We start from the raw sequence: 72,089 nt of genomic DNA on the forward strand, positions 1-72,089 counted from the left end.
CTAATGAAATATAACTGCTGGCATGCCTTCTTCATGATTGCATCAATATATTGGGTCCAGGTTAGGTGCTCTGTAGTGTTGATGCCTGGGAATATAAAGCTTCTCACCCTTTCCACTGAAGACATCATCGACGAGGACTGGTATGTGTTCTCTTGACTTCCCCTTCCTGAAAGTCCGCAAACAATTCTTTGGTCTTACTGATGTCGAGTGCAAGGCTGTTATCACTGATGACTTTTTTACACGAATTCTGCCAAATCCCTTTTGTACTTCTTCAATGTTCTTACAAAAGCCCTACCTTCCCCACCCAATTCTGTCATTCACCTTCACACTAGGAAGAATTTACAGTAGCGAGTTAATGTACTGAGCTTCACATCTTTGCAATCTGGGAGGAGTCATGGGGTGGGGAGCAACTTGCAAATTCCGCATACACAGTGCCAAAGGCCAGTTAGAACCTGGGACCCTTGGGCAGTGTCTCTATTGCCTGTATTAATGTGGAAGAATTATGTTTTAAAGTTTCTCTTCTCTAGACTAGCTAACTTAGCACATACTATCACCTAACCCTCATAATGATCTTTGATTTCTCTAACTTAGGCAAATGCCCATGTCTCACTTTAATTGTTCTGCCATTACTGATCATGGATATGGAGATCAATTCCACAGAGTAATTCCTTCCATAAACACTCTCCTTTTGTCCATATGTTTCCAATGATCTCTTGAGAGGCTTGTGGTGTCCCTTGTATAAACATCATCATCATTATGTGCCATGTCGTATGACTTGGTGATCATAGTATTTCCATGACCATGATTATTCTTGGCAATTTTTTCTATAGAAATGGTTTACCATTGCCTTCTGAGTAGTGTCTTTACAAGACAGGTGACCCCAGACATTATCAATATTCTTCAGAGAATGTCTGCCTGGCATAACCGGGACTTGTGATATGCGCCAGCTGCTCATATGGCCATCCACCACCAGCTCCCATGGCCTCATGTAATCCTGATCTGCAGGGCTAAGCAGGTGCTACACCTTGTCCAAGGGTGACCTGCAGGCTAGTGGAGGAAAGGAGCACCTCATATCTCCTTTGGTAGAGATCTATCTCCACCCCACCACAAGCCAAAATTTGTTCAACATATCTCCTCTAGGGATTTTTTATTCCAGGTAGTGGTATATAATGATGTCCAATACATGAGGGGTTAAAGATTAAGGAAGATGTGTGGGGAAAGTTTTTTTTTGCAACAGGATGGTAGATCCTGGGACTGGGCTGCTAGGGGAAGTGGATATGATAGTTGTGCTTGGGAAGCTGTTAGATACATACGTGAATATACCCATTGAGTCTGCTCACTGCTGATTCATTATCCCTCTCAACCCCATTCTCCTGCCTTCTCCCAGTAAACTTTGATGCCCTCATTAATCAAGAACTGCTTTAAATATACCCAAATGATGTGGCCGCCCCAGCTGTCTGTGGCAATGAATTTCACAGATTCACCACCGTCTGGCTAAAAATATTCCTCCTCATCTCTGTCCTAAAGGGACATCCTTCTGTTCTGAAGTTGCACCTTCTGGTCCTAGAATCTCTCACTATAGGAAACACCCTCTCAACATACTCAGAGTACAGAGCAGCGGATCCCAAGCTTTTTCATATTATGGACCAAAACCACTAAGCAAGGAGTCAGTAGACCTCAGGTTAGGAACCCCTTGTATAGAGGGATGCAGATCACGTGCAGGCAGAAGCAACTTTGGTTAGGTCAACTTTGTGTCTGGTATTGTCATTGTGGGCAGAAAGACCTGTTACTGTTCTGTACAGCTCCATGCTCTATGCTTGCAAAGTACAGCCAGATAGTGATTTCCAGAATTTTTTTTTCATTAATTAGAGGTACAGAATGTCCTTTCTGAGATAAAGGGCTGAAAACTGCTCACAATCCTTCAAGTGCAGTCTGACCAATGTCTTGTAAAACCTCAGCATTACATCCTTGCTTTTATATGCTTGTCCTTCCAAAACGAATGCTAACATAATGAATAACAAATATTACAGGCCATATTTACGAAGTGCTGTATCATTGTACAGCATGGAAAGAGGCCAATCGGCCCACTATGTCCACGCTACTCATGGACACCCATCCATTTTAATCCCGTTCTCCAGCACTTGACCCATAGAATTCCATGTCCAGGCGGTTCAAGAGTTTATTTACAGTGATTGGGGTCTGGGTTGCATTGCTCGGCAGGCTGGATGAAAGGGGCTCAACTGAAACTTATTGATCAAGAGATAGAAAGTGAGAATATGCTGAATAACTCCTCCTTGGCTGGTTAGACCATACTTAGACTTCTGTGATCATTTCTGGTCACCTCTCTATAGGAAGGATGTGGAAGCTTTGGAGAAGGTGCAGAAGAGATTTACAAGGATTCTACCTGGATGAAAGAGCATGTCTTATGAGGATAGGTTGAGTGAGGTAGGGCACTTCTCTTTGGAGTGAAGGAAGATGGGAGGCGATTTAATGGAGGTGTACAAGATGATAAGAGGCTTAGATCAAGTGGACAGCCAGAGACTTTTTCCCAAGATGGAAATAGCTAATATAAGGGGACATAACTCTGAGCTGATGGGAGAAAAGTATAGTGGAGATTTCAGACCTAAGGTCTTTACACAGAGAGTCGTAGGTGCGAGGGCTGTGCTGCCAGGGGTGGTGATGAAGGCAGATACATTAAGATATATTTGAGAGACTCTTAGATAGGCATGTGGATGATAGAAAAAATAGAAGGTTGTGTAGGAAGGAAGAGTCTGATTGAATGAAGTAGGTTCAAAGTTCAAAGTACATTTATTATCAAAAAATATATATGCTATATACAATCTTGAGATTCATCTCCTTACAGACAGCCACAAAACAACAAATCCAGCAGAACCCATTAAAAAAGACCATCAAGCACCCAATGTGCCACTGGTGTTCAGCTTGAATCTCCGCCACGTTAAGATCACCTACCAACCCGGCAAATCAGCCCCATGGGGCCTTATGGGTTTGCGGAGGGGCTGTGTTCCAATCTACGAACACGAGAGTGGTCACTAGCACTCAGAATCTTGCTGGCAGCCTTCCCTTTAAAAAGCCACCTGCCTGGTGTTTTCACAGCCGAGGAGTTAGCATGTCACCCGCCGATTCATAGATAATAGACCACTACAGCACAGTATAGTCCCTTCAACGCACGATGGTGTGGACCTACTCCAAGGTTAATCCAGTGCTTCTCTCCCACACAGCTCTCTATTTTTCTTTCATCAATGTGCCTATCTAGCAGTCTCTTAAATATCCCTAATGTGTCATGGTGAGCGCTGGCATCTGCTGATCCAAGTGCAGAGGAATGACAGTCTACCCTGTAGAGATAGAAACAAGAGTTTATACATAGGAGCTCCAACAGAACTTTGCTGACTTGACTGAGTGACACCACGAGACAAATCATTCTCATAGTAAGTGCTAATCCGGAGTACGCTTTAAAGAACCACTGTATGTGGAAACCTGTGCCAGTCATAATAAACTTAACAAGGTTAAACAGAAAGCACAGGGGCTTGATGACTCTAGATAAGACAATAATTAATAAACACATGTGCTCCAGAGTCCTCGGAGCCTAACTCTCTACAGCTCACTACACAAGTCCACGGGGCTCGTGACTGTATCTCCCTCCCTAAATCTGGCACCCATTGGCCCAGGGAGACCTGAGGAACTTGAGACAGTGCAGGTGACAGGGTGACAGATGCTCTCAGGACAGGGCTGGTAAACTCGGGAACATTGAATATCATGAGAAACCAAGTGGACCCTGTCGACCTAGTGAACTTGGAAAAAGACTTGAATGTAGACTGGAGAAGCTCGGAACGTGCACCTGGAATGCAGAGTCAGGACATGAATTGAGTATAGAAGGCACCCTCGCCTCCAGCTGACCATTGTCCAGCCACTACAGAACCTCTGCTGAGTCCATTGATTGTGGGGTCCTTCTGACACAGTGTGCACTGGCACCAACTGAACCCAGGTCTGAGCAATCACAGACTCCCATACAAAGATGGTAACAAGAGTTTCTACATAGTAATTCCAACAGAATATTGGTGGATCACCACAAGACAAGTCATTCTTGACAATAAGTACTCCTGTTTGAGTACTGTTGGGGGGAGGACAGCCTACCTGGTGGAAGCGACAGTGGCTGTGCCTCTGGCACAGAGTCTGGCCCTGTGGCTCAGAAGGGCAGGGAAAGGAAGAGGAAGGCAGTAGTGATAGTGGACTCTATAGTTAGGGGGTCAGACAGGCGGTTCTGTGGACGCAGGAAAGAAACTCGGATGGTAGTTTGCCTCCCGGGTGCCAAGGTCCAGGATGTTTCAGATCACGTCCAAGATATCCTGCAGTGGGAGGGAGAACAGCCAGAGGTCGTGGTACATATTGCTACCAATAACATAGGTAGGAAAAGGGAAGAGGTCCTGAAAAAAGAGTACAGGGAGTTAGGAAGGAAGTTGAGAAGCAGGACTGCAGATTACTCAGGATTACTACCTGTGCCATGCGACAGTGATAATAGGAATAGAATGAGGTGGAGGATAAATGCGTGGCTGGGGGATTGGAGCAGGGCCAGGGATTCAGATTTCTGGATCTTTGGGACCTCTTTTGGGGCAGTTGTGACCTGTACAAAAAGATTGGGGTTGCACTTGAATCCCAGGGAGACCAATATCTTGGTGGGGAGGTTTGCTAAGGCTACTGGGGAGAGTTTGAACTAGAATTGTTGGGGAGTGGGAACCGAACTGAAGAGACTGGGGAAGAGGAGGTTGGCTCACAAATAGAGAAAGCTTGTAGACCGTGCGAGAGGGAGGATAGGCAGGTGATAGAGAAGGGACACGCTCAGACCGAAGGTTTGAGATGCGTTTATTTTAATACAAGGAGTGTTGTGAACAAAGCAGATGAGCTTAGAGCGAGGATCAGAACTTGGAGGTATGATGTGGTAGCCATTACAGAGACTTGGATGGCTTGGGGACAGGAATGGTTATTTCAAGTGCTGGGTGTTAGATGTTTCAGAAAGGACAGGGAGGGAGGCAAAAGAGATAGGGGCGTGGCACTATTGATCAGAGAAAGTGTCATGGCTGCAGAAAAGGTGGACGCTATGGAGGGATTGTCTACGGAATCTCTGTGGGTGGAGGTTAGGGACAGGAAGGGGTCAATAACTTTACTGGGTGTTTTTTATAGGCCGCCCAATAGTAACAGGGATATTGAGGAGCAGATAGGGAAACAAATCCTGGAAAGGTGTAAAAATAACAGAGTTGTCATGATGGGAGATTTTAATTTCCCAAATATCGATTGGCATCTCCGTAGAGCAAGGGGTTTAGATGGGGTGGAGTTTGTTAGGTGTGTTCAGGAAGGTTTCTTGACACAGTATGTAGATAAGCCTACAAGAGGTGAGGCTGTACTTGATTTGGTATTGGGAAATTAACCTGGTCAGGTGTCAGATCTCCCAGTGGGAGACCATTTTGGAGATAGTGATCATAATTCTATCTCCTTTACCATAGCATTGGAGAGAGATAGGAACAGACAAGTTAGAAAAGTGTTTAATTGGAGTGAGGGGAATTATGAGGCTATCAGGCAGGAAATTGGAAGTTTAAATTGGAAACAGATGTTCTCAGGGAAAAGTACAGAAGAAATGTGGCAAATGTTCAGGGGATATTTGTGTGGAGTTCTGCATAGGTATGTTCCAATGAGACAGGGAAGTTATGGAAGGGTACAGGAACCGTGGTGTACAAAGGCTAGAATAAATCTAGTCAAGAAGAAAAGAAAAGCTTACAAAAGGTTCAGAGATCTATGTAATGTTAGAGATCTAAAAGATTATAAGGCTATTAGGAAGGAGCTTAAGAAGGAAATTAGGAGAGCCAGCAGGGGCCATGAGAAGGCCATGGTGGGCAGGATTAAGGAAAACCCCAAGGCATTCTACAAGTACGTGAAGAGCAAGAGGATATGACGTGAAGGTATAGGACCTATCAAGTGTGACAGTGGGAAAGTATGTATGGAACCAGAGGAAATAGCAGAGGTACTTAATGAAAACTTTACTTCAGTATTCACTATGGGAAAGGATCTTGGTGAATGCAGTGATGACTCACAGAAGATTGAAAAGCTTGAGCATGTAGATATTCAGAAAGAGGATGTGCTGGAGCTTTTGGAAAGCATCAAGTTGCATAAGTCGCCGGGACCAGATGAGATGTACCCCAGGCTATTGTGGGAGGCGAGGGAGGAGATTGCTGAGTCTCTGGCGATGATATTTGCATCATCAATGGGGCAGGAGAGGTTCCAGAGGATTGGAGATTGTGGATGTTGTTCCTTTATTCAAGAAAGGGAGTAGAGATAGCCCAGGAAATTATAGACCAGTGAGTCTTAACTCAGTGGTTGGTAAGTTGATAGAGAAGATCCTGACAGGTTGGACTTATGAACATTTGGAAAGGTATAATATGATTAGGAATAGTCAGCATGGCTTTGTCAAGGGCAAGTCATGCCTTATGAGTCTGATTGAATTTTTTGAGGATGTGACTAAACACATCGATGAAGGAAGAGCAGTAGATGTTATGTATAGGGATTTCAGCAAGGCATTTGATAAGGTACCCCATGCAAGGCTTATTAAGAAAGTAAGGAGGCATGGGATCCAAGGGGTCATTGCTTTGTGGATCCAGAACTGGTTTGCCCACAGAAGGCAAAGAGTGGTTGTCGATGGGTCATATTCTGCATGGAGATCAATCACCAGTGGAGTGCCTCAGGGATATGTTCTGCGACCCCTACTCTTCGTGACTTTTATAAATGACCTGGATGAGGAAGTCAAGGGATGAGTTATTAAGTTTGCTGATGACACAAAGGTTGGAGGTGTTGTGGATAGTGTGGAGGGCTGTCAGAGGTTACAGAGGGACATTAATAGGATGCAAAACTGGACTGAGAAGTGGCAGATGGAGTTCAACCCAGATCATTGTAAGGTGGTTCATTTTGGTAGTTCAAGTATGATGGCAGAATATAGTATTAATTGTAAGACTCTTGGCAGTGTGGAGGATCAGAGGGATCTTAGGGTCTGAGTCCATAGGACGCTGAAAGCAGCTGTGCAGGTTGACTCTATGGTTAAGAAGGCATACGGTGTATTGGCCTTCATCAATCATGGAATTGAATTTAGGAGCCGAGAGGTTATGTTGCAGCTATATAGAACCCTGGTCAGACCCCACTTGGAGTACTGTGCTGAGTTCTGGTTGCCTCACTGCAGGAAGGATGTGGAAGCCATAGAAAGGGTGCAGAGGAGATTTACAAGGATATTGCCTGGATTGGGTAGCATGCCTTATGAGAATAGGTTGAGTGAACTCGGTCTTTTCTCCTTGGAGCGACAGAGGATGAGAGATGACCTGATGGAGGTGTATAAGATGATGAGAGGCATTCATCGTGTGGATAGTCAGAGGCTTTTTCCCAGGGCTGAAATGGTTGCCACAAGAGGACACAGGTTTAAGGTGCTGGGGAGTAGGTACAGAGGAGGTGACAGGGGTATGTTTTTACTCAGAGAGTGGTGAGTGAGTGGAATGGGCTGCCAGCAACGGTGGTGGAGGCGGATACAATAGGGTCTTTTAAGACTCTTTTGGCTAGGTACATGGAGCTTTGAAAAATAGAGGGCTATAGGTAAGCCGAGTAATTTCTAAGGTAGGAACATGTTCGACACAACTTAGTGGGCCGAAGGGCCTGTATATTGCTGTAGGTTTTCTATGTTTCTATGCTTCTCAGAACAAGGACCCCGTGATACACGCTAATTGAGAGTCCACTTTAAGTAATCACCATACTTGGAATCCCGTGCCAGTCAAAATATACTTGTCAAGATTAAAAAGAAAGCTCAAGGGCTTAATGATTTTAGGTAAGATAACAATTAACAAATACAGATGCTTGAGAAACCTCAAAGCCCAACTCTCTATGGCTCGCAGCACAAGCCTGGAAGGTTCATGACCAGCTATGTTAGGTAATGTTAGGGAGTGAGCCTTACACAACAACTTTGGTATTGATATTGGTTAATTATCGTCACATATTACCGAGGTACAATGAAAAACTTGTCTTGTATATTGTTTATACAGATCAAATCACTGCACAGTGCACTAAGGTAGAACAATATAAAACAATAGCAAAATGCAGGATAAAATTAAAAGCTACAAAGAAAGTGCAGTGCAGGTAAACATTAAAATGCAAGATCATAACGAACACGACACACAAGATACTCGGCAGGTCAGGCAACATCTATGAAAGAGAACAGACAGTTGATGTTTCGGGCCAAGGCCCTTCATTGGCACTGCCCTCCTTCCTGAAGTCAATGGCCAGCACCTTTGTCGTGTTGAAAATGAAACTGCTTTCTCGCTGGTATTAAAACTATTTTCTTGCTGGTATTGAAACTACTTTCTTGTCATGTTTGTTTCCCTGACATCATGTTGTCATGACACCATGAATGATTCCGTGACATCATGTTGTCATGACACCATGAATGATTCCGTAAAAATGTTATTACATGATTAAAAAAACAATGAGATACTAAGCAAAAAGGAATAGAGAGCCGTGTTAACAGTGTGTGAGTGTTGCATAAGTCTTACACAACAACATTAGCCCATTGGGTTGGAATTCCTTTCAACATGTTGTTTCTATATCATTCTAGGCAGAATATAAAGTATTGCCACTGCAGCATCCCGGTGTAGTGCTCTGAATGCCAAACAGAAATAGAAGCCCACTTCTCTGTGACCAGAATAATTTGGACGGCTTTGTTACATTGGCACTATCTAACAGACCTTTGCTTACGCTGCCATAATTAAAGCATCAAGAACATAAAACAGGGACGTCCATCAGAAACTTTCTACATGGACTGATAAGCAAACCCTTTTACTTCAGCGCTCCACCTCCCTCGTTGTTTCCATGCCTGCCATGAGGATTGTTCAAGCTAAAATGAGCCCAAAAGATCCTTTACTTTCATGGCCAACTCTAGAGGGGGAGAGAGGGAATGGGGGAGGGGAGGGATGGTAAGAAGACAAAAGCAGCTGCTGTAAAACCACACTGATCAGCTGAAAGGAATGGGCATGACAGCATTAAGCAGAGAGGAACAGGGTTATCAGGCGTCAAAACTGTGAATGTCTGACAGACAACCCCCACTGAACACACTCCCGGTATGCTGAAAATACATATGGTAGAGTATCCACTTTCATGTAAAAAGTATCAGGGTATTTATATGTTAACTTTCACCTCCTTTTCAATTTGTCCCAAAGTGCATTGCAACAAAACACTGTCCTTCCAAAGTGTAGTTATCATTGTAATGTTGGGAAACATAGCCGTTATATTGTGCAACACACACAAAATGCTGGAGGAAACCAGCAGATCAAGCAGCGTCTATGGAAATGAATAAACGGCTGGCGTTTTGGGCCTTCATCAGGACTGGAAAGGAAGGAGGGAGATGCCAGAATGAAAAGGTGGAGGCAGGTGAAGGAGGATAGTTCGAAGGTGATAGGTGAAGCCAGGGGTGTGGGAAAGGTGAATGGCTGGAGAGGAAGGAATCTGATAGGAGTGGAGAGTGGACCATAGGAGAAAGGAAAGGAGGAGGGGAGTCAGGGGGAAGTGATGGGAAGGTGAAAAGAAGCAAGAGACTAGAGTGAGGAATAGAAGAAAAGGGGAGGGGAGGGATTTTTTTAGTGGATGGAGAATCGATATTCATGCCATCTCATTGGAAGCTAGACTCACACCACGCTGGAGGAACTCAGCAGGTCGGGCAGCGTCCGTGGAAAAGATCAGTCGACGTTTTGGACCGGAACCCTTCGTCAGGACCCCAGCATCTGCAGATTATTTTGTGTTCTCATTGGAAGCTATCCAGATGGAATATAAGGTGTTGCTCCTCCACCCTGAGGGTGGCTTAATGATGGAACAAGAGGAGGCCATGGATTGACATGTTGGAATGGGAATGGGAACTCATTATAAGACCATAAGTACTTAGAGCAGAATTAGGCCATTTGGCCCATCGAGTCTGGTCCGCCATTCAATCATGGCTGATCCTTTTTTTCCCCTCCTCATCCTCATTCCCCGGCCTTCTCCCCTTAGCCTTTGATTCCATGTCCAATCAAGAACCTATCAAGCTCTGCCTAAATACACCCAATGACCTGGCTTCCACAGCTGCTTGTGGTAATAAATTCCACAAATTTCCACACCTATGTTTCAAATGGACGACCCTCAATCCTAAGGCTGTGCCCTCTTGTCCTAGACTCCCCCACCATGGGAAACATGCTTTTCACATCTACTCTGTCCAGGCCTTTCAATATTCGGAAGATTTCGATGAAATCCCCCTCATCCTTCTATATTCCAGAGCCATCAAACGTTCCTCGTACGATAACCCTTTCATTCCCGGAATTATTCTTGTGAACCACCTCTGGACCCTGACCAATATCAGCTCATCTTTTCTCAGATAAGGAGCTCAAAACTGTCACAATGCTCAAGGTGAGGCCTCATCTGTGTCTTATAAAGCCTTAGCATCACTTCCCTGCTCTTTTCAAGACCTCTTGAAATGAATGTTAACATTGCATTTACCTTCCTCACAGCTGACTCAACCTGCAAGTTAATTTTTAGGGTCTTCTGCAAAGGTCATCCAAGCCCTATTTGCCTCTCAGTTTTTGGATTCTCTCCCCATTTAGAAAATAGTCCACAAATTTATTTCTATTACTAAAGTGCATGACCATGTATTTCCAACATTGTATTTTATTTGCCACCTTCTTGCTCATTCTCCTAATCTGTTTAAATCCTTCTGCAGCCTAACTGTTTCTTCAACAGTACCTGCCCTCCATAAATCTTTGTATCATCTGAAAACTTGGCAACAAAGCCATCTATTCCATTATCTAAATCATTGATGTACACCATAAAAAGAAGCGGTCTCAACACCAAACACTGCGGAACACCAATAGTCACTGGCAGCCAACCAGATAAGAATCCTCTTATTCCCATTCGCTGCCTCCTACCAACCAGCCAATGTTAGTAACTTCCCTGTAATACCATGGGCTCTTAACTTGGTAAGCAGCCTCATGTATTACACATTGTCAAAGGCCTTCTGAAGTCTAAATATACAACATCCACTGCATCTACCTTATCGATTCTACTTGTAATCTCTTCAAAGAATTCCAACAGGTTCATCAGGCAAGATTTTCCCTTAAGAAAACCATGCTGACTTTGTCTTATCTTGCCCTGTGTCACCAAGTACTCCATAACCTCATCCTTAACAATTGACTCTAACATCTTTTCAACCACTGTGGTCAGGCTAACTGGTCTATAATTTCCTTTCTGCTGCCTTCCTCCTTTCTTAAAGAGTGTGGTGACATTTGCAATTTTCCAGTCCTCTGGCACCATGCCAGAGTTCAAAGATTTTTGAAAGATCATTGCTAATGCTTCCACAATCTCCAATGCTACCTCTTTTAGAACCCTAGGGTGCAGTTCATCTGGTCTGGGTGCCTTATGTACCCTAATGTCTTTCAGCTTGTTGAGCACCTTCGTCCTTGTAATAGTTACTGCACTCACTTCTCTTCCTTCACACACTACAACATCAGACACACTGCTAGAGTCTTCCACAGTGAAGACTGATGCAAAGTACTCATTTAGTTCATCTGCCATCTCCTTGTTCCACCCACAGCTCCAGTCTGCTAATTAAATTTGCCGATGATACTACATTGATTGGCCTTATCTAAAACAATAACGAGGTGGCCTACAGGGAAGAAGTCATCTCTCTGACACAGTGGTGTCAGGAAAACAACCTCTTCCTCAATATTGGAAAACCAAAGGAGCTGGTTGGTGATAACACGGGGAATGGAGATGGGCTAACCCCTGTTGACATCAATGGATTTGGGGTTGAGAGGGTAAACAGCTTCAAGTTCCTCGGCATCCACATCACTGAGGACTTCACGTTGTCTGTGCATACCAGCTGTGTGGTGAGAAAAGCACAACAGCGCCTCTTACACCTCAGACGGTTGAGGAAGTTTGGTATGAGTCCCCTTATTCTAAGAACTTTCTACAGGGGCACAATTGAGAGCATCCTGACTGGCTGCATCACTGCCTGGTATGGGAACTGTACCTCCCTTAATCACAGGACTCTGTAGAGAGTGGTTCGGACAGCCCAGTGCATCTGTAGTTGTGAAATTCCCATGATTCAGGATATTTACAAGGACAGGTGTGTAAAAAGGGCCCGTAGGATCACTGGGGACCCAAGTGACCCCAACCACAATCTATTCTAGGTGCTACCATCAGGGAAGTAGTACCGCAGCATAAAAGCCAGGACAAACGAGCTCCAGGGCAGCTTCTTCCACCAGGCCATCAGACAGATGAACTCATACTGATTTGAGTGTACTCTATATTACATTGACTGTTCTATTTACTGTAAGTTATTATAAATTACTATGATTGCACATGGCACATTTAGATGGAGACGTAACATAGAGATTTTTGCTCATATATGCGAAGGATGTAAGAAATAAAGTCAATTCAATTCAATTATTTCTCCGGCCTTAGTTTCCAGCAATCCTATATCCACTCTCTTCTCTCTTTTATTTTTGACATACTTGAAAAAGCTTTTTCTATCCACTTGGATATTGTTTACTAGCTTGCTTTCATATTTCATCTTTTCCCATCTAATAATTATTTTAGTTGCTCTCTGTAGGTTTTTAAAAGCTTCCCAAACTTCTATCTTCTTGCTAATTTTTGCTTTGTTGTATGCTGTCTTTTTTTGTTTTTACATTAACTTTGACTTCCCTTGTCAGCCACAGTTGTACTATTTTGTCATTTGAGTATTTCTTTGTTCCCCCTGCTGATTGGACTACTACTACTACTACTACGTCAACTCAGGCCTAGGGGGCCGGCGTCGGGCACGGTGACGGACTCTCCACTTCTCCCTCTCCCTCATCAGTGTGTTCAGTTCATCTACATTAGCCGCGTCGCTGTGTTCTAGGAGCATGTTGACCATAGTCTTGGGAGGGCACCCAGGGTTCATCCTCCCGTGCTTGGGCTCCCATATGATGACTAGGCTGCCAGGTAGATCAGGGTGGTGTAGACAGTGCCCCGCTAGTTGCAGTCTTCTCACCTCCAGAATAATGTCCAAATACCCGTGAAGCTCTCCTTTTAAACAAACGAGAAACCTCGTTGCTGTGCTCTGCTCCTCCAGCTGACTGGGCCTCCGGAATGTTGTGTTCATGTTCTGTTTTGTTTTGTTTATCAAGCTCCCGTAAACATCAATATGGTAAAGTGAAGATCCAGGCCTACTCGGGGATGCAAACACATAACTGTGCTCCGGTAACATTACTAAATTCAGACATTTCTTGTGGAAAAAGATCCCTGTCTCCATGTAATCTCCCTGCAGTAATTGGACACTTTCATCTCTGAAGACTGCCAGCTTCACTGCGGGAGGCTACTTAAGAGAGTTGCTTTGGAAACTGACAATTGCTTCTATTGATACTTTTGTTACGATGCTCGATTAAGCAATGTAACATCCATTGATAGTTCAAACCCACTGAAACAGCGACTGAGTATGCGATATCCTAACTTAGTACCATTAATTGTAACTGGGCAGAGGAAAGCAATAAATAAATGACATGTTTGTTAATCATGTCTCATCAACGTCATTCATTACAAAATTGTGAAGGTATAGTTACCAAACTGAGAAATGTTCTGTCTTAAAGACTAGATTTTAGGATATCTTGAAAAATATGACCCTTTCTTAACCAGGAGCAGCTCATAGGTTCTTTCTATTACCGTAGCTCCAGACACAGTTGTAGCAGCTAGCACAACGCTTTACATCACCCATGATGGGGTCCAATTCCCCCCTCTGTCTGTGAGGAATTTCCTGTGTCTATGTTGGCTTCTCTCCACGTGCTTCAGTTTCCTTCTGCATTCCAAAGAAGTATGGGTTGGGGTTATCTCTGCACCACAAGATAAGGTTCTGCCGTGGGACTTGAAACAATATCTCTCTGATCTAAAAACGCAAACTCAAGGAAATCTGCAGATGCTGGAAATTCAAGCAACACACATCAAAGTTGCTGGTGAACGCAGCAAGCCAGGCAGCATCTCTAGGAAGAGGTACAGTCGACGTTTCGGGCCGAGACCCTTTGTCAGGACTAACTGAAAGAAGAGCTAGTAAGAGATTTGAAAGTGGGAGGGGGAGGGGGAGATCCAAAATGATAGGAGAAGACAGGAGGGGGAGGGATGGAGCCAAGAGCTGGACAGGTGATTGGCAAAAGGGATATGAGAGAATCATGGGACAGGAGGCCTAGGGAGAAAGAAAAGGGTGGGGGGAACCCAGAGGATGGGCAAGGGGTATAGTGAGAGGGACAGAGGGAGAAAAAGGAGAGAGAGAAAAAGAATGTGTGTATATAAATAAATAACAGATGGGGTACGATGGGGAGGTGGGGCATTAGCAGAAGTTTGAGAAGTCAATGTCCATGCCGTCAGGTTGGAGGCTACCCAGATGGTTTTGTTCCTCCACCTGGAGTGTGGCTTCATCTTTACAGTAGAGGAGGCCGTGGATAGGTATATCAGAATGGGAATGGGACGTGGAACTAAAATGTGTGGCCACTGGGAGATCTAGAATGGTATAGAGTGTATGAGGTAACACACACGAAATATTGGAGAAACTCAGCAGGGCAGGCAGCTTCTAGAGAGAAGAATAAATAGTTGATGTTTCGCTTCATTAGGACTGGAAGGTGGGGTGGTTAGAGAAGCCAGAATAAGAAGGTGGAGGGAAGTGGAAGGAGTACAATCCAGGAGGTGATAGGTGACATCAGGTGAGTGGGAAGGTGGGTGGGTAGAGGAAGTGAGAAACCGGGAGGTGATATGTGGAAAAGGCAAAGAGCTGAAGAAGAAGAAGGAATCTGATTGGAGAGGAATCTGATGGGAGAAAGGAAAGGAGGAGGGAAACCACAAGGAGGTAATAGGCAGATGCGAACAAGAGAAGGGGTAAGAGGAGATCCAGAATGGGGAATAGCAAAAATTGAGAAGGGGGATTGGAGAGAAATTACTGTAAATTAAAGAAACTAATGTTCAAGCTATCAGGTTGGAGGCTACCAAGACAGAATATGAGGTGTTGCTTCTCTAACCTGAAGTGGCCTTATTGTGGCAGTAGAGAAGGACATATATGATATGATTATGAAGACATGTAGTCCTCTTTTATTGTCATTTAGTTATGCATGCATTAAGAAATGATACATTATTTCCTCCGGTGTGATATCACAAAATACAGGACAAACCAAGACTGAAAAAACCAACAAAACCACATAATTATAACATATAGTTACAAACAGTGTAACAATACCACAACTTGATGAAGAACTCCATGAGCACAGTAAAGTTCAAAGTTTCTCAAATGTCCCACATCTCACGCAGACGGGAGAAGGAAGAAAAACTCTCCCTGCCATGCCGACCACAATCCGACTCTGAGTCATCCGAAAACTTCGAGCTCTGATCAGCCCTCCGACACCGAGTACTGAGCGCCATCTCTGTCCAAACGATTCGACCTCCTTCTTGGTCGCCAAAAGCAGGCAAGGATGGGGATTTTGAGGCCTACCCTCTGAAAGATTCCAGACCACGTAGTAACGACAGCAGTGAAACGGGCGTTTCAGAAATTTCTCCAGATGTTCCTCTGTGCTTTCACATCCATTTTCCATCAATGGGTTGACATGTTGGAATGGGCATGTGAAACATGGGTGGCCACCTGGAAAGCCTGCCTCTTGTAGTGGACGGAGCAAAGGTGCCCCGACCTACATCGGTTTCTCTGATGTAGAGGAGGTCACATTGCAGCACCGGATACAGTAGACAACCCTGACAGACACACAGGTGAAATGCCACTTCAACTGGAAGGATATCTTGGGACCCTGAATGGTGGTGAGGGAAGAGGTGTAGGGGGAAGGTATAGAACCTCTCATGCTCACAGGGGTAAGTGCCAGCAGGGAGATCAGTGGGAAACATATGCAGTGTATGTTACTCAAGTTTTCCAGCATTTGCAGAATCTCTTGTGTGCATGGATTCCGTGTAAACAAAAGCTTTTTGTTGTGTCTCGATACATGTGACAATTTCAATTTACAGTATTTGGTTAATCTAATTGCCGTGGTAACAGAGTGGTTATCATGCTGCTATTACAGATCGGGGCATCGGAGTTCAGAGTTCAAATCTGACGTCATCTGTAAGGGGTTTGTACATTTCTCCCTGTAGGTTTCCTCCCACATTCTAAAGAAGTATTAGTTTATGGACGAATTGGTCATTGTAAATTGTCCTGTGATTAGGCTAGGGTTAAACAGATGGGTCGCCGGATGGCGCGTCTTGCTGGGGCGGAAGGGTCTGTTCCACGTAGAATTATAGAACACTACATCACAGAAACAGGCCACTCAGTCCATCTAGTCCATGTGGAACTATTAATCTCCCGAGTCCCATTGGCCTGCACCTGGAACATCGCCCCGCATAACCCTCACGTCCATGTATCTATCGAAATTCCTCTTAAATGTTTAAATCAAACCCGCATCCACCACCTCAGCTGGCATCTTGTTCCACACTCTAATCATCCTCTGAGCGAAGAAGATCCCCCTCATGGTCCACCTAAACATTTCACCTTTCACCCTTAACCCATGACCTCTAGTCTTAGATTCACCCAACCTCAGTGGAAAAAGCCTGTTTGCATTTATCCTGTCTGCACCCCTCATAATTTCGTATCCCAGGATAATTAAATAAGTAACCAACAAACCTTTTAGGATATGGGAGCATCAAGCAGAAATCCACATAGCGTCAGCACGAACGTGTAAATTCTGTGCAGACTCCACCGGAGATCAGGATCGAATCCAGGTCACTTGACTCATAGAAATACTGCACCACCTCCATGCCTTGGAATAGTCAGAGCTCCCTGAGCAGTTGAGGATATCCTGAGTTTAAAAAGAGCCGGATATAAATAACTACATTAATTTCTTGTCATCACACAGGGACAGGAAAAGGAATGGAGGAAGTGACTGTGCAAGTTTCTAAAGGCAACAGTAGATGTACAAGCAGGGCACAGGAATTCATTCCCTAAGGAACACAAGTTCTAAGTTGGAAAGGGATTATTTAAATTCCATTGAATTTTTTTGCAGTGGAATTTGCTATGTCACCAAAGACTGGCAAATCTCTACAGATGTACCATGGAGAACATTGCGGCTGGCTACTTCACCATCTGGTATGGAGGCACCACTGCACAGGTTGGAAAAAAGCTGCAGACTTAGCCAGCTTCATCATGGGCACTAGCCTCACCAACGTCAAACATATCTTCGATTGGCGACACCTCAAGAAGGTGGCATCCATTTTTAAAGACTCCACCATCCAAGACATGCCTTCTTCTCATCACTACTATCAGGGAGGAGATACAGGGTAAAACCTCTGATGTCCTGACTAAACAAGAATGACGGTCTTCACAGCTGTCTGTGGTAATGAATTCCACAGATCCACTACCCTCTCGCTGAAGAAATTCCTTCCCATTTCTATTCTAAAAGAATGTCCTTCTATACTGAGGCTGTGTCCTCTGGCCATAGAATGTCCCATCGTAGGAAATATCCCGTCCACACCCACTCAATCACGGCCTTTCAACTTTCGATAGATTTCAATTAGCTCGCCCCTCGTTCTTCCAAATTCCAGTGAACAGAGGCCACAAGCCATCAAATGCTCTTCATATGACAAGCCGTTCCGTTCTGGAATAACTTTTGTGAACCTCCTTTGAACCCTTACCAGTGCCAGCACATCCTTTCAAAGATAAGGGGACCAAAACTGCTCGTAATATTCCAAGTGAGACCTCAACAGTGCTTTATGAAGTCTCAACATTACATCCTATATTCTAATTTTATATTCTAATCTTCTTCATAATGGCACTTACGTGCTGGATCAAGGAGAGATTCTCCAAAGTGATGTCACTGAGGACTTTAAAATTATTGACACTCTCCATCTCTGATTCTCTGATGAGGACTGCCTCATAAACCTCTGATTTTCTCCTCCTGAAGTCAGTAATCAGATTCTTAGTCTTGCTGACATTGAGTAAGAGATTGTTGTTCAGGCCCCACTCAGCCAAAGCAGTGTCACAACAATGACCTTGCACTCAACCCCAGCAAGGCTAAGGAAATGATTGCGAACTTTTGGAAGGGGAAGTTAAAGGAACATACATCAGTACATATTGAGGGATCAGCAGTGGAAAGAGTAAGCTGTTCCAAGTTCCTGGTGCCAGCATCTCTGAGGAACTATCCTGGGCCCAACATCGAGATGCAAATACAAAGAAGGCAGAGGCTATATTTCATTAGGAGCTTGAGGAGACTTGGTATGTCACCAAAGACGTTCAAATTTCTACAGATGTACAGAGGAGAGTATTCTAGTTAGTTTCATCACTGTCTTGCATGGGAAGGAGTACTGCACAGGATTGGAAATAGCTGCAGAAATTCATCCCACTCCATCTTGGGCACTAGCATCCAGGACATCTTTAAAAGGCAATGCCTTAAAAACGTGGTATCTAACATAAGAATCCTTTCATCGTTAACATCAGGGAGGAGCTATAGCAGTCGGAAAACACATAATCAGTGTTTCAGGAACAGCTTTTGCTCCTCCACCGTCAGATTTCCGAACGGAACTGGATCCTTGACTTCCTCATCAGGAGACCACAGTCCATGCGGATCAGAAATAACATCTCCTCCTCGCTGACAATCATCATTGGCGCACCTTAGGGATTTGTGCTTAGCTCACTGTTTTACTCACTCTACACCCATGACTGTTTGGGTAGGCACAGCACAAACTCCATCTATAACTGGCAGAATTTCAGATGGTGACAAGTTGGTGTACAGGAGTGAGACAGATCAGCTAGTTCAATGTTTAAAATAAATTATTATTATTATTTATCATCATTTATTATCTGTAACCACACACTAACCTAACATTCATTTCTTGTCCTTATTCACAGTAAATACAGGAAACACTATAAAATCAATGAAAGCACACCCAACAAACAACCAATGTGCAAAAGACAACAAACTGCGAATAAATAAATAAATAAATAAATAAATAAATAAATAAATAAATAAATAAATAGATAGATAGATAGATAGATAGATAGATAAATAAATAAATAAATAAATAAATAAGAAGAGGAATAAATAAATAAGTAATAAATACTGAGAACATGAGATGAAAAGTCCCTGAAAGTTGGTTCATAGGTTGTGGAGTAGGTTAGTGATGGGACGAGTAAAGTTGGTTCTCGGGTTCACGAGACTGATAGTTGAGGGGTAATAGCTGTTTCTCAACCTGGTGGCATGGATCCTAAGGCTCCTGTACTGTACCTTCTTCCTGATGGCAGCAGTGAGAAGAGAGCATGGCCTGGATGGTGGTTCCTTGATGACAGATCTCCTGCGATACCAATTCATGTAGATGTGCTCAATGGTCGGGATGGCTTTACCCGTGATGGACCACTACTAGTCCACTACTGGACCACTAATAGTACACTACTATTTGTAGGATTTTCTGTTCGAGGGCATTGGTGTTTCTATACCAGGCTGTGATGCAACTAGTCAATTTACTCTCCATAACACATCTATAGAACTTTGTCAAAGATTCAGACAACAGGCTGAATCTTTGAAAACTTCCAAGAAAGCAGAGGCGCTGCTGTGCTTTCTTCAAAATGGCACTTATGTGCTGGAGCCAGGACAGATCCTCTGAAGTGATATCACTGAAGAGTTTAAAGTTGCCACCTCTGATCCCCAATGTGGTCTGGCTGATAGACCTCTAGGTTCCTCCTCCTGAAGTCCATTATCAGCTTCTTGGTCTGGCTGACATTGAGTAATAAGTTGGTATTGTGGTACCACTCAGCTAGAGTGGTGTTGCAAGAATGACCTTGCACTCAACTAAGGAAATGATTGTGGACTTCAGAAAGGGGAAGTGGCAGGAACATGCACCAGAAAATATTGAGGGATCAGCAGTAGAAAGGGTAAGCATTTTCAAGTTCCTGGGTGCCAACAGCTCTAAAGGTTCATCCTGGGCCCAACATATTGACCCAGAGACAAAGAAGGCATAATACCGGCTATATTTCATTAGGACTTTAAGGACACTTGGTATGTCATCAAATATTCTATCAAATTTCTGTAGATGTACCACGCAGAGCATTCTAACTGGTTTCATCACCGTCTTGTACCGCACAGGATCGGAAAGAGCAGTAGAAATTCATCCCACTCCCGTATCCAGGACACCTTCAAAAGACAAAGGCATTCATCATTAAGGATCTTCTCATTGCTACCATTAAGGAGGAGGTACAAGAGCCTGAAGATGCATAATCAACATTTCAGAGATAGCTTCTTGTCTTTGCCATCAGATTTCTGAATGGACAATGAGTCCATGTACGCTATCTCACTATTTATTTTTGCTCTCTTTTTGGACTACTTATTTAATTTAATTATACATATGTATTTTATTCTTGTTGTAATTTATAGCTCTTTTCAATCATGTATTATACGGTACTGTTGCCTCAAAACAACAAATTTCACAACATATTACAATGGAGTAAAGGGAATTACAGAGACATGAGAGAGAAACTGGTCATAGTTGATTGGAAAGGAATACTAGCAGGGATGATGGCAGAACAACAATGGCTGGAGATTCTGGGGGCAATTCAAAATGTGCAGGTAGATATAGTACATCCCATTTATGAAGAAGCATTCTTAAGGGAAAATGAGGCAACAGTGACTGACAAGAGACATCAAAGACAGCATTAAAAGATTTCAAATCTCTTTCATCCAATGCCCACATTGCTGGCATTTGAAGATGAAGCTGAGGCCTGAACTCTAAATCTCCTTCATCGCATCCCCGAATCACTGGCCTTCGAGCATGGAGTAGAGATCTGAACTCCACATCTCCTTCGCCCCATGCTCACATCACTGGTCTTTGAGCATGGAACAGAGGCCTGGACTCCACGTCTCCTTCATCCCATGCCCACATCACTGGCCTTCAAGTGCAGAGGGGGATACCTGGACTTGGGCGGGGGGGCCTGATTTACAAGGAGAGCTTGTGTAGACTAGGACTTCATTGCCTGGAATGTAGGAGATTGAAAGCTGACCCGACAGAGCCATCTAAGAGGAACAGACATCTTCTTCCAAGGAGGGGCACTAATCACAAGAGGTTGTAAGCTTGAGATCAGAGGTAAAGGAGTTAAAAATGGCATCGGGGCAGGTTCACGCAAAGGTTGGTGTGAATTTGGAATGTGCTCCCAAAAATAGTGGTTGAGGTGGGTACATAAGCAGCATTTAAAAGCCATCTAGATAAGTACATTGTTAGGAGTGGTGAAGAGGGCAGTGGATCAAATGCAGACAGAAGGGACCATCTCACTGGGCAACACAGTTGGCATGAATGAGTTTGGCTGTAGAGCCTACTTACATGCTGTAAGTATTATGACTCTTTGAATCAATAATGAATAGCATTATGGACAAGTCAGTACACGTAACCTATAATAAACCAAAGCAATAAATGGCACTTTGAGATGTTAGTCTGGACACAATTAATTATCCTGATCAAAATGTCTACATCTCTGATTTAAAGCAATGAGCATCAATTTGTGTGTAATAACACTGTCTGAGTTTACAAATATCTTTACCCTTCATAACTCTTTTAAGAATGTGTGTTTAGTCAGCTTGGCTCACTGCTCATTATATGTTAAGACCATAAGACATAGGAGCAGAATTAGACCATCGAGTCTTCTCCACCATTCCATCATAGCTGATGTATTCTTCTTCTCAACTCTATTCTCCTCATAACCTTTGAAGCATTTACTAATCAAAAACCTATCAATTTCATCTTTAAATATACCCAAAGCCTTGGCTCCACTGCTTGTCTGAGAATATCATATTTCATGAAAAGTCTTTTCTCTCTCCCAGCTCTTTTTGAAGACAAGTCATCCTACAGTAAATATTTTTGGTCTTTTACTTGATTTATTTTTCTAATTCGAAATAAACTCACAAGTTGTATAACCTTATTTGGTGAGAGCTTTGGTCTGCCTTGTCTTGAAAATACACCTGATTAATACCAAGTTCATATGTTAAAAGTCTTCCATAAAATTCCGTTCTGCAACCTTCTGGCACAGGGCTCATTAGTTTAGTTTAAAGGTCTAAACAACTTACTGGAGGTTTACAGGAGCGAGTTCACCATCAGTGGCACAAGGCGGAGATGGATTACAATCAGCCGTGCTTGAGCTCAAATGGGCAAGGCATGCAATTTTAAAACATTGGTATAGAGTCCCAGAGTTATAGTCAACAGAAACAGGCCCATCAGACCAACTGGTGGGTCACTTCACTCACCCCAAAACTGAACTGACCCTATAACCTATGGACTCCACAATTCATGTCCTCAATATTATTTATTTATTACTTATTTATCTATTATTATTATTTTATTTTTCTTTTTGCTTTTGCAAAATTTGCTATCTTTTGCATATCGGTTGCTTATCTGTCTTTGCTTGTGTGCAGTTTTTCATTGATTCTGTTCTGTTTTTTGTACCTCCTGTGAATGACCTCAAGGAAATGATTCTCGGGGCTGTATATGGTGACATATACATACATTGACAATAAATTTACTTTGAACTTTTTGGTCCACGCCAACCAAAATGCACATCTAAGTCCCATTTGCCCGTGTTCCACAGACTCCTCAGTTAATGTTACAGGTCCATAGCATAAAAAAGATTGAGAAGCCCTGCTCTAAACCCCTCTTATCAAAGTACCTGTCCAAATGTCTTTTAAATGTTTTGTTTTACTTTCCCCAATCACTTTTTCCTGCAGCTTGTTCCATATACCCACTATTCTCTGCCTGAAGAAGTTCTTCCCAGGTCTGCACTGAATATTGAGAGGTCTAGATAGAGTGGACGTGAAGAGGATATTTGCTCTAGTGGAAGAGTCATATAGAATAGAAAGAGCCCTTCGGACAGTACAGAAATCAGAGGGCACAGCCTCAGAATAGAAGGGCATCGCTTTTGAACAGAGATGAGGAGGAATTTCTTTCACCAGAGGGTGGTGAATCTGTGAAATTCATTGCCACAGAGACTGGAGAAGATAAGTCACAAGATATAAAGCAGAGGTTGATAGGTTCTTGATTAATAAGAGTGTCAAAGGTTACAGGGAGAAGGCAGGAGGAGAAGGAAAAGCAATCAGCCTTGATCAAATGGTGGAGCCGACTCAATGGACCAAATGGCCTAATTCTGTTTCTATGTCTTATGGAGTCATTAAAACCTTTCCCCTCTCAACTTACATCTAAGCCTTCTGGTATTTGCTTCTCTTTCACTGGGAAAAAGACTGTGCATTCACCTATTAACACTTAGTGGCCATTTTATTAGGTCCAGGAGCTACCAAAATATTCAAAGTTCTATGTTCAGAATAAAATCTATTATCAGAGTCCATGCATATCACCACATACAAACCTACGATGATTTATCTGGAGGCAAATTTAGCAAATCTGTCGAACAGTAACTATAAACAGGATCTGTAAATTGTAAACATCAGAAGCTTAATAAAGAAGCCACTGACTATATTTGTGTATGCTTGTAGTGAAGCCAATTCGCTTCAAGGTTTGATGTGTTATTTGTTAAGAGATGCTCTTCTGAACACAATTGATGCAGTGCATGATTATTTGATTTACTGTCGTCCGTCAGTCAGCTTGAAACAGTCTGGCCGTTCTCCTCTGACTGCTTCCATTAACAAGTCATTTTCACCCACAGAACTGCCAATCACTGGATTTTTTTTTTGTTTTCCGCACCATACTCTGTAAACTCCGGAGACTGCTCTGACTGAAAATCCCAGGAGATCAGCAGTTTCTGAGATACTCAAACCACCATCTCACACCAACAATGATTCCACAAAGTCACTTAGATCACATTTCCTCCCCATTCTGCTGTTTGGTATGAACAACAAATGAACCTCTTGACCATGTCTGCGTGCTTTTGTGCATCGACTTGCTGCAAGATGATTGGCTGATTAGATATTTGCATTAATGAGCAGGTGTGCAGGTGTACCTAATGAAGAGGCCTCTGAGCATAGGATTGGTATAGAAGCCTGGCACACATATGTTGGACTGAAGATCCAGCTTCAGTACTGCATTCCTCTTTGAGTCAATGACTATAATCTACAGTTATACAAAGACCAGCCACATGTTCTATGTTCTATGTTCACATTCAAGGCTCTACCTGTTATAACACGGGCAACAGCAGACAATAGCTCTCGAGAATCAATTGAGCCTATACTCTCAGACACCCATAGTTGCCTCACACTCAAAATGGACAAGGAGAATCCCACAGGGACGGTTTGGTAATGATGGTTTGTCACTTTCCTTCTCACCAAGTTCCTCAGCCCAATATATAAATAGCACAAACTCTGATGAAGAGGTTGAGGCACATTGGAACCATCTCTGTTCGGAGGCAAGGGAACATTGATATAATAAAAGTTCAGAGTTCAAAGCAGACTCATTATCAAAGTACATATATATGTAACCATATGCAACCCTAATATTAATTTTTTTGTGGGCATACTCAATAAATACAATAGCCATAATAGAATCAACAAGAGGCTGCAACCAACAGAAATGACAACAACCAATGTGTTGAAAGACTGCCCTTAGTTCATTGAAATTGTTCAGTGATGAGGCAAGTGAAGTTATTCCCTCACAGCATGGCCCTGGTGCTTGACAATGGATGCTGCTTTCCTGCAACAGTGCTCCATGTAAATGAGCTCACTGGTGGGGTACCACACATAAAAATTGCTGGTGAATGCAGCAGGCCAGGCAGCACCTATATCTATAGATGCTCTATCAATGGTGGGGTAGGGCTTTACCCACGATGGACTGGGTTTATCCACTTCTTTTTGCAGGATTTTCCATTCGAAGACATTGGTGTTTCCATACCAGAATGGGATGCAACCAATCAACATTCTCTCCACTGGTCATCTTTAAATGTTGGTCAAAGTTTCAAATGGCATGTCTAATTTTCGTGAATTTTGAAGGAAGTAGAGGTGCTGCCATGCTTTCATTTAAGTGCTAGACCCAGGACAGATTCTCTGAAACGGTAACACCGAGGAGTTTAAAGAGGCTGACCCTCTCCACTTCTGGTCCCCCGATGAGGACTAGTTCATTGTTTCCTCCTACTAAAGTCAATAATCAGCTCTTTGGTCTTGATGATATCGAGTGGGAGATTATTGTTGTGGCACCACTCAGCCAGATGTTCAATGCTGATTCATCACCGCCTTTGATTTGGCCTGCAACGGTGTGGTGTTAGCAAACTTAAATATGGCATTGGCACTGTCCTTAGACACAAACATAAATATAAAGCAAGCAGAACACAACATTATGGCACGCCTGTACTGATGGAGATTGGGGAGGAGATGTTGTTGCAATCCTAATTGATTGGGGTCTGCAAGTGAGGAAATCGAGGATCCAATTGCGCGAGGAAGTACTGAGGCCAAGGTCTTGAAACTTTATTGATTAGTTTTGTGGGGATGATAGTATTGAATACTGAGCTGCAGTCAATGAAAGCTCTCCTGATTTATACTTCATCATTGTCCAGACGTTCCAGGGTTGAGTGAAGAGCCAATGAAAAGGCATCTGCTGTTGACCTGTCCTGATGGGAGGCAAACTGGAGCAGATCCAAATCACTTCTCTGGCAGGAATTGATATGCTTCATCACCAACCTCTCAAAGCACTTCATCACAGTGGATGAAAGTTTAATTTTGTTCTTCTTGGGCACCAATATAACCAAAGCCTGCTTGAACCATGTGGCAGGAATAGGAATATAGAACAGAGGAATGAGTGATTGAGGAACTGGTACAGGCAGCAGGTGTCAGATTTATGGATTATTGGGATCCCTTTTGGGGAAGGTATGACCTGTACAAAAAAGGACAGGTGGCATCTGAACCCAAAGGGGACCAATATTCATGTGGGCAGGCTTACGAGGGCTGTTGTGGAGGGTTTAAAAGACTTTGTCGGTGGGAATGGGAAACAGAGTGATAGGGCTGAGGATGAGGCAGCTGGTAAACAAGTTAATGCAGTGTGTAGTGAGATTGTGAGGAAGGACAGGCAGATGATAGGGTGAAATTGCAGTCAATGGATGAGTTGAAGTGTAACATGGGGACAAAATTAAAAATGGTGATGAACATAGAACTGAAGGTATTATATTTGAATGTACACAATATACAGAATAAGGTAGATGGTCTTGTAGTGCAGTTAGAGATTGGCAGGTATGACATTGTGGGCAACTCTGTGTCCTGACTGAAGGAAGAGCACGCTCTGGAGCTTAACATCCGAGGATACACATTGTATTGAAAGGGAAGGCAGGGAGGCAGAAGGCCCGAGTGGCTTCACCGGTAAAAAATGAAATCAAATCCTTAGAAAGAGGTATCACAGGATCGAAAGATGCAGAATCCTTGTGGGTAGAGTTAACAAAATGCAAAGATAAAAAGACCCTGATGGGAGTTATATATAGGCCCCAGAACAGTAGCCATAAGGTAGGTACAGGTTACAATGGGAAAAAGAAAAGGCATATAATAAGCACATTGTTATGATAGTCATGGGGGATTTCCATATGCAGGTTTATTGGGAAAATCAGATTGGTGCTGGATCCCAAAAGAGGAAATTTGTAGAATACCTACAAGATAGCTTTTTAGAGCAGCTTGTGGTTAAGCACACTAGGAAAAAGCCATTTCTGGATTGGGTGTTGTGTAGTGAATTAGATTCGATTAGGGAGCTTAAGGGAAAGGAACCCTCTGGAAGCAGTGATTACATATGGTACAATTCATCTTGCAGTTTGAGAGGAAGAAGATAAAGTTAGATGTATCAATATTACAGTGGAATAAAAGGAAATACAGAGGTATGAGAGTAGAGCTGGCCAAAGTTGATTGGAAAAAGATTGGCTGGAGTTTCTGGCAGTAATTCAGAAGGCACAGTATAGATATATCCCAAAGACGAAGAAATATTCTGAAGGCAACCGTCACTGACAAGGGAAGTCAGAGACAACGTAAAAGCAAAAAAGATAATGCAGCAAAAATTATTAGGAGGTTGGAGTTTGGGAAGCTTTTAATAATCAACAGAAAGTAACTAAAAACATAAGGAGAGAAAAGATGAAAATGAAGGTAAGCTAGCTAATAAAATTAAAAAGGATATCAAAAGTTTTTTCAGATATATAAAGAGTAAAAGAGAGGCGAGAATGGATATTGGAAATGATGTTAGTGAGGAGAGTAGTAGGGGACAAAGAAATGGCAGATGAACTTCATAAGCATTTTGCATCAGTCCTCGCTGTGAAAGAAACTAGTAGTATGCCAGAGCAGCAAGAGTGCTGGGGGCAGAAGTTGCTATTACTAAGGAGAATGTTCTTGGGAAGCTGCATGGACTGTAGTGGATAAGTCACCTAGACCAGATGGATTACACCCTAGGGATCTGAAAGAGGTAGCTGAAGAGATGGCGGGGGCATTTGTAATAATCTTTCAAGAATCACTGGATTCTGGAATGGTTCAGAGGACTGGACCAAACCTTACTGCACTCTTTAGGATGGAAGGTGTTGAACAAGGGAAATTACAGGCTAGTTACCCTGAATTCAGTTATCAGGAAGATATTGGAGTCCATATTAAGAATGAGGTTTCAGGATACTTGAAGGTGCATGATAAAGAAAGCCAACGTCAACATTGCTTCCTTAAGGGGATGTCTTGCCTGACCAATCTGTTAGAATTCTTTGAGCAAATACTGTAACTGGCAGGATAGACAAAGAAGAGTCAGTGGATGTTGTTTGCTTTGATTTTCAGAAGACCTTTGACAAGGTGCCGCACATGATGCTGTTTAACAAGATAAGAGTGTATGGTATTACAGGAAAGATACTCGCATGGATATAAAATTGGCTGACTAGCAGGAGGCAACGAGTGGAAATAAAGGGGGCTTATTTTTGTTTGGTTGCTGGTGACTAGTGGTGATCCACTGGGGAACCACTTCTTTACACATAATATGTTAATGATTTGGATGATAGAATTGACGGCTTTGTGACCAAGTTTGCAGATGATACAAAGATAGGTGAGGGGGCAGGTATTTTTGGGGAAACAGAAGTCTTCAGAATGGCTTGGTCAGGTTGCTAGAATGGACAAAGAAGTGGCAGATGGAATATAGTGTGGGGAACCACATGGTAATGCACTTTGATAGAAAGAATAAAGGCGTAGGTTATTTTCTAAATGGGAAGAATAGATGTGTTGGCATTGGAGAGAATCCAGAGGAGGTTTATGAGAATGATCCTGAGAATGGAAGGGTAAATGTATGAGGAGTGTTTGATGGCTCTGGGCCTGTGCTCGCTGGAGTTTAGAAGAATGAGGGAGGAATCTCATTGAAAGGACCAGACAGAGTGGATGTGCAGAGGACATTTCCTATAATGTGTGAGTCTATGACCAGAAGGCACAGCCTCAGAATAGAGGGATGTTCTTTAGAACAGAGATGAAAAGGAATTTCTGGTGTCAGACAGTGGTGAATCTGTGGAATTCATTGCCACAGGTGGCTGGGGAGGCCAAGTTATTGAGTATATTTAAAGTGGAGATTGATAGGTTCTTGGTTAGTTAGGGTGTCAAAGGTTTCGAACAGACGGCAGGAGAATGGGGTTGAGCTATGGTGGAAATGGCAGAGCAGACTCAATGGGCTAAGTGGCCTAATTCTACTCCTATATCTTCTTGTCTTATGATACCTCAGACTGCTGAAGCGTGAGGTTAAAGATGCTGATGAACACTCAAACCAGTTGATCAACACAAGTCTTTAGTACTCGGCCAGGTATCCCAGCTGGGCCAATCGCTTTCTGTGTGCTCACCCTCCTGGAGGATGCTCTCACCCCAGCCTCAGAGATCGAAACCAAAGGGTCGTCGGGGGCTGTCAGTACAGCTCAGGAGTGTGCCCTTCATCCCACAATATCTGCGCTGGACGCGATGCCGAATAAACTAAGTCCTTCTGCCTGAACATAATCCATCTTCCTCCATTCCCTGCACATCCATGCACCTCTCTAATAGCTTCTAAGTCTCATATCAGATTCCACCACCAGTCCTGGCAGCTCGGTCCTCTCACCTGAAATGCATGTCACATTAACGCAGATATCTTAATGGGCAAAATGGTATTGATTTATTTACATTGTCACATGTACCAGGATACAAACAAAAGCTCGCCTTGTATATTGTTTATACAGATTAAATCATTAGAACTGCAGTAAGTAAAACAATAACCATGCAGAATAAAGTGTAAAGTTACCGAAAGAGTTCAGAGCAGGTCATGAGTTCATCTTATAGTACAAGAGGTGCATTCAGCAGTCTGATCACAGTGGGATTGAAAATGTCCTTTCAGCCTGGTACTTTTAGGCTTTTGTACCTTCTACCCGATTAGGGGAGGAGGGAAGAGAAGAGGGACTGTCTGGGACTGAGGGTGGGGGTGTTGATTATGCTGACTGCTTTACTGAGGCAGTGTGAACTACGCACAGAGTACGCCTCCATAGAGGGGAGGCTAGTTCCTGTGATGTGCTGAGCTGTGTCCACAACTCTTTGTGGCTTCTTGTGCCATATCAAGCAGATATGCATCCAACAGAATGCTTTCTATAGAGTATCGATAAAAACTGGCGAGAACCGTCGTGGGCGTGCTGAATTTATTTGGGTTCCTGAGAAGAGGTTTCTTGGCAGTGGCATCACTGTGGTTACCCTTACATAACAACACACACACAAAGTGCTAGAGGAACTCAGCAGCTCAGGCAGCATCCATGGAAGTGAATAAGCAGTCGACGTTTAGGAGATGCCAAGTTGCCTGAATAAAAAGGTGTGGAGAGGGGAGGGAGGATAGCTGGAAGGAGATAGGTGAAGTCTGGTGTGTGGGGAAGAAGGAATCTGATAGGAGAGAAGAGAGGGACATAGGAGAAAGGGAAGGAGGATGGTTCTTACCAGAAGGAGGAATCAATATTCATGCCATCAGATTGGAGACTACCCAGACTCAGACTGCTCCTCCACCCTGAGAGTGGCCTTACCTTGGCACAAGAGGAGTTCATAGACTAACATGTCGGAATGGGAATGGGAATCGAAATGAAAATATTTGGCCATCGGGAAGTTCTGCTTTTGGTGGATGGAGCAGTGGTGCTCAATGAAGCAGTTCCCCATTAACAATACATCTCACCAACAGAAAGGAGGCCGCATCAGGAGCACCGGACACAATAGACCATCCCAGGAGGTTCGCAGGTGAAGTGCTCCCTCATCCAAAAGGACTATTTGGGGCTGTGAATGGAGGTGAAGGGGGAGCTGATTGGGCAGGGGTAAGCACTTAGGCTGCCTGCAGGTTTAGGTGCCGGGAGGGAGATTAGTGGGAAGGGATAAATGGAAAAGGGAATCGCGGAGGGAGCGATCCCTGCAGAAAGCAGAGTGGGGGGGGGGGAGAGGTAAAGATAGAATTAGTGGTATGTCCCCTTTGTAGATGGTGGAAGTTGCAGAAGATGATATGTTGGATGCGGAGGCTTATAGTAAGGACTAGAGGAATTCCGTCACTGTTAGGGTGTCAGGGAGATGGGGTGAGTGCAGATGCTTAGGAAATGGGGGAGATGCGGGTGAGGGCAGCATTAATAGCAGAAGGAGGAAAACTCTGTTCTTTGAAGAAGGGGAACATCTCTGATCTCTTGCAAAGGAAAGTAGTGTCCTAGGAACAGATGCGGCAGAAGCAAAGGACTGAGAAAAGGGAATAGCATTTTTACCGGAAATAGGGTGGGAAGAGCTATAGTCAATGGAAGCAACTGACCAGAAAACCTGCTGAAAGATTAAAATGCAAGCAAGCTCAAATGTGAGGTTTATACAGCGAGAAACTTAAAACCATTTCTAAATTTGGTAAGGCTAACTTTAAAATTTAGTCGAACGGAACCAGGCAAATATAGGGTGGAAGTACAGACCAACTGTGGGAAGAATTGAAAATATCTCAGCTTAACAGGGCCAGCAGGCAAACCAAGTAATTTGCTCATAGGTTGCAGAGAAGATGGAAGATAACGCAGGGCTAAAGAACATAGATTAAGTCAGTTGGAAGATTGATGAACATAAGAAAACGGATGCAGAAGCAAAGCCTACAAGTGCTGGAAATTTATTTATTTATTCCTTTTCAGGGATCTGTACGCTGCTGGCAAAGCCAAGACATGTTGCCCAATGCTAACTGCCCTTGGTAATGTAATAGTGAGCTGCCATCTTAAGCCACTGCTGTTCATTTGGTGCAGGGACTCCCACAGTACTGTTGGAAACAAGTTCCAGGTCTTATATCCAGTGGCAATGAAGAAGCATAATATATTCCCAGTCAGATGCAAATCGAGGTTGGCCTTCCTTGCTAGACGGACTGATTTTAGGTGCGGTGGGGGGGGGGGTTATGTTGCAACTCTACAGAGAAATGGTGAGGCTGCACCCGCAGTACTGTATACAGTTCAGATTAAAAGTTCAAACTACATTTATATTATCGAATATATTATATTATATTATGCACTATACAAACCTTGAGTTTTGTCTTCTAAGAGGCAGCCACGAAACAAAGAAATCGTAAAGAACACATAAAAAAAGACTGTCAAAATGTGCAGAAGAAAAACCAAATCACGCAGACAATAAACGCGAGCAAACAGCGCTCTGAACTGAAGTCCACAGTAAGTTCGTCCCCAGACCTCAGTTCAGCGCAGAGCCGAGTCAATGCAATGGAGCAGCGAGCCGAACCAGCCCATCCCTCGCCTCGGGCCCCTGATGCCCTGAATCTAGATCACCCCAGTTATTGTCCAAACTGGGCTCAATCACTTCGATAAGCTCTGGCATTGATTCAACCTGGACTTGACCTTTCTGTTTTAGCCTGGCATTTAAATCTTTGTCCAAACATCCGCTTCTCCTTACTTGGGGGAAAGACATACTGACTTTGGAGCTAGTGCAGAGAAGGTTCACTGGGAGGAGATTCCACAGATGAAGGCTTTAGTGTAAGAGGAGAGACTGGGAGGCCTGGGTCTAAACTCACTGGAATTCAGAATAATGAGAAGGGATCATTTAGAAGCATATAATGGAGATATATAAGATGCAGGCAGGAAAGTTGTTCCAATGATAAGTGGAGCCAAAATGAAGGAACATAGTATAATGCCAAAGCCTGGATGAACTAAAGCCTCAACTCCTCACTCTATCAATAGCCCACCCACACAATGGCTACTCCGCTTAAACCTGAATTCTTTTTATTGGATTTTACCAAGTGCCTAATTACAGTAAGTGCAATCCACTATCTGCTTGGGAATTGTGTCATGAAAAATGTGCCAACTGCTCCCTTTTGCTTCTTTTAATCTCCTTTTCTCTCTCTACGCAATCCAGCATTTCCTCAGGAACTGTGGTGTGTAAAATGTGCTGACTGCCCAATTAAGTGGCTGCCTCAACTAGCCAAGGTTTCATGAAAATAGTTAAAAAGCAATAAAAAAGACAAACTGACATTTAATGGAGTCACAACTTAGGTAAGTAAATGGAATACAGAACAGATTAGAACATTACCAATAGCACTACAGTGTTATAAAACTGTCTGTTATCTCCTAATAGTTATTGATGGAGAAATTCATCCAGTGCACATTGCCGTCTTCTTTAGATTGTTCGTAAATTAACAAAATTAGCACAGAAACCTAGTGCAGATAATAAGACCAGAAGACCATAAGATGTAAGAGAAGAATTAGGCCATTTGCCCCATCGAGTCTGCTCCACCATTTTATCATGGCTGATTGATACAATGCTTATGACTATTGAAGATAATTGTCAATACCTTCCAATTCTTCATAGTTACTAACTTGCTGAAGTTCTGAAATTGTTTCATTTTCTCTTCTGGTTTTTTCTGGCATCTGCAAGTCTGAGTGAGTGAAACCACAGCGATCTTAACAGCTTTACTGCTTATTTTATACTATTTATCAATGACAAAAATCACTGCTTTTTGAAGACAAATGCACATTACTGATGGTATTTAAATGCTGATTGCTCTAAGGATGGTATAGTGTCTAATGACCATGAGTGCAAGCGACTGACAGAAGTTAGGAACTATTCAGCACCGGTCTCCAGTCCCAATTAAGTGGTAGAGTGTCCCAAATAAAGAAAGGGAATCCCGGCTATATTCTCAATTAGCTTCTGTTCTTTAAGAGCTGTCCCAAATAAGTGGCTGTCCCAATTAACCAATGGCCCAATTAATCCGAATCCACTGTATCACTGTATAAACTTAGATATATATATATATATATATATAAAATTAATTAGGTAATGCAGCACAAGGGGGAAAGAATACCAAGGGACTGTTCATGGGTTCATTGTCCATTCAGAATTCTGATGGCGGAGGGGAGGAGGCTGTTCCTAAAACACTGAGTGTGTGTGTCTTCACGCTCCTGAACCTCCTCCTTGATGGGAGCAAAGGGAAGAGAGCTCTTCCCGGGTGATGGGCATCCTTAACAGTGGGTGCCACCGTTTTGAGGCAGCACATTTTAAAGAAGTCCTGGATGCTGGGGGGCTAGTGCCCATGATGGAGTGACTGAGTTTAAAACTTTCTGCAGGGCTTTTTCTGATCCTGCTCGGTGGGCTCTCAATACCAGATATTGAGACAATCCGTTAGAATGCTGTCCAGGACACACCTGTAGAAATTTGCAAGTGTCTCTGGTATACACTAAGCCTCCTCAAATTCCTAATGAACTATAACCATTGTTGTGCCTTCTTTGTACTTGCATCAATATGTTGGACCCAGGATAGTTCGTCAGAGATCTTGACATCCAGGAACCTGAAACTGCTTATTGTTTCCACCGCTAATCCCTTGATGAGGACTGGTGTGTGGCCCTTCCTGAAGTCCACAATCAATTGCTTTGTCTTACTGACATTGAGTGCAAGGTTGTTGCAGCAGCAGCGCTCAAGCAAATGGTCTATCTCATTCCTATATACTTCCTCGTCAACATCTGAAATGCTGCCAATAATAGTTGTGTCATCAGTGAATTTACAGATAGTGTTTGAGCTGTGCCAAGCCACACAGTCGTGGGTGTAGACGGAGTTGAGCAGAGCACAAGAGAAGCATCCATGAAGTGTGCAGGTGTTGATCGGCAGCGAAGAGGAGAAGTTATTTCCAATCTGCACGGGGCTGTGGTTCAGCAGTGAGGAAGTCCAGTTGCAGAGGAAGGTACAGAGGCCCAAGTTTTGGGGCTTGTTGATTAGTAGTGATGGTCTGATGCTGTTGAATGCTGTGCTCAACTCAATAAGCAGAGGTCTGACACAGGTATTGCTATTGTCCAGCTGGTCCGAGGCCGAGTGGAGAGTCAGTGAGGTTGCATCCACTGTAGACCTACTGTGGCGATAGGCAGACTGCAGTAGATCCAGGTGTCTGCTTAATCAAGAATTGATTCTGGCCATGACCAACCTCTCAAAGCATTTCATCATAGTAGATCAGCAGATGTGAGTGCTACTGGGTGAAAGTCCACACTCTGCTCTGCTCCAGTAGCCACTGTATTTATGTCACTGGTCCAGATAAGTTTCTGGACAATGTCAGTGGGAATCAGCAACCATTGATTGCCAACGGATGATCAATAGATGTTTTCTTCTTAGAGATAGTCATCACCTGGCACTTTTGTAGTGTGTGTATGTATAACTTGCCACCTATTGACCTCCCTAGCATCGAGCACATTTTCAAGAGACAATACCTCCATCACTCAGGATGCTCACCATCTGGGACATGACCATTTCTCACTACTCCAAGCAGAGGGGATCCAAAAGTTCAAAGATTCAAAAGGTTCAAGGTCCATTTATTATCAGAATATGTATTCAGTATGCAACCCTGAGATTCATCTTTCTACAGATAGCTATGAAACAAGAAAGCCGAAAGAACCCAATTAAAAAAAGAACAACACACAATGCAGAGAGAGAGAGAGAGAGAAAGTGCAAATCGTTCGTGCAGTAGGAGCAAGTAGCAGTATTCAGAGTGAAAATGAGTCATGTAGAACATATAGAACATAGAATAGTACAGCACAGTACAGGCCCTTCGGCCCACAATGTTGTGCCGACCCCCAAACCCTGCCTCCCATATAAGCCCCCCACCTTAAATTCCTCCGTATACCTGTCTAGTGGTCTCTTAAACTTCACTAGTGCATCTGCCTCCACCACTGACTCAGGCAGTGCATTCCACGCACCAACCACGCTCTGAGTAAAAAACCTTCCTCTAATATCCCCCTTGAACTTCCCACCCCTTACCTTAAAGCCATGTCCCCTTGTGCTGAGCAGCGGTGCCCCGGGGAAGAGGCGCTGGCTATCCACTCTATCTATTCCTCTTAATATCTTGTATACCTCTGTCATGTCTCCTCTCATCCTCCTTCTCTCCAATGAGTAAAGCCCTAGCTCCCTTAATCTCTGATCATAATGCATACTCTCTAAACCAGGCAGCATCCTGATAAACCTCCTCTGTACTCTTTGCAATGCTTCCACATCCTTCCTATAGTGAGGCGACCAGAACTGGACACAGTACTCCAAGTGTGGCCTAACCAGAGTTTTATAGAGCTGCATCATTACATCACAACTCTTAAACTCTATCTCTCGACTTATGAAAGCTAACACCCTATAAGCTTTCTGTAGGAAGAGGTGCAGTCGACATTTCAGGCCGAGACCCTTCGTCAGGACTAACTGAAGGAAGAGTGAGTAAGGGATTTGAAAGTTGGAGGGGGAGGGGGAGATCCATAATGATAGGAGAAGACAGGAGGGGGAGGGATGGAGCCAAGAGCTGGACAGATGATAGGCAAAAGGGGATACGAGAGGATCATGGGACAGGAGGTCTGGGAAGAAAGACAAGGAGGGGAGGGGTGACCCAGAAGATGGGCAAGAGGTATATTCAGAGGGACAGAGGGAGAAAAAGGAGAGTGAGAGAAAGAATGTGTGCATAAAAATGAGTAACAGATGGGGTACGAGGGGGAGGTGGGGCCTTAGCGGAAGTTAGAGAAGTCGATGTTCATGCCATCAGGTTGGAGGCTACCCAGACGGAATATAAGGTGTTGTTCCTCCAACCTGAGTGTGGCTTCATCTTTACAGTAGAGATGGCCGTGGATAGACATGTCAGAATGGGAATGGGATGTGGAATTAAAATGTGTGGCCACTGGGAGATCCTGCTTTCTCTGGCGGACAGAGCGTAGACGTTCAGCAAAGCGGTCTCCCAGTCTGCGTCGGGTCTCGCCAATATATAAAAGGCCACATCGGGAGCATCGGACGCAGTATATCACCCCAGCCGACTCACAGGTGAAGTGATGCCTCACTTTTAATTCACTACTGCGAAGCCTCTTCCGGTAATGCCTACACCGAAGAAGTTTAGATCCTCTCTTTGACGCGAGTTCAGTGAAACCATCTCTCACTGCTCCCCATTTGTAATTTCTTCGGCTCTTCAACTTTTCGACCACACTTTGACTCAGACTCGCTATCACAGCCATATATCCTTTCTTGGAACGTGCCTCCGTCGCCAACTTACTCCAGTTGGCTTTAGGATTCGTTTCCAAGCCTCTCAATTTGGACCTTCTGAGGATCCCAGGTACTCACATTTTATTGACTCTGCCTCTCGCCGCTTCTCCCGTCAAGCTCTGAAGGCGACTCTCTCCGCCATGAGGAGGTACTTGGTGTCCCTATCCCAGACCCTTCCACACCTTCGTGACACTTTCTTCGCCGTCTGTAATGGTCCTACCCGTTATTTCATTCTCCGTCGGATTCACGCCTGCAATCGCCGTTTTTTTGACTTTGTCATGTTAGGCAAAGATCGCAAGATCCTACATCTACGGACTCCAGAGCCTGCCGGCCCCGACGCTAGCAGGCATGAACTTCAGATTGCGGCTCCTGCCATTGATCTCGCCGGCTCCAACACCTCAGGGCATATTCAAAACCCGGACTCCAGCAACGACCATGGACACCTTCACAGCGATTGTGCAACCACCAACTGCGGCTCCAGCCTTCAACTCCAGGCCGGGTCTTTATGTGCTGCTGTTGTGACTCCCGTCTCCCGTCTCCCCTTCCCCCACCACCACTCCGCAGCCCTGTCTCCCTCAGATCCCACCGTCAGCTCCTGGGCCCTCAGAGGCTCCATCTTCCTCTCACCCCAACCCTCCCCTCTCCATTGACACCCCCAGCCTCCCCCCTCCCCCCTCTGATCCCAGCTCTCATCCGTGCCGGGTCTTTACCATCCCCTCCGACCTTCAACTGTCGGAGGCAGAACGCTCTGTTCTCAGTAAGGGCCTCACCTTTGTCCCCCTTCGCCCACACCTCAGCGAGTTCCGTGTTCGCCACGATGCGGAATTTTTCTTCCGCCGTCTCCGTCTCCGTCTCTGAGCCTACTTCTTCGGCAAGGACTCTTCCACCCCCACCGGTGACCCCTTCTCCCGTCTTCAACCCTCCTCTACTTCATGGACACCCCGCTCTGGTCTTCTGCCTGCTCTGGATCTCTTTATTGCCAACTGCCGACGGGACATCAACCGTCTCGACTTCACCGCACCTTGTCCCCATTCCAACCTCACTCCTTCGGAACGCTCTGCTCTCCACTCCCTCCGCACTAATCCTAACCTTATTATTAAACCCGCCGATAAGGGGGGTGCTGTTGTAGTCTGGCGTACTGACCTCTACCTTGCCGAGGCGCAGCGACAACTCGCAGATAACTCCTCTTATTTACCCCTCGATCGTGACCCCACTAAGGAGCACCAGGCCATTGTCTCCCACACTATCAACGACTTTATCCGCTCAGGGGATCTCCCATCCACTGCTACCAACCTTATAGTTCCCACACCCCGCACTTCCCGTTTCTATCTCCTACCCAAGATCCACAAACCTGCCTGTCCTGGCCGACCTATTGTCTCAGCTTGCTCCTGCCCCACCGAACTCATTTCTGCATAACTCAACACTGTTTTATCACCCCTTGTTCAATCCCTTCCGACCTATTCGTGACACTTCTCACGCTCTTAAACTTTTCGATGATTTTAAGTTCCCTGGCCCCCACCGCTTTATTTTCACCATGGATGTCCAGTCCTTATATACTTCCATCCCCCATCAGGAAGGTCTCAAAGCTCTACGCTTCTTTTTGGATTCCAGACCTAATCAGTTCCCCTCTACCACCACTCTGCTCCGTCCAGCGGAATTAGTCCTTACTCTTAATAATTTCTCCTTTGGCTCCTCCCATTTCCTCCAAACTAAAGGTGTAGCTATGGGCACCTGTATGGGTCCTAGCTATGCCTGCCTTTTTGTTGGGTTTGTGGAACAATCTATGTTCCGTGCCTATTCTGGTATCTGTCCCCCACTTTTCCTTCGCTACATCGACGACTGCATTGGCGCTGCTTCCTGCACGCATGCAGAACTCGTTGACTTTATTAACTTTGCCTCCAACTTTCACCCTGCCCTCAAGTTTACCTGGTCCATTTCCGACACCTCCCTCCCCTTTCTAGATCTTTCAGTCTCTGTCTCTGGAGACAGCTTATCCACTGATGTCTACTATAAGCCTACTGACTCTCACAGCTATCTGGACTATTCCTCTTCAAACCCTGTCTCTTGCAAAAACGCCATCCCCTTCTCGCAATTCCTCCGTCTCCGCCGCATCTGCTCTCAGGATGAGGCTTTTCATTCTAGGACGAGGAAGATGTCTTCCTTTTTTAAAGAAAGGGGCTTCCCTTCCTCCACTATCAACTCTGCTCTTAAACGCATCTCCCCCATTTCAAGTACATCTGCTCTCACTCCATCCTCCCACCACCCCACTAGGAATAGGGTTCCCCTGGTCCTCACCTATCACCCCACCAGCCTCCGGGTCCAACATATTATTCTCCGTAACTTCCGCCACCTCCAACGGGATCCCACCACTAAGCCCATCTTTCCCTCCCCCCCCTCTGCATTCTGCAGGGATCGCTCCCTACACAACTCCCTTGTCCATTCGTCCCCCCCATCCCTCCCCACTGATCTCCCTCCTGGCCCTTATCCACGTAAGCGGAACAAGTGCTACACATGCCCTTACACTTTCTCCCTTACCACCATTCAGGACCCCAAACAGTCCTTCCAGGTGAGGCATCACTTCATCCGTGAGTCGACTGGGGTGATATACTGCGTCCGGTGCTCCCGATGTGGCCTTTTATATGTTGGCGAGACCCGACGCAGACTGGGAGACCGCTTTGCTGAACATCTACGCTCTGTCCGCCAGAGAAAGCAGGATCTCCCAGTGGCCACACGTTTTAATTCCACATCCCATTCCCGTTCTGACATGTCTATCCACGGCCTCCTCTACTGTAAAGATGAAGCCACACTCAGGTTGGAGGAACAACACCTTATATTCCATCTGGGTAGCCTCCAACCTGATGGCATGAACATCGACTTCTCTAACTTCCGCTAAGGCCCCACCTCCCCCTCGTACCCCATCTGTTACTTATTTTTATACACACATTCTTTCTCTCACTCTCCTTTTTCTCCCTCTGTCCCTCTGAATATACCTCTTGCCCATCCTCTGGGTCACCCCTCCCCTCCTTGTCTTTCTTCCCGGACCTCCTGTCCCATGATCCTCTCGTATCCCCTTTTGCCTATCACCTGTCCAGCTCTCGGCTCTATCCCTCCCCCTCCTGTCTTCTCCTATCATTTTAGATCTCCCCCTCCCCCTCCAACTTTCAAATCCCTTACTCACTCTTCCTTCAGTTAGTCCTGACGAAGGGTCTCGGCCTGAAACGTTGACTGCACCTCTTCCTACAGACGCTGCTTGGCCTACTGCGTTCACCAGCAACTTTGATGTATGTTGCTTGAATTTCCAGCATCTGCAGAATTCCTGTTGTTTACCCTATAAGCTTTCTTAACTACCCTATCCACCTGTGAGGCAACTTTCAGGGATCTGTGGACATGTACCACCAGATCCCTCTACTCCTCCACACTACCAAGTATCCTGCCATTTACTTTGTACTCTGCCTTGGAGTTTGTCCTTCCAAAGTGTACCACCTCACACTTCTCCGGGTTGAACTCCATCTGCCACTTCCCAGCCCACTTCTGCATCCTATCAATGTCTCTCTGCAATCTTCGACAATCCTCTACACTATCTACAACACCACCGACCTTTGTGTCGTCTGCAAACTTGCCAACCCACCCTTCTACCCCCACATCCAGGTTGTCAATAAAAATTACGAAAAGTAAAGGTCCCAGAACAGATCCTTGTTGGACACCACTTGTCACAATCTGCCAATCTGAATGTACTCCCTCCACCACGATCCTCTGCGTTCTGCAGGAAAGCCAATTCTGAATCTACCTGGCCAAACCTCCCTGGAACCCATGCCTTCTGACTTTCTGAATAAACCTACAGTGTGGAACCTTGTCAAATACCTTACTAAAATCCATATAGATCACATCCACTGCACTACCCTCATCTATATGCCTGGTCACCTTCACAAAGAACTCTATCAGGCTTGTTAGACACGATCTGCCCTTCACAAAGCCATGCTGACTGTCCCTGATCAGACTATGATTCTCTAAATGCCCAGAGATCCTATCTCTAAGAATCTTTTCCAACAGCTTTCCCACCACAGTCGTAAGGCTCACTGGTCTATAATTACTGGGACTATCCCTACTACCTTTTATAAACAAGGGGACAACATTCGCCTCCCTCCAATCCTTCGATACCATTCCCGTGGACAACGAGGACATAAGGATCCTAGCCAGACGCTCAGCAATCTCTTCCCTCACCTCGTGGAGCAGCCTGGGGAATATTCCATCAGGCCCCAGGGGCTTATCCATCCTAATGTATTTTAACAACTCCTTCCCTCCCTTAATATCAACATGCTCCAGAACATCAACCTCACTCATATTGTCCTCACCATCATCAAGTTCCCTCCAATTGGTGAATACCGAAGAGAAGTATTCATTGAGGACCTCGCTCACTTCCACAGCCTCCAGGCACATCTTCCCACCTTTATCTCTAATCGGTCCTACCTTCACTCCTGTCATCCTTTTTTCCTTCACATAATTGAAGAATGCTTTGGGGTTTTCCTTTACCCTACTCACCAAGGCCTTCTCATGCCCCCTTCTTGCTCTTCTCAGCCCCTTCTTAAGCTCCTTTCTTGCTTCCCTATATTCCTCAATAGACCCATCTGATCCTTGCTTCCTAAACCTAATGTATGCAGCCTTCTTCCACCTGACTAGATTTTCCACCTCAATTGTCACCCATGGTTCCTTCACCCTACCATTCTTTATCTTCCTCACCAGGACAAATTTATCCCTAACATCCTGCAAGAGATCTCTAAACCTCGACCACACGTCCATAGTACATTTCCCTGCAAAAACATCATCCCAATTCACACCCACAAGTTCTAGCCTTATAGCCTCATAATTTGCCCTTCCCCAATTAAAATTTTTCCTGTCCTCTCTGATTCTATCCTTTTCCATGATATTGTTAAAGGCCAGGGAGCGGTGGTCACTGTCCCCCAGATGCTCACCCACTGAGAGATCTGTGACCTGACCCGGTTCATTAGCTAGTACTAGATCTAGTATGGCATTCCCCCTAGTCAGCCTGTCCACATACTGTGACAGGAATCCATCCTGGACACACTTAACAAACTCTGCCCCATCTAAACCCTTGGAACTAATCAGGTGCCAATCAATATTAGGGAAGTTAAAGTGACCCATGATAACAACCCTGTTATTTTTGCACCGTTCCAAAATCTGCCTCCCAATCTGCTCCTCTGTATCTCTGCTGCTACCAGGAGGCCTATAGAATACCCCCAATAGAGTAACTGCTCCCTTCCTGTTCCTGACTTCCACCCATACTGACTCAAAAGAGGATCCTGCTACATTACCCAGCCTTTCTGTAGCTGTAATCGTATCCCTGACCAGTAATGCCACCCCTCCTCCCCTTTTACTGCCCTCTCTATCCCTTTTAAACCACTGAAATCCAGGAATATTGAGAATCCATTCCTATCCTGGTGCCAGCCAAGTCTCTGTAATGGCCACTACATCATAATTCCATGTATTTATCCAAGCTGTCAGTTCATCACCTTTGTTCCTGATGCTTCTTGCATTGAGGTACACACATTTCAGCCCTTCTACCTTACTGTCTTTACACCGTTTATTCTGCTTCTCTTTCCTCAAAGCCTCTCTATATGTTAGATCTGGCTTTACTCCATGCACTTCTTTCACTGCTCTATCGCTCTGGGTCCCATCCCCCTTGCAAATTAGTTTAAACCCTCCTGAACCATGCTAGCAAACCTACCTGCAAGGGTATTGCTCCCCCTCGAGTTCAGGTGCAATCCATCCAATCTGTACAGGTCCCACCTTCCCCAGAAGAGATCCCAATGATCTAAAAATCTAAAACCCTGCTCCCTGCACCAACTCCTCAGCCACGCATTCAACTGCCATCTCCTCCAATTCTTACCATCACTGTCACGTAGCACTGGCAGCAATCCTGAGAACACCACCCTTGAGGTCCTGTTCTTCAGCCTTCTGCCTAGTTCCCGATACTCACACTTCAGGACCTCATCCCTCTTCCTGCCTATGTCATTGGTCCCAACATGTATCACGACTTCTGGTTGCTTTCCCTCTCGTACCAGGACGTTGTGCACCCGGTCAGAGACATCCCAGACCCTGGCACCCGGGAGGCAACAAATCATGCGGGTGTCCTTCTCACATCCACAAAATCTCCTGTCTGCTCCCCTGACTATAGAGTCTCCAATGACGACAGCTCTCCTCTTCTCCATCCCACCCTTCTGCACCACAGGGTCAGACTCAGTGCCGGATGCCCTGCCACTGTGGTTCACACCTGGTCGGTCGTCCCCGACAACAGTATCCAGGACAGTAAACTTATTATTCAGGAGAATGGCTACAGGGGTGCTCTGCACTACCTGTCAGCTCACCTTCGCTTTCCCCCCTCTGACTGTCACCCAACAACCTGCTTCCGACAGCCCAGGTGTGACTATCTCCCTGTAGCTCTCATCTATGACTGCCTCATTCTCCCTTATGAGTCGAAGGTCATCCAGCTGCTGCTCCAGATTCCTTACACGGTCTTCCATTGACACAAAGCCTGAAGCAGCCAAAACTAGCCTCATCTTCAGTTCATCACACAGCGGGGCAAATCATCACAAAGCTCGCAGGCATGAAGCCCAGTGCCGACGGAGCAGCTCACAGCCTGAGCCTCAGTTCCCCACAGAGAGTGGAGAAAGCACTGCAGAGCAGCGAGCAGAACTGGCCCAATCCTTGCCTCTAGTCCCAACGCCTCACCTTTTCAGTCTACCTGGGCCAGTGTTTAAATTGTCCAGACACCGAGTTGCCCCCCGGCACTAGGTCGTGAGTCTCACCACAGCGATACTGTCTGGGCCTGGACCCCACTGCCACATTTCAGCCAGACCTGACGTATCCAAATTCGCCCAGCACTGAGGTTGATCCAACCTTGTTCCCAGTTCAGGTGGACGAGCACTGATCCCCCACTCTCTCCAACTCTGATTCCGACTCAAACGTGCCTCAACATCGCACTACATCACCTTGATCCTTGAGTCAGCCTCACCTCTGCTCACCTCTTCATGGTTTGTAGTGATCATTTACCACAGAAACTGTTTTATTAATGAAGTATTTATTACTTCATTATTGCCTATTGCCTGTTGCCAGGGCCGGGGTCGAAGCATTTGGCAGAGATGGTGCTCGGTGCTCGGTGTCGGAGAGCTGGTCGGAGGCTCGGAGTTTTCGGACGGTCTCGGAGTCGGACTTTGGTCGGATGCTTCCAGGATGCTGCATCGGCAAGTTTGCGGCGCTGGAGGTTTACCGTCTGCGTGAGATGATGGGACTTTCAAGAGACCTTGAGATTTTACTCTGCCATGGTCTGTTCTTATCAAATTACGGTATTGTTTGCACTGTTGTAACTATATGTTATAATTATGGGGTTTTTGTCAGTTTTTCAGTCTTGGTTTGTCATGTGATATCATTCTGGAGAAACATGGTATCATTTCTTAATGCATGCCTTACTAAATGACAATAAAAGAGGACGGAGTGTTCTCATAATCTAATCTAATCTAATTTAGTTGCATTTCCAGCTTTAAGTAAACTGTCATCCATGTTCAGTAGCACCATCTTAAACTGAAAGATTCAAAGTACATCTACTGTCATATACGTATCAGTATCCAACCCTGAGATTCGTCTTCTCCACAGACAGCCACGAAACAAAGAGAACCATGGAACCGTCTCAAAGAAAAACATCAACACGCACCCACGTGCAAAAAAACCATGCAAATGACATCATAAAAAATAAGCAGGAAATACAAAATCAAAGAGTCCAGGCATAATTCAGTTCAGCAGAGTGTTGTGAACTCGCATCTTCTTGTTTACCTGCACTGAACTTTCTCTGTAGCTATTGCACTTTATTCTGCATTGTCATTGTCTTACCGTGTACCAGCATGAAGCACTATGTAGTGAACTGATCTGTAGGGCCGACATGCAAGGCAAGTTTTTCTTTGTACTTTGGAGTATGTATCATTAATAAACCAACTCCAGTTGGGAATGTTCACTGATAATGGCACATTGTTTGATTATGTCCACAGCTGCTCACAAAATGAAGACCATGTCTGGATTCAGAAAGACTTAGGCATCTGTAAGATTGAATCACAATCTGAATAAGGTTTATTATCATTGACATATGCTGTGAAATTTGTCGTTCTGTGGCAGCAGAATATTAAAAGGCATAAATGTAAGATTTATAAGAGCAGAATTAGGCTATTCAGCCCATTGAGTCTTGTCTGCCATTCCATCATGGCTGATTTATTATCCCTCTCAACCCTCTTCTCCTGCTTTTTCCCTGTAATCATTGATGCCCTTACTAACCAAGAACCTACCAAACTCTGCTTTAAATGTACCCAGTGAATTAGCCTCCACAGTTGTCTGTGGTAATGAATTCCAGATTCACCACCTTCTGGCTAAAGAAATTCCTCCTTATCTCGGTTCTAAAGGGCCATACTTCTATTTTGAGTCTGTGCCCTCTGGTCCTAGATTCCCCCACCAGCGGAAACATCCTCTCCATATCCATTCTATCTAGGCCTTTCAACTTTCAATCTCCATCAAACATCCCCAATATTTTAAAAAGAGACATGCTTTGAGTTTTACTTTGGGAAGAAGAAGCAAATGTTTCCCAATAAAAAGAAGGGATCTAAGCCAGACTGGGAGATAATGGAGTAGAACAGTGCCCTCCATTTGCACAGTGGCAGCTGGACAATGCTCTTTTAACAGTGAAAGCTAGTGTGGTGGAAACAGTAACAGCTCTTTACAAAGCACTAATTATTATAGAGAAAAAGGAATTAGAGGATCTTGAACAGTGGCTTTACTATATCCGAAGTGGGAAATCAAGAATCAAGGATCAACTTCATTCACACTGTACCTTTACAATATATATGGCAATGGTGAGGAAAACAAAGGCAATTTTAGCATTCATTTCAAGAGGTCTTGAATACAAGAGCAGGGATGTGATGCTGAGGCTTTGGGCACTGGTAAGGCCTTACCTCGAGTATTGTGACCAGTTTTGGGCTCCTTATCTAATAAAAGATGTGCTGGCATTGGAGAGGGTCCAGAGGAGGTTCGCAAGGATGATTCCAGGAATGAAAGGGTTATCATACAATGGCTCTGGGTCTGTACTCGCTGGAATTTAGAAGGCTGAGGGGGGGATCTCATTGAAACCTTCAGAATGTTGAAAAGGCTTAGACAGAGTGGATATGGAAAGGATGTTTCCCATGATTTGGGAGTCTAGGACAAGAGGGCACAGCCTCAGGATAGAGGGGCATCCATTTACAACAGAGATGTGGAGAAATTTCTTTCGCCAGAAGGTGGCGAATTTGTAGAATTTGTTGCCGCAGTTGGCTGTGGAGGCCAGATCATTGGGGGTATTTAAGGCAGATCTTGATAGGTTCTTGTTTGGCCATGACATCAAAGGGAGAAGGCCAGGGAGAAAAAGGATCAGCCAGGATGCAGTGGCGAAGCAGATTCGATGGGCCAAATGGCCTAATTCTGCTCCTATGTCTTATGGTCTTATGGTCTTACATGTATTATGAATTTGCTGTGGTGTGTTGGTATGGCATGCAACAAAAGCAATTATAAAACATTAAAAATTATATAAAAACAAAATTGTTGGTTAAAATATGGATATGAAATAAAATGTGCATAAACACCAGCATGTACTTACAAAGTAAGTAGCGTTATAAAAAAGAGATTTAAAGTGCAGTGCAGTGCAATGACTGGGGTAATAGACTGAGGGTTGTGGAAGGGGTAGGGTTAATTAGAATGGCATAATAGCTTGCTGTCATCATTAAGACACAATTACGCAAGGGGAGGAAATGATTAGGAGTGGAACAGAATTCCTTCAGCATTTTCACTCACAACTGCTAGATTTACCTACAGGCTGACTACCACTGGGAAATGAAGGGAGGACGAAGGTGCTACCTTTTGAGGAAAGGTTGAGCAGGCTGGAGTTTTAAAGGGCGGCAAATTCTGTTCTCCCATCACCGCCTGGGCTCCCCCCCCCCCGGGTGTCCCTGTTTCCTCCCACATTCCAAGGATGGACAGCGAATGTTAGTGAGCTGTATACATGCTACATTGGTGGCAGAAGCGTGGCGACACTTGCCAGCTGCTCCCAGCACAATCCTCGGAAAGAGTTGGTCGTCATTGCAAATGATGCATTTCACTGCATGATTTGACGTTTTTTGTGTACATGCGACAAATAAAGCCAGTGGTTCTTTCTTTCAAATGAGAGGTGATCTTCCTGATCTTCTTTCGTTCTGTAGCCTCATTTTAAAAAACTGTTTTTCCAGAGGGAACATTCCCTGATGATCGTACCTTATGTATCTATTGAGAGTAATTCAGATAAGGAACAAAGGTGATTTACATTTTTATAGTGCCTTTTACCATGTCAGATTGTAGTAAAGTGACCTGCTATGAAATGTTTTTAAAAGTGCAGTCGATATTCTAATATGGAAATAAGAGCAATGGATACTGGAAATCCTCAGCAAGACCAACAGCATCCATTGAGGGAGAATGAATTCTTTAGCCACAGGGCGATGTATCTGTGGAATCCATTGCCATAGGTGGCTGTGGAGGTCAAGTCTTGGAGTATATTTAAAGATGAGATTGATAGATTCTTAAGTAAAAAGGTTGTCAAAGGTTATGGGGAAAAAGCGGGAGAATGGGGCTGAGAGGGATAATAATTCAGCAGACTTAATAGGCTGAATGGTCCTTTTCCTTATGGTCTTGTGGCTTTATGGAGAAACAGAATAAACGTTTTGGGTGGATGAACAACCTTGCACTCAACGTCAGTAAGACCAAGTAATTGATTTTCGACTTCAGGAAGAGGAAGTCAGGGGAACACACCCCAGTCCTCACTGAGGGGTCAGCAGTGGAAAGGGAGAGCAGGTTCAAGTTCCTGGGTGTCAATGTCTCTGAAGATCTACCCTGGGCCCAACATATTGAAGCAATCGCAAAGGTACCATGGCAACGGCTATATTTTACTAGGAGCTTGAGGAGACTTGGTATGTTGCTATAGACTTTGCAAATTTCTACAGATGTACTGTGGAGAGCATTCTAGCTGGATGCATCACTGTCTGGTAAGGAGGGGCCACTGCAGAGGTTTGGAAAAAGCTGCAGAAAGATTCAAGCTCAGCCAGCTCCATCATGGACACCAGCTTCACCAACATCGAGGACACCTTCAGAAGGTGATGCCTCAAAATGATGGCATCCATTGTGGAGGATCCCCTTCAGCCAGCACATGCCCTCTTCTCTTTGCTACCTTTAAGGAAGAGGCACAGGAGCCTGAGGACACACACTCAATGTTTCAAGGACAGCCCTTTCCCCTTGGTCATCAGATTTTCAAATTTGGAGTACCAAAGCGTTTTATACGTCTTGCACTAATTATTTAATTTAAATTTTATTTATATATTTCTTATTGCAACTTATAGCTTTTTAAATCATGTATTGCAATGTACTGATGCCAGAAAACAACATATTTCATGACATATGCCAGTGATATTAAACCTGATTCTGAAGTCAGAGTTGAGTTTACTGTCACATGCGCGAGTACAGGTATGCACACGTGCAAGATAAAAACTCACCAGCAACTCCGTCACAGGTGTTAACTAGGAGACGGTGCTCAAGGTTGTTGACAGCAGCAGACCTAAAGGAGTGGATCTCAATACTGTAATTCCTTGGAAACATTTGTAGATCTGGGGAGTTCTGTCTTGGCACACAAAGGCGAAGACGCAGATGACCTCATTGCTGACAGAATGCTGCTGGCGGGATTTCAACAGTAGCATTCTGCACAGCACAACACCATCTCAGCCACTGTTTTCCAAAAAGTACAAGATTCAAAGTAAATCTATCATCAAGGTATGTCACCACACACGACGCTGAGATTAATTTTCTTGCTGCCAATCACAGTAGAATGAAGAAATACAATAGAATCAACTAATGTACTGCACACAAAAACTAACAACCACTGTGCAAAAGAAGTCAACCACAAAACCATAAGACACAGCAGCAGAAATAGGCCATTGGGTTCATTGAGTCTGCTCTGCCATTCCATCATGGCTATTTATTATCCCTCTCAACCTGCTTTCTCCCCGTAAACCTTGATGCCCTTACTAATCAAGAATCTATCAGCCTCCTCTATAAAAATACCCATGTCTTGGCTGCCACAACCTACTGTGGCAATGAATTCTGCAGATTTACCACCCTCTGGCTAAAAAAAATTCCTCCTCATGTCTGGTCTAGACTTCCTTCTATACTGAGGTAGTTCTAGACTCCCTCACTATTGGAAACAACCTCTCCACATCCACTCTATCAAGGCCTTCTATTATTCAATAAGTTTCAATGAGATCCCCCTTATTCTTCTAAACTCCAGTAAGTACAGGCTCAGAGATGTAAAATGCTTCACATATATTAACCCTTCAATTCTCAGAATCATTCTCGTAAACCTCTTTTGGACCCTATCTAATTCGAGAACATTTTTTTTTGTAGCTAGGGGGCCCAAAAGTACTCACAATACTCAAAGTGTAGTCCGACCAATGCCATATAAATCTTTAGCATTACGTCCTTGCTTTTTATGTTCTTGACTATTTGAAATGAATGCTAACATCTCATTTGTCTTTCTTACTTCCAACTCGACCTGCGAATTAACCTTTAGGGAATACTGCACGAGGACTCCAAAATCCCTTTGCATCTCTGATTTCTGAAATTTCCCCCCATTTAGAAAATAGTATATGCCTTTATTTCTTTTACCAAATTTTATAGCCTTACACTTCCCTACACTATGTTCCATCAGCCATTTCTTTGCCCATTCTCTCAATCAGTTTAAGTCCTTCCGCAGAATCCCTACTCCCTCTACACTGCCTGCCCTTCCACCTATCTTTGTATCTTCCACAAACATGGCAATAGAGCCATCAATTCTGTCATACAAGTCATTGACATATAATGTGAAAAGAAGCAGTCCCAACACCATCCCCTGTGGAACACCACTAGTCACCGGCAGCCAACCAGAAAAGACCCCTTTATTCCCACGCACTGCCTCCTGCCAGTCCCCTAATGCTCTGTCCATGCTAGTACCTTTCCTGTAATACCATGTAAACTGTAACCTGTGCAAAAACAACAAAGAGACAAATAATAAATAAACAGGAAAATAAATGAATAAATAAACAAACAAACAGATAGATAAATAGATGAATAAATACATGCATATTTAAATAATGCGGACATACATAATACTGAGAACCTGAGTAGTAGAGTCTTTGACAGTGAGTCCGTCATTTGTAGATTCAGTTCATTATTGAGGTGGCTGAAGTTATCCATGCTGATGGGGCTACAACATCGCTGCCACTTTGATACATGTTGGATGTATGATGTTTGCCTTTTGCACATATTAGGATCACATAAAATCTGTTTCTGGAAAACTCGTTGATTTTCCAAGTCCATTGTGACTTTGGACCTCACATCATTAAAGTAATTTATATATTTGCAAGCTTTGTAACTTCAATAAAAACAATTGATTCTCTTGATGAATAACATGAAGATTTAAAAAAAATGATATTGCGTTATTGAAGTTTTAGAGCAGAAAATACCAAGGGCTTTGATTCTTGCTAATAGAAGCCACTTGAAGAACGTTATCGCATGGAGTGATTTATAAGACCGTCATTCACCATAGACCAGAGGATAAAAGGCAGGAATTTAGATTTAGATTAGATTAGATTATGAGGACACTCAGTCCTCGTTTATTGTCATTTAGAAATGCATGTATTAAAAATGATACAATGTTCCTCCAGTATGATATCACAGAAACACAAGACAGACCAAGACTAAAACTGACAAAAACCACATAATTATAACATATAGTTACAACGGTGCAAAGCAATACCGTAATTTGATAAGAGCAGACCATGGGCACGGTAAAAACACTCAAAGTCCCGATAGCCCCAACATCTCACGCAGACAGTAGAAGGGAGAAACTCTCCCTGCCATGAGCTTCCAGCGCCACAAACTTGCCAATGCAGCATCCTGGAAGCACCCGACCACAGTCCGACCCTGAGTCCGTCCGAAAACTTCGAGCCTCCAATACCGAGTACCGAGCACCATCTCTGCCGAGCGCTTCGACCCCAGCCCCAGCTGCCAAGCAACAGGCAAAGCCGATAATTTGGGGCCTTCCCCTCTGGAGATTTCGGATCACACAGTAGTGGCGGCAGCAAAACAGGCATTTCAGAAGTTTCACCAGATGTTCCTCCGTGCTCTCACGTCTGCCTCCATCAAATCAGAATTGTGCACGGCATCCTACTTGACAGATAACAGATATTCATCACCGGAGAGGTCACGCGCGCTATGTCACGCCGCCATCTTCTCCTCCCGCCTGTTATCAAATTTATCAAATTTTTTGAATCTTTAAAGGTACTTGCCATCCTTCTGGCGACATAAGTGGCTGCAATTGCCCGAACCTGGTCAAATGTACAAGATGCTGGAGGATCTCAGTGAGTCAGACAGCATTCGGGGAGGGAAATGACATTCTACGTCTCAGGATGGGACCCTTCATCTAGACTGAAAAATATAAGGAGATAGCCTGTGCAAAAAGGTGGACGAACAGGATGAAGCAAGGGATGGAATGGGATAGATGAATCTAGATGAGGAGCCGTGATAGAAAGGTGGAGAGGGGAGAGAGAAAATGATGCCAGAGGCTGACATGCGATAGGTGGGGGTAACAAAGGACTGCAGATGGTCAGATCGGATAGGAGAGGAAGGTGGAGAATGAAACTGAACAAGGGAGATATGGAAGGAAGGTGGGAACATTTGGGGGAAGGGATCTAGTGGGAGGAGTTTGTGAATGATGGGCAGATGGAGTTGGTTGAGGAGTTAGAAATAGGTGATTGGTGCTGGAGCGGCAGTAGGAAGGACTGGGTAGATCAGGAGGAAAGGGAAAAGGGACCCATTTGCTAAGTTGGTCAATTTCATTTGCTTTGGTTCCCACAAATGCATCACTTCACATTTTGCAAAGCTCCCCCTGAAATGATCTTGGGACAAACCAAGGTAGAACATACAGGGTAAATGGTAAAGCACTGAGGAGTGCAGTAGAACAGAGGGATCTGGGAATACAGATACAAAATTCCCTAAAAGTGGCATCACAGGTAGTTAGGGTCGTAAAGTGAGCTTTTGATACATTGGCCTTTATTAATCAAAGTATTGAGTATAAGAGCTGGAATGTTATGATGAGGTTGTATAAGGCATTGGTGAGGCCGAATCTGGAGTATTGTGTTCAGTTTTGGTCACCAAATTACAGGAAGGATATAAATAAGGTTGAATGAGTGCAGAGAAGGTTTACAAGGATGTTGCCAGGACTTGAGAAACTCAGTTACAGAGAAAGGTTGAATAGGTTAGGACTTTATTCCCTGGAGCATAGAAGAATGAGGGGAGATTTGATAGAGGTATATAAAATTATGATGGCTATAGATAGAATGCAAGCAGGCTTTTTCCACTGAGGCAAGGGGAGAAAAAAACCAGAGGATATGGGTTAAGGGTGAGGGGGGAAAAGTTTAAAGGGAACATCTTCACACAGAGAGTGGTGGGAGTGTGGAATGAGCTGCCAGACGAGGTGGTAAATGCGGGTTCTTTTTTAACACTTAAGAATAAAATGGACAGATACATGGATGGGAGGTGTATGGAGGGATATGGTCGATGTGCAGGTCAGTGGGACTAGGCAGAAAATGGTTCAGCACAGCCAAGAAGGGCCAAAAGGCCTGTTTCTGTGCTGTAGTTTTTTTATGGTTTCTATGGATTTCTAATCGTACACTTCCATTAATGTTTCTCTTTGTTCTCTTTGAAGCTTTTGGCAATTCACAGCCTCACATCGATAAATCTTTTTTGCTGAAGGAAGATGGTTGTGATTACTAAAGGCTAATCATCCAACACCACCACCCCCAGACATTGTCTAAAAATTTCTCAGGGTTCTGTTCTAGGTCAAATCATCTTCAGCTGCTCCATTCATGACCTTGCTTACGCTCTTCAAATGGTAGGGTCTAAGCCCAAAGATCAAACCCCCAGTCAGTGAGGTCAGAGACCAATACCCAGAGGCCAGCAAAGTCTGGAGGTCAAAGTACAGAGCTTGGTAAGTTCAGAGGAAGACGCCCAAAATGTCAAAGACCAGAATTAGTGAGTCCACAGTTAGAAGCCTGAAGGTCGATTCTGCAAATCTGGGCCAGACCAGCCTGGAACTCTCCCACCTAATCAAGCTCCTCCCTCAGCCCTACATCTACCTCAACCGTGGCAGCTCCCTTGCCCTTAACGCTCCACCACTGGTTCATTGAATGGAGAAACCCCTCTAACTCTCGCCACTGAACAGCCAGTTATTTGAGAGCTCCAGATTGTGAACTGCCAGATAAACATGCATTGAAGCTCAAATCCCTCCTTTTCTAAATAGTGCGAGGGATGTGAGCCTTGCAGAAGATTAGTTGTCTATCCTTAGTTGCCCTTGGGAATGTGTTGATGAGCTGCCTTAATGTGCTGCAGTCCTTGCAGTGCGGGGCACCCAGATGGGGTAAGGGAGGGAGCTTCAAAATTGGAAGGTTTTATTGTACTGACTGTGAATGCTAAGAAGAAAATGAATCTCGGGGAGGTGAGAGAGACATACTTGGATAATAAATTTACTTTGAATTTTTACCCTTGAAGATTGTGATACAGCAACAGTGAGATGAGCACCATTTCCAAATCAGGATGGAGTGAGGCCAGGAGGTGGCTCCAGTTCGTAATGTCCTTTTGCTGACCAATGTCCTTCCAGCTGGACCAATTGAATATTGAAAGGACTAGATAAAGTGGACGTGGAGAGGACGTTTCTATTAATGGGAGATTCAGGGATGAGAGAGCACAGCCTCAGAATAGAAAGATTTCCCTTTAAAATTGAGATGAGGATTAATTTCTTTAGCCAAAGGGTGGTGTATCCATGGAATTCATTGTCACAGACAGATGCAGCAGAGATTGAAGGGTTCTTGATTAATAAGGTTATCAGAGATTATAGGCAGAAGGCAGGAGAATGGGGCTGAGAGGATAATCATCAGCCATGATCATATGGCGAAAGGTGAAATGGACCTGATGGGCTGAATGGCCTAATTCTGCTCCTATGTTCTATGGTCTTATGGTAGAGGTTATGAGTTTGACAGTTGCTGCCTAAGATAGTATGGCCCGAATGGTGGCTATCTTTGATGAGATGTGTTTCCATCTTGAAGTCTCAATGATGGGGACGGATGTGCCCATGATGCATTGGGCAGAGTACACTCCTCTCTTCAGCTTCTTACATTCCTACAGCTGCACCAGACATGGTTGAAACCAGTCAGGATCTTGGAAAGTTAGTACTTTGATGTATTAATGTTTTGAAATGATCCATGCATGGCATGCAAAACAACTTTTATGGCAGTATATCAACACATGTTCGCTCTTGTAAAAGTTGTTTATTTTCATGTTTTTCTTGTGAATCTGCTGATATTATACTATGTGCCAGTGTTACAGTTGCAAGTTTTTCATTGTACTTGTGTGTACATGTACTTGAGCTCATGGCAATAAACTCGACTTTGATCTTGTCTTCGACTTTGACAGCGATAAAAACAATTAGCAGTTAGCAATAACAATGCAGCGGCCAAAATCACAGCACCAGTATGGTCTAATGCATATACACTCTGTGGCTACTTTATGAGAGACACCTGGACACCTGCTCATGAAGGCAAATATCTAATCAGCCAATCATATGGCAGCAACTCAATGTGTTAAGGCATGTAGACACGGTCAAGAGGTTCAGTTGTTGTCCAGACCAAACTTCAGAATGGGGGAGAAATGTGATCCAAGTGACTTTGACCCTAGAATGATTGTTGGTGCCAGACAGGCTGGTTTGAGTATCTCAGAAACTGCTGATCTCCTGGGATTTTCACACACAACAGTCTCTAGTGTTTATAGAGAAGGGTGCAAAAAAAAACAAAACAAATCTAGTGAGCAGCAGTTCTGTAGGCTAAAATGCCTTGTTGATGAGAGAGGCCAGAGTTGAATGGCCAGACTGGTTCAAGCTGAGAGGAAGGTGACAGTAACTCAAATAACCACACGTTACAGCTGTGGTGTGCAGAAGAGCATCTCTGAACGCACACATGCCAAACCTTGAAGAGAATGGGCTAATGCGGCAGGGAACCAGTATATAACATACACTCAGTGTCCCTTTCTCAGGTACAGGAGGTACCTAATGAAGAGGCCACTGAGTGTAAATGGCTGCATTAATATTGCAAGCCTAGCAATGTCTGCCTTTGTATTCAGGGGCAGACGTTGGGCACCAATCTGTGGCCAAGTAAATGTGACAACAAAGCTGTGTGGTGACACAAGAATCTGCAGATGCTGAAACCGAAAGCAAAACAACACAGGTGCTGAAGAATGTGATCAGTCAAGCAGCCTCTGCTGGTTGGGGTGGGGGGGGGGAGAAATGGCTGCAGCTTTGGGCCTGATTAAAGAATACTTTTATTTGTCACATGTATGTCAAACTTCACAGTGAAGTGGGTCATTTGCACTAAGTCAAACTAGTGGGGGCAGTGCTGGGCAGCCCACAAATGTTGTCACGCTTCCAGCACCAACATAACGTGCTCACAACTCACTAGCCCTCACCAGAATATTTATATATTTAGTTATTTATTGAGGTAGGGCATGGACGGAATCAGCTGTCTGACACTTTGAGCCATGCCGCCCACCAACCCCAGAACCTAACCCTAGTCTAATCATGAGACATTAGCAATGGCCAATTAGCCTACCAACTGGTACGTCTTTGGACTGTGGGAGGAAACAGGAGCACCCGGAGGAAACCCAGACAGTCACAGGGAGAGCGTACAAACTCCTTACAGACAGTGGCAGGAATTGAATACGAGTCACTGATACTGTAGGCGTTGTGGTGATCATTACAGTACCATGCTGTACCCCTGTTTCCATCCGGGGGACAGGGTGGACATGGTGGAGGATTACAAATACCTGGGGATACAAATTGACAATAAACTGGACTGGTCAAAGAACACTGAGGCTGTCTACAAGAAGGGACAGAGCCGTCTCTATTTCCTGAGGAGCCTGAGGTCCTTTAGCATCTGCCGGACGATGCTGAGGATGTTTTACGAGTCTGTGGTCGCCAGTGCTATCATGTTTGCTGTTGTGTGCTGGGGCAGCAGGCTGAGGGTAGCAGACACCAACAGAATCAACAAACTCATTTGTAAGGCCAGTGACGTCGTGGGGATGGAACTGGACTCTCTGACGGTGGTGTCTGAAAAGAGAATGCTGTCCAAGTTGCCTGCCATCTTGGACAATGTCTCTCATCCACTACATAATGTACTGGGTGGGCACAGGAGTACATTCAGCCAGAGACTCATTCCACCGAGATGCAGCACTGAGCGTCATAGGAAGTCATTCCTGCCTGTGGCCATCAAACTTTACAATTCCTCCCTTGGAGGGTCAGACACCCTGAACCAATAGGCTGGTCCTGGACTTATTTCCTGGCATAATTTACATATTACTATTTAACTATTTATTATTTATGGTGCAACTGTAACGAAAACCAATTTCCCCCGTGATCAACAAAGTATGACTATGACTATGACAATGACTATGCGCTGCCCCCAAGGATATGGAATGATTCACGAATTTGCACCTTAGGATGGTGGGAGCAAATCAGCCCCTGAAGGAAACCACCACGGTCACAGGAAAAACAGACAAACACCTCACAGACAGTGGCAAGAATTGAACCCCAGCCTTTTAGCTGTCCTTCGGGTCGGGGGTGGGGGGGAAGTAGTGGAGAGGAAATTTTTATTTTCACCTTGTCTCCTGATTATGAGTATAGACCCCATTTAGGACAGGGTCAAGAGAAACATGGAAGCATCAGTACCCCACGTCATACACCACCGTCTTGCAAAAGGGAGCAACTTTTGCATAAAGCACTGCCAATCCCGCTAGTGTGCTGTTAGATCAGGAGTCTGAACTCTGAGGATGTGCAGACTTCTGACAGACAGCAGCGGGAGTTGAACCCGAAACTTACGGCTGTAAGGCATCGCGGTAACTGCAGCGCTACTGTGTTGAGCTGCTGCGATGTTCCTGAGCATCCTCTGCCTCCACAGATGCAACTTAACCCACTGAGCTCCTCCAAAGGTTCGTTTCCTGCCCTGTGCACACAGCTCCAGGCATTAGTAATTACACTTGGCTTAACTCCCGGTTCAATGTAAACAAAGCAATTTAGATCAGATCAAAGCACAAACAGGAAAAACTGATGGACGACGAGTAAATCTTAGATCGGGAATTTCTGCTGTAACCATTTGTTTGTTAATTGGATTGGCAAGCACTTACTCTGCCAAAGAGCTGTGAAGGAGGAAATGGCACTTAAAGGAGATTCAGTTGAATATCCGTAAATGGAGGTGTTTCAAAGTTCAAAGTAAATTTATTTTCGAATTATATATACATTACCCGGTACTACCCTGAGATTCATTTTCTTGCAGGTATTCACAGTAGAACAAAGAAATACCATAGAATCAATGGCGAGGTTCAAAAGGCCGGAAGGGCCCACTCTGTCACTCTGTCTGTGCTGATCTCGCTACACACAAAGACTGACAAGTGACCAACGTACGAAAGAAGACAAACTGCACAAATATTAAAAAAGTAAATAAATAGCAAATATAAAATAGACAGATAGACAGACAGATTGTGGGGCGGCACAGCAGCGTAATGGCCAGCACAGCGCTTTACAGTGCAGTACAGACCAAAGGCGGGCACCAGGCACTCGGCCGGGGGCTGTGGTCGGGTGGTCAGCGACTTGGGCGGGCTCCTCCAGCGGACTTAGTCTGGTGAGGAGGGTGTGAGGACACCCAGCAGGACTGAAAAAAACAAGACCTGACAAAGGGCGGATGAGTTCCTTGTGAGCCGACGGCCATCTTCCATGGAAGAGATTAAAGCCTCACCATCTATCTACGAATCGTATGCTATGCACCTAGTTAGAAGAGATATAATGAACTTGGGCGCTGCACCGTGTGCCTGGACCTGCCCAAGGCCTCCGCCTAAGGAAGGGCCGAGCTCGAAGAAGCAGCCACGGCTGGAGGCCGACACGGCCTCGGGCTCGAGTTCAGCGGGGGCGGCGGCGGGCGGTGCCAAGGCAGCCAGCGAGAACAAACTAGAGGAGAGGCTGTACTCGGTGCTGTCGCAAGATGGAAGAAGATGGAGGTGCATAGCCGCCAACCCTGGATTCGGGACGGCACCCACTGACTGACTGACTGACAGACCAAAGGACCATAAGACATAGGAGCAGAATTAGGCTTCTTGGCCCACCAAGTCTGCTCTGCCATTCAATCATGGCTGATCCTTTTTCCCCCTCCTCTGCCGCTCTCCTTGGGTTTCTCCCCGTAACCTTTGAGGCCATGGCGAAAGAAGAATCTATCAAGCTCTGCCTTAAATGCAACCAATGACCTGGCTTCCACAGCTGCCTTTCGTAACAAGTTCCACAACTTGGCTGGAGAACTTTCTCCGCATCTCTGTTTTAAGTGGATGACTCTCTATCCAGAGGCTGTACCCTTTTGTCCTGGACTCCCACACCATGGGAATCATTCTTTCTACATCTACTCCGTCTTGGCCTTTCAACATTCAAAACGTTTTAATGAGATCCCCCCGCAACTTTCTAAATTCAGCATGAGAGTGGTGTGGACACTCCAGCGCATCTGTGTATGTGAACAACCCACAATTCAGGACATTTACAGAGACAGGTGCATAAAAAGGGCCCAAAGGATCATTGGGGACCCGAGTCACCTCAACTATGAACTGTTTCAGTTGCTACCATCTGGGAAATAGTACCGCAGTATTAAAACAGGACCAACAGGCTCTGGGACTGCTTCTTCCACCAGACTGATTAATTCATGCTGACGCAATTGTATTTCTAAGCTATGTTGACTGTTCTGTGTATATCTTACAGTACATACTATTTATTACAATTTACTCTAGTTTGCACATTGCACATTCAGATGAAGACATAACATAAAGATTTTTACTCCTCATGTACGTGAAGGATGTAAGAAATAAAGTCAATACAATTTAATTCAAATTTTTTTCTCCAGTCCTGCCGAAGGGTTTCAGCCCCAAATGTCGACTGTACTTTTTTCCATAAATGCTGCCTGGCCTGCTGAGCTCCTCCAGCATTTTGTGTGCGTTGCTCTCAATTCAATTCAGTTCAATTCCGATGAGTACAGACCCAGAGCCTTATAACGTCCCTCGTCTGATAAACCTTTCATTCCCAGAATCAACCTTGTGAACCTTCTCTGAAACCTCTCCAATGCCAGCACATCTTTTCTTAGATGAGGAGCCCAAAACTGTTCACAATACTCAAGGTGAGGCCTCACCAATGCCTTATAAACCTTCAGCATCACATGCCTGCTCTTATATTATAGATCTCCTGAAATGAATGCTAACATTACATTTGCCTTCCTCACCACTGACTCTACCTGCAAGTTAACATTCAGGGTGTCCTGCACAAGGACTCCCTAGTCCCTTTGCCTCTCAGATTTTTGGATTTTCTCCCCATTTAGAAAATAGTATGCACATTTATTTCTACTATCAAAGTGCAGGATCATGCATTTCCAACATTGTATTTCATTTGCTACTCTCTTGCCCATTCTCCTAATCTGTCTAAGTCCTTCTGCAGCCTACCTGTTTCCTCAACACTACCTACCCTTCCACCAATCTTTGTACAACCTGCAAACTTGGCAACAAAGCCATCTATTCCATCATCTAAGTCATTGACATACAACATAAAAAGAAGTGGTCCCAATACCAACCCCTGCAGAACACCATTAGTCAATGGCAGCCAACCAGAAAAGGATCCCTTTATTCCCACTCACTACCTCCTACCAATCAGCCAATGCTCTAACAATGCCAATAACTTTCCTGTGATACCACGGGCCCTTAACTTGGTAAGCAGCCTCATGTGTAGCACCTTGTTAAAGACCTCCTGAAAGTCCAAATATACAACATCCACGACATATCCTTTATCTACCCGACTTGTAATCTCTTCAAAGAATTCCAACAGGTTCATCAGGCAATATTTTCCCTTAAGGAAACCATGCAGACTTTATCCTATCTTGTCCTGTGTCATCAGTACTCCATAACCTCATCCTTAATAATTGACTCCTCTGAGGTCCGGCTAACTGGTCTGTAATTTCCTTTCTTCCGCCTTCCTCCTTTCTTAAAGAGTGGAGTGACATTTGCAACTTTCCAGTCCTCTGGCACCATGCCAGAGTCCAATGACTTATGTACCCCTAGGTCATTCAGCTTTTTGAGTACCTTCTTCCTTGCAATCGTAACTGCATTCACTTCTCTTCCCTCACACCCTTCAACATCTGGCACACTGCTAGTGTCTTCCACATGAAAGCTGAGGTAAAATACTGATTTGGTTCATCTGCCATCTCCTTCTCTCCCATTATTACTTCTGCTGCCTCATTTTCTATTGGTCCTGTATCCACTCTCATCTCTTTTTTACATATTTGAAAAAGCTTTTTCTCTCCACTTTGATATTGTTTGGTAGCTCACTTTCATACTTCATGTTTTCCCTCCTAATGATTCTTTTATTTTCTCACTGTAGGTTTATAAAAGCTTCCCTATCCTCAATCTCCAGCTAATTTTAGCTTTGTTGTATGTCCTCTCTTTTGCTTTTACATTAGCTTTCACTTCCCTTGTCAACCATGGTTCTACTATTTTGCCATTTGAGTACTTCTTTGTTTTTGGAATACATCTATCCTGCACCTTCATTTTTCCCAGAAATTCAAGTCATTGCAGGTCTCATGTCATCCGTCCTAGCAGCTCCTTCCAATTTACTTTGGCCCCTCCCTCTCTCATACCACTGTAATTCCCTTTACTTCACTGAAATACTGTTATGTCAGATTTTACTTTCTCTCTATCAAATTTCAAGTTGAACTCAATCATATTGTGTTCTCTGGTTCCTAAGGGTTCTTTTACCTTAAGCTCCCTAATCGTCTCCAGTTCATTACATTAACACCCAATCCAGTATTGCTGATCCCCTAGTAGGCTCACTGACAAACTGCTCTTGAAAGCAATCTTTCAGGCATTTAACAAACTCACCCTCTTGAGATCCATTACCAAACTGAATTTCCCAATTGACTGGCATGTTGAAAACTCCCATGACTATCATAACATTGCTCTTTTGACATGCTTTTTTTTTCCCGTTGTCATTCTGCGGTCCACATCCCAGCTACTGTTGGGAGGCCTGTATATAACTGCCATCAGGTCCTTTTAACCTTGAAGTTTCTTAACTCAATCCACAAGGATTCAACATCTACTGATCCTATGTCACATCTTTCTACTGATTTGATGCCATTCTTTACCAGCAGAGCCACACTACCCCCTCTGCCTGCCTTCGTATCGCTCTGGTACAACGTGTAATCTTGGACATTCAGCTCCCAACTACAACCATCCTTTAGCCACGATTCAGTGATGGCCACAACATCATTACTGGCAATCTGTAATAGTGCAACAAGATCATCCACCTCATCTCTTAAACTCTTATGCATTGAGACATAACACTTTGAGAGCTGTATTTGCTACTCTTTTTGATTCTGCATCTTTAATGCACTGATATTGGTGAAGAAGGCGAATGCAATGTTGACATTCATTTCTAGAGGAATAGAGTATAGGAGCAGGGATGTGATGTTGAGGCTCTATAAGGCGCTGGTGAGACCTCACTTGGAGTACTGTGGGCAGTTTTGGTCTCCTTATTTAAGAAAGGATGTGCTGACGTTGGAGAGGGTACAGAGAAGATTCACTAGAATGATTCTGGGAATGAGAGGGTTAACATATGAGGAACGTTTGTCTGCTCTTCGACTGTATTCCTTGGAGTTTAGAAGAATGAGGGGGGACCTCATAGAAACATTCCGAATGTTGAAAGGCATGGACAGAGTGAACGTGGCAAAGTTGTTTCCCATGATGGAGGAGTCTAGTACGAGAGGGCATGACCTAAGGATTGAAGGGCACCCATTCAGAACAGAGATGCAAAGAAATTTTTTTAGCCAGAGGGTGGTGAATCTATGGAATTTGTTGCCACGGGCAGCAGTGGAGGCCAAGTCATTGGGTGTATTTAAGGCAGAGATTGATAGGTATCTGAGTAGCCAGGGCATCAAAAGTTATAGTGAGAAGGCGAGGGAGTGGGACTAAATAGGAAAATGGATCAGCTCATGATAAAATGGCAGAGCAGACTCGATGGGCCGAATGGCTGACTTCTGCTCCTTTGTCTTATGGTCTTATGATATTCACCTTGCTGGCTGCAATTTTGTCCTATCATCTGCCTGCCCTTCCTGACAGTCTGACTGCACGCTATCTTTGCTTTTTTTAACCATCCGTTCAATCCTGAGTCCCTTCACTCCGGTTCCCACCCCCCTGCCTGCAGGCCTTCAATTTCCACCACTGCCTATAAGGAGTCTGTACATTCTCCCCATGACTGTGTGTGTTTTCTCCGGGGGCTCTGGTTTCCTCCCACACTCCAAAGATGTACCAGTTGGTAGGTTAATTGGTCATTGTAACTTGTCCTGTCATCAGGCCAGCATTAAATTGGGGATTGCAGGGCAGCATGGCTCAAAGGGCCAGAGGGCCCTATTCCACACTATATCTCAGTAAGTAAACAAACAAACAAACAAACAAATAAATAAATAAACTGGTTAACAAATAAATAGATAAATTTTGAGAATGTTACGTTGTGCAGTGTTGCTCGGCTGACCATTGATGGAATTCCTATGGTTGCCATCTCCACATGAGGGTCTGTCTTTCCTCTGCACTTGGGTCCCATCATTGCCAGCACACACTGTTAACAAAAGGGTGCTGCTCGATAGTGCTAATAGAGCCTGTGCCTAAATAATATATGAAACATGAAATCCCTGAACCTATCAAAATAAACTTATCAAGGAAATATAAACAATTAATGAATCATGTCAAACAACAATAGACTAATTCAGGTACTCTTAAAAACCTCGGCGTCCATCGCTCACCAGCTCCCCCCACAGGACCGGAGAGCTCATTACATGCTTTCACGGAGCCAGTTCTCACTTAATGGACGGCATGGCCTCTTTCCATTGTTCGGTAACTATTAATATATCTGTGTGAGGTCATTCCACACTGCAAGCACTCATGCCTGGCCATGATTCAAGACATGACCTCATTTTCAAATGCTTCTTCCATCCTGAAGGATTGCTGGGAAAGTGTTGGGGAGATAATTGCGCAAAAACACCTGAGTGACATTGATAATGGAACATTGCACTTCTTTACATTGGACAGGCAGAGTAATTGCAGCTCAGTAAGTCAGTAAGTCACTGCTGCCTCTTCCCCTGACCCTAACCCAATCCCTATCAAGTTAGAGTCCCAATTAAATATCTGCCTGGGTATGTCAACAAATGACTTCAGAATATCCAGATAAGGATGAGAATGTACATTTTCAGGATATAGAATGTTGTGTATTTAATATTTCAATATTATTAAATAGGGTGCTACTCTGCAGCCTGGCAGGGAGTCATTGGGAGACATGAAGTGGGCACATGTAACAGTAATGGCCTACTCTTACTGAAGACTTGTACAGCACAGGATCTGCTCATCACCAACACAACTTTCTGCCTGCCTACCCATAACAAAACCTCCTGGATGCACCCCCGCTCTAAGCATTGGCATCTTATCGACTACGTCATTGTCAGGAGAAAAGGCAGGCAGGACATCAGGGTGACCAAGGCCATGTGTGGTGCCGACTGCTGGACAGATCACAGGCTCATTGTCTCCAAAATGAAGCTCCACATCAGACCCAAGAGGCGACCACAAGGAAGCAAGACTATGAAAAGAGTCAATGTGGCCAGGCTGAAGAACCCGAGCATTGCTTCAGCACTGGCTGAAGATTTAGAAACCAAGCTTGCTGACCTACACCTTGCAGGCAGCACCGTGGATGACTGGGAACGCTTCAGGGATGCTGTTCATCTGCACTGAAGATGCTAGGGCTCTCTACCCACAAGCGGCATGACTGGTTCGGTGAGAATGATGAGATGATACAAGCTCAATTTGTTGAAAAGCACCGTCTTCATCATGCCCATCAGAACGACTCATCACCAGCCGCCAGGAGAAACACCTTTACCAGTGCTCGCAGGATAGTCCAGAATAATCTGCATGAAATGCAGGATGCCTGGCTGAGCGCCAAGGCAGATGAAATACAGGGATAAGTTGACAGAAATGACTTGAAACGATTCTATGAAGCCCTCAGCCCTCTCTACGGACCTCAGTCTCTCGGGAGTTGCCCCCTCCTGAATACAGATGGTGCAACTCTCATTACAGAGAAGGCTCAGATCCTGCAGAGATGGGCTGAACACTTTGAAGCCGTCCTCAACCGACCGTCATCTATTAACAATGAGGCGATAGACAGGATTCCCCAGGTTGACATCAACAGCGCCATGGATGACACACCGGTAGTAGCCGAAGTCACGGAAGCTGTCAGCCAGATATCCAGTAGCAAAGCCCCAGGGGCAGACGCCATACCTACAGAGATCTACAAAGCCGGTGGTCCTGTACTTATAGAGAAACTCAGCGAGTTGTTCCAGTCTTTTTGGAAGCAAGGATCCATTCCTCAGGAACTTAAAGATGCATCCATCGTACACCTCTACAAGAGGAAGGGCAATCGACAAGTATGCGACAACCACCGTGGAATTTCCCTGCTCTCCATCGCTGGAAAAACCCTTGCAAGAGTTCTGCTAAATCGTCTGGTCGCTCATCTGGAGCTGGGCCTGCTGCCAGAGTCACAGTGTGGCTTTCGCAAAGGTCGTGGGAATATTGACATGACTTTTGCCACGACCCAACTTCAGAAGAGTCAGGAGCAGAATCGCAAACTCTACACAACTTTTATTGACCTCACGAAAACCTTCAACACTGTCTGCCGACAAGGCCTGTGGAGGATCATATCAAAGTTCGGCTGCCTCGCCACATTCATTCAGTTGGTACACCAGTTCCATGATGGCATGATGGCCAGAGCGCTGGACGGCGGAGAATCCTCTGAGGTGTTCCCAGTCACCAATGGCGTCAAACAGGGTTATGTGCTCGCACCCACACTGTTCAGCATGATGTTTACTGCCATGCTGAATGATGCCTTCCAGGACAGTGATGCTGGAATCAGCCTCAAGTACAGAGTGGATGGGAAGCTCTTCAACCTGAGGAGACTTCAAGCTATTACCAAAGTGAAGGAGACTGTTCTGAGAGACTTCCTCTTTGCTGATGACTGTGCCCTGTATGCTGGCTCGGAGCCAGAGATACAAGTCAATATGGACAAATTCTCCACTGCTTGTGACAACTTTGGACTCACCATCAACATCAAAAAGACAAAAGTCATGCACCAGCCTGCCCCTCGTGCACCGTACACAGAACCGAAAATCACAGTCAAAGGACAGAAACTACAGGCAGTGGACCAGTTTACTGACCTTGGCAGCACCCTCTCCCGAGCAGTGACTATTGATACAGAAGTTAACTGCAGAATAGCAAAGGCAAGTTCTGCTTTCGGTAGACTGCGCTCAACTGTATGGGAACATCGAGGAGTCTGTCCAGCAACAAAACTGAAGGTCTACAGAGCCGTGGTACTCACAACCCTCCTGTATGCCTGTGAAACGTGGACTGTGTATCGAAGGCATGCAAGACAGCTCAACCATTTCCACATGACTTGTCTTCGCAGAATATGAGGCATCAGATGGCAAGACAAAGTACCAGATACTGAAGTTCTCTCTAGGGCAAGTCTGCCATCAGTCCACACACTGCTGATGAGAGAACAGACCCGGTGGGCAGGTCGTGTCATCCGCATGCCGGACGAGCGCATACCCAAGCAGCTCCTTTTTGGGGAACTCTCTGCTGGAAGAGGCTCGCATGGAGGGCAGAAGAAATAGTACAAAGACACACAAAGGGCCTCCCTGAAGTCATTTGACATAGACACGACCTCCTGGGAAATGCTGGCACAAAACCGCCCGACCTGGCACGGCCTCATCCACAAGGGCTGTCAGGCTTGCGAAGCAAGGCACGTTGCTGAAGCACAACATACGCGCGAGCTGCGCGAGTCCAGAGCCACCAGCGCAACGACTGCAGTGCCTACACGTCCGCCCAACATGTGCCAGGACAATCCGTGCCCGAATTAGCCTGACCAGTCATCTTCAGACACACCACATCCAGTCTCAAATTGACTAATGGTATCGAGGTCTTCATTGACGACGGTGGACGAACCACAATATTTGACTTATCATAAATATATATATATAGTTTGATTATCAGTCTTGTTCATTTAAGGAATTATTTAAGGGTTACATGTAAAAATACGTTAAATGCTTACTTCATCATGTGACACATGCGCACCTCGCTTAAAGTACACTTAAAGCTAGACTCACATTTCAGACTCTTGCGTCTTACTTTGAATTAATTTAATGTTTTGAAGTTACAAAACATAACATTGGTGACAAAATATTTTTAAAAAGAATCCAAGATGCAGCAAGGTGTTCAGACTAAAGACAACACAGCAAGAGCATCGGCGAGTGAAAGCCGCACTCCAGCACATGCAGAGTTGAGAGTTGAGTTATAAAAAGGCCATAAACAGAAGTGTTCAAGGTTCATAAAGAGTGAATACTGGGTGATAATAATCACTAAAAAATAAGAAATGTCTGGCTACATCAGAAATATTGACGGGTTTGATTATGCAATAGGTAATTGGCTCATGTATACTAAACCGTATTTTGAAGCCAGCGGAACAGCTAGTGAGAAGCAAGTGCCCATTCTGCTGAGTGCATTGGAACCACCCCTGGTTCTACACACCCACCACTGAACTTGCCTCTGACATCACCCCTATACTTTCTTCCATTTGTCTTAAAATTAGGGCTCATGTATTAGCCATTTCTGCTTTGGAAAATCTCTCGAGCAATCTGCTCTATTTATGCTTCCTAAAATCTTTACATCTCTACCAAGTCCTCTTTCATCCTCCCTCACTTCAAAGAGAAGGACTCTAGCTTGCTCAATCTATCAACCTAAGCCATGTCCTCTGGTCCGGGCAGCATCCTGGTAACTATGCGCTGCCCCATCTCTAAAGGTTATGCATCCTTCCTATAATGAGGCAACCAGAACTGAACATGACATCCCAAGTGAGGCCACAGCAGGGTTTTATGGAGCTGCAATATTATCTCACGGCTCTTGAACATGAAGTATCTGACTGGAGGTTCAGGAGCTCCTGACCGGATGTTTCGGTGGGTGTGTAGTAGGACTCCAATGACAATTTGAGTTATTAGCTCCCTCTATAAATAGCTTGGATATCAGACATATTGAACATTTCTGACAGTTAAGAGATTGACTACAGGATCAACAGATGAAGTGCTGGAGGAGTTTAATGGGTTAAGCAGCATCTGTGGAGGGAAATAGGCAATCGACATTTCAGATCAGATTTAGAATGGTTTATCATCACACTTTACGTTACTTTATTATTATTATTATTACTATATATTTTTTCTCAGCTCAAGCTGATAAAACCCTAGGTATGGGTTAGCCGTGCAGACCTATTCGTCAATTGCTAGAAAATTTCAGTCTATTCGAGTGGTGTTTAGTATTGTGGACTCTAGTTTTAGTCTACCCAACCTCAGTGGAAAAAGCTTGCTTGCATTATAACTCAGGTCCGACAGTCCCGGCAACAGTCTTGTAAACATGACCGTCTTGGAAACGGGAGGGACCTTTGTTTAAATGACTGTCAATTCCACTAATGTGCTATTAGACTAGGATTTTGAGCTGTAATCCAGCAATGATGAAGGAATGACAACATAAAACAGAGCCAAGCCTTCAAACTAATTAAGGTAAAGAATCCCTCCTTCTGCCTGCACATAGTCTATATCCTTCCATTCTCTGCTTATTCGTGTACCTAGAGTACTGTACATATACTTAGCTAGGGCAACTAAGACTTTTCCGCAGTACTGTAGTAATTTTCTGTATTGCACTGTACTGCTGCCACAAAACAGAAACAAATTTCATGTCACATATCAGTGATGGTAAACCTGATTCTGATCTGGGTCTCTACTGTGCCCTGAGCGCGGGAAGGGGGCAGGGAGAAGGGAATCATGGTCGGGAAAAGGGGAAGGGGGAGGAAAGTACCAGCGAGACATTGTGTAATGATCAATAAACCAATTGTTTGGAATCAAGTGACCTTGCTGGTGTCTCAGGGCTGGGTGTGTCTGCGCCCGTGCCACCTCCCACCCCCGCACTCCTCCTAAGACTTTTACACGGTACTCCAGATAAAAGTTGCTTAATTGCCATAATTACTTCTGTCTCCACAATCACCTCTGGTATCATGTGCCAAGTACCCAACATTTTCTGTGTGTCAGTAAACATTCCTGAACCTTCCCTTTGAATATTCCCCATTCTCACCTTAAACGCTTGCCCTCTAGTGTTAGACATTTCTACTCTGGACAAAGATAGTGACTGGTACTCTTTGCTTCCCATCATTAAAAAGTAAGGAATAATGCACTTACACAACTACATTGCATGATTTTTACCCTTGACACTAAGGAACACCGAAAGACAACAGCTTCATCTTTATCCTAAACCTATCTTCCTCAAATTCTTTTGCCCCCTTCACTTCTGCCATTCTTCTACATACCAGGGGCAATCTACAGCAGCCAATTAACTTACCAAGCCTCACAATTTGGTTCAGACCATAAGAACATACAATAGAGTTGGAAAATTAGGCCATTTGGCCGATTGAGACTGCTCTGCTAATCCATTTTTCCTCTCAGCCCCAATCTCCTGCTTTCTCCCCACATCCCTTTACGCCCTGACCAATCAAGAATCTATCAACCTTTATGTTAAATATACCTAAATATTTGGCTTCCACATTCACCTGTGGTAACAAATTCCACAGATTCATTACTCTCTGGCTAAAGAAATCACTCATCTTCATTATAAATGGACATCTCTCTATTCTGAGGATGTGTCCTCTGGTCTTAGATTCCCCCACCATAGGAAACATCCTCTTCACATCCATTCTATTGAAGCCTTTCAACATTTAGTAGGTTTCAATGAGATCCCACCTCATTCTTCTGAATTTCAGGAGCACATGCCCAGAGCCATCTAATATTCCTCTTATGATAAGCCTCTCAATCCTGTAATCATTTCCATGAATGTCCTTTGGACTCTATCCAATATCAGCACATCCTTTTTAAGATAGGGGACCCAAAACTGCTCACAATATTCCAAGTGAGGCCTCACCAGTGCCTTATTAAGCCTCAACATTACGTCCTTGCTTTTATATTCCTGTCCTCAAAGTGGGAGGAAACCAGAGCAGCGGGCAGAAACCTGCCCAGTTGCAGGGACAGCATGCAAACTCCACACAGACAGCACCTGAGGTCAGGATTTATAAGTGATCATTTATTTTACAGTCCCGATCGTTGAGCTCCCACTGAGCATGACAAAATAACATATGGCAAGGGGTGGTGGCTGAGGCAGACACATTAGGGACATGTAGAATAGGCGCATGGATGAAAGAAAAATGGAGGGCTATTGGAGTGTTAGATTGCCCGTAGAGTAGCTTAAATGGTGGTACAGCATCGTGGGCCGAAGGGCTGTACTGTTGCACGTGAAGATCCCAGGAGATCAGCAGTTTCTGACGTATTCAAACCACCCCATCTTGCCCTTAATGGTGCACTGTCTCCTTGCATTTGCAACACCTCATATTTATCTGGGTTAAACTCCATCTGCCACTTCTCTGCCCATATCTGCAACTGATTATATTGCAAAGTCTACTACACTAATTGCAACTCTACCAATCTTGGTATCATCCACAAACTCACTAAAACACCCATCTACATTTTCATCCAGGTCATTTATAGACATCACAAACAGCTGTGGTCCCAGTGGAACACCACTAATTATAGGCCACCCGCTCAAATAAGTCTCTTTGACCATACCCTCTGCCTTTTATTTGCAAGCCAGTTCTGAATTCAAACAGCTCCGCAGACCCCATGCATCTTCATCTTCTGGATTGGCCTCCCATAAGGGACAATATTTCTTGGACCATTCTCTGTAAACCCTGGAGACTTTTGTGCATGAAACTCCCAGGAGATCAGCCATTTCTGAGATATTCAAGCCATCCAATCTGGCACCAGCCATCATTCCATGGTTAAAGTTACTTTGATATTTAGATATTTGCATTAACAAGCAGGTATAAAGGTGTACCTAATGAAGTGGCCAATGAGTGTAGATCATTGCTCCATTCCCAGCTGGGGCAACCATCAGTTTAATGAACACTGAAGCTGGATGGCCCATTAGCTGTAAGCAATTATTGAATATATTTCACTGCTTGAATTGTAAAACCACTCAGAGATCATAGCCTCCAACTTAATGGGCTCAGTGGACAATTGTGTCCGTTATATCTGTCCAATCCCTCTATACATTTATTCTCTAAAAAAAAACACGATTATCAGTTTGTGGTTTGTGCTATAATGGAATTCAGAACTGGATTGAAGACACAAGATATATCATTGCTTTCTCCATCATTTACTAATTTGATGGTGGTGTTTTAATGCCTTGCGTATCATAAAAAGAGGATTTTCATTGAGTCATAGAGTCCATTCTCACGTATGGATGTGAGACGTGGACACTCACCAAGACGATGTGAAAGTCTCTAGATGGTTGCTATACACAAATGCTCTGGATGGCTCTTGATGTGAGTTGGCAACAGCACATGACGAACGTTGAGCTCTATAACAACCTACCGATGCTCTCCACTAAACTCGAGCCGAGAAGACTGCAACTAGCGGGGCACTGTCTACGCCACCCCGAGCTACCTGCCAGCCTAGTCATCATATGGGAGCCCAAGCACGGGAGGATGAACCCTGGGTACCCTCCCAAGACTATGGTCAACGCGCTCCTAGAAGACAGCGGCGCGGCTAATGTAGATGAACTGAACACACTGATGAGGGAGAGGGAGAAGTGGAGAGTTCGTCATCGTGCCCGACGCCGGCCCCCTAGGCCTGAGTTGACATAGTAGCAGTAGTATCATGATCTGCTTCAACTAAGCAGAAATTAGATGAACAAGTTCATTAAAATAAGCTATGACTTCTTTCTCATTAACCTATCTAAATGGTAATTACTGAAAATAATTGCTCTAATCATGGAATGTGAATTAGTCAAGACAGAACTGAAAAAGGGTTTCTGCTTTATGTACGGGAAAATCTTTGGCAACATCCTGAAACACTTTCTTGTTTACAGACTGGATTGTAGATACCGGATGGGGGAAAATCAGTATTAGTTTGGAACAAGCAACCTAAAGTTTGAAGAAACAAAAAGGAACGTGCTCGGAAGACTCACTTGAAAAGATCCATTTGTTTTATAATCCTTCTCAAGCTCCCTGGTCTTCTTCTGTCTCTTAAATTTAAACGATCTCCCTCAAAAGAAAGTTAGCAGGTCAAGTTTTTTGAACTATGCTCCTAAACTATGGAATTCAATACCTAAAACTATAAGGGATGCAGACTCAGTTGACACCTTTAAACTCCAGCTCAAAACCTATTTATTTAACCTTTAACTAACATCATTTTGTTCTTTATTTTTATGTTTGCATTTTATCCCATTGTAAAGCACTTTGAACTATATTGTTTGTCTGAAGAGTTCTCCGTAAATAAGTTATTATTTTTTTTATTATTTATTTTTTCTCAGCTCAAGCTGGTAAAACCTAAAGGATGGGCTTAGGCAAGCACACTCATTTCTCAATTGCTAGGACTCTTTACAAGTCACGTTCTCAGTATTATAGTATTTATTTCCCACAGTTTGCCTTGGCTGTTTAACTGTTTGTCACTCTTTGTTTATGTATAGTTGTTTTTTTTGTAAATTCTATTATATTATTTTCCTGTAAGGTTCTGCAAGAAATGAATCTCAATTTAGTATATGGTAACATTTAAGTGCTTTGGTAATAAATTTACTTTGAAAGTTGAGGCCTCTTTACGGAAAAGGTTGTCCCTTAAGTTTTTCCTCTGTCACCTTAAATCAGGGGTTCCAAACTTTCTTTAAGCCATGGGACCAGTACCATTAAGCAAGAGGTCCAAGGACCCCAGGTTCGGAACCCCTGCCCTAAATCTAAGCCCTCCCATCCTTAGTTTTGGTCTTTCCTACCCTGGGGAAAAGACTGTTAACATTCATTGTACCTATGCTTCTCATAATTTTAAACATGTATAACATTGCCACTAATTCCCTTACATTCTAAGGAATGAAGGTCCAGCCTGGCTGGCTCTCCCCAAATGTGGATAAATGTGTCGTTATCCACTTTGGTGGCTAGAACAGGAAAACAGATTATTATCTGAATGGTGGCTGATTAGGAAAAGGGGAGGTGCAACGAGACCTGGGTGTCATTATACACCAGTCATTGAAAGTGGGCACACAGGTACAGCAGGCGGTGAAAAAGGCAAATGGTATGTTGGCATTCATAGCAAGAGGATTCGAGTATAGGAGCAGGGAGGTACTACTGCAGTTGTACAAGGCCTTGGTGAGACCACACCTGGAGTATTG

At 44.4% G+C, this 72,089-nt stretch overlaps 1 long non-coding RNA gene across 1 annotated transcript; it reads right to left on the reverse strand.

The window, feature by feature from the left end:
• Positions 1-2,863: 2,863 nt before the first annotated feature.
• Positions 2,864-37,370, reverse strand: LOC134344721 (uncharacterized). Its single transcript, XR_010017498.1, has 3 exons — positions 37,265-37,370; positions 16,736-16,910; positions 2,864-3,353 (listed from the first exon to the last, which is right to left on the reverse strand). It is a non-coding gene; the product is annotated as an uncharacterized LOC134344721 (long non-coding RNA).
• Between the last annotated feature and the right edge of the window lie 34,719 nt (positions 37,371-72,089).

This window comes from Mobula hypostoma, chromosome 4 (assembly GCF_963921235.1).
Source record: "Mobula hypostoma chromosome 4, sMobHyp1.1, whole genome shotgun sequence".
Classification (NCBI taxonomy): domain Eukaryota; kingdom Metazoa; phylum Chordata; class Chondrichthyes; order Myliobatiformes; family Myliobatidae; genus Mobula; species Mobula hypostoma.